The 72089-nt window shown below is 34.3% G+C and overlaps 1 protein-coding gene across 1 annotated transcript; it reads right to left on the reverse strand.

Annotated features, from left to right (window-relative positions):
- Positions 1-8008: 8008 nt before the first annotated feature.
- LOC132546798 (neuronal acetylcholine receptor subunit alpha-10-like) lies at positions 8009-28342 on the reverse strand. The gene is made up of 5 exons (XM_060210515.1): positions 28187-28342; positions 26111-26155; positions 23372-23481; positions 20813-21348; positions 8009-8715 (listed from the first exon to the last, which is right to left on the reverse strand). Exons 1-5 carry the CDS (start codon positions 28340-28342, stop codon positions 8078-8080), a joined length of 1485 nt encoding a protein of 494 aa, XP_060066498.1. The 3' UTR covers positions 8009-8077.
- Between the last annotated feature and the right edge of the window lie 43747 nt (positions 28343-72089).

Below are 72089 nucleotides of genomic sequence, written 5' to 3' on the forward strand. Positions count from 1 at the left end.
ACTGATGTAGTTCTCATAAGCTTGATAGCGAGATATTTTGTGCTTTAAAGTGATTGACAATTGACAGGGCTGTTTTTTCACATTTAGCTGGAAAATACTAATTTAGATATAGTTGATCTGGTACAGCAATCAAATGCACTTTAACCATCAATGTGTTATTCTGGCACATTATCTAATATGATTTCTTTCTATATACAGTTCTTTTGCGGTTGAAATTTCAGCTTTGTTTTCTAAATTACCGTTGTTAAGTTTTAAAGGCTGGGCAAGTTGTACTGAAGAAATATCTTTGTATGGAAATCTATATCATCACAATCCATTTGTCAAAATGTTTTTTTAAAATGGGTTTCAATAACTTTCTTTGTTGACCTGTTTCTTAAAAAGGACAAATGAAAAAAGTGCTTGTTGTGTAAGGAATTCTGATTTACATGATATGTTTTTCTTGAGTTTTCACATTTTGGCTTTATCTAATAATGTCAAGCAATATACATCTCATCTTATATGCTATTTCGTACCTAATACACTGACTCTGTACAGTAAGTGTACCAAGCATGGGAGGCCATAATGATAACCTTTCATTGCTGGACAGTCTTCCTGTAGATTAAGTATTACCGTGTATCATCAGCTCTGTACAGTGAGCAAGATATATCTACCACTGAAGCAACGAGAAGAAAACACACGACGAAGGTAAAAATTACAGGAGAAGGAGTTGTCAGAAGTCTAAACTAGGAACCATCGTTTTCAGGGGGTTAACATAACACTACGAAAATATCAATATCACAAAACGTTTGTCTGGTACATCTGGATTGAGACCGAAAACTAAAGTAAAACTGTATGTAAAGGATCACAGATACATAACAAAAGATTAAGTTACCTTAGTACGCCATTATTCTTATCCGGCCTTACTGACAGTCAAAAGGTGTGGTTTTGATTTAATTTTAGTGATGTGTACGGCGTATACAAATTCTGTGTGCGGTTTATAGTTCAGTTAGCTGTAAGCCGGAAATTGGTCAATGTGTATTGAATAAGGATTTTCAAAAAAAAAAATCTGCAGGTTAAAACTCATATACTGCCATACTAATAAACAGAATTCTTCATAAGTTTCGGGTAAAGAATGCATCAAACTGTTTTGAAGTACCAGGGCCACAAGACAGGGTCACGTTTTGTGGCAATGTTGATATGCATAGTTGTAGAAAATGTATATTTACAGACCTGGCACCTCCATTGTGTCAGTGAATCTTTTACAAACGATTGTGCAGGGTTTGAACTTTTAGTCAGCGATTTTAGAGATTCTCTGACGTGTGTTTTTTGTCGTTTTTCTTCCCTTTGCTTCGAGAGTATTACACGTCCACCTTTTATTGTCGACAGTATACGATGGTTTCATTCTTCTAAATAAATATATTTAGCGGATTATTTATGCAGGGATACATTTTTCCTTTGTAGATTAACATGACTTTAATCCGTAAAATATCAGACGAGTATGTGTTTGATGTCATTTTACGTCCAGATTGCAAATTGCAATTTGTTTCAATTTGTTAAATATCATCCGATCGTTTTACTGGCTAATCATACTTCAGTATTACAATTAAGTTTGCCTGTTAATGATAATGATTGTCTATTAAAGATAAGGATACAGACCTCCCCCGTTTAAATTAGATTCCTATACCTCACAATCACCCATTCTTAGTACTAATAAATCTTAGTAACAAGTCTTATAGTGTCTCCGTCAAGAAGTGAAATTAACAATATTTGTATTTTAATGAACTCCAAAGAGCTTTTCATCAGTCTTTCACATTTTCTTCTGAAAACATCTCTTCTATGAGAACATTTGCTTTTTTCCATAATTAACATCAGCATATCTCATTCATTCTAAAGTGAAAGAATGCCTTCGTTCTCTTGTTATGAGAGCTTTTTGCAGAGAAAGGTGGACAGGGCTATACATACTCGGCTGTAAACTATTGTGATGCTTATTTCATGAAAAATATGTCCAAATCAAAGAAAAAATAGAAACAAGTTTCTTGTTGACAGCATTCCTATCGAGTTCGGTGGTGAGGTCAGACTTTTGACATACCTATATACGAACTAACTTTGCCCCTCTGTTGGCTGACTTGTTTTTGTGTTCATACGAGCCAGAATTTATCGAAAAACAGGTCACAAAGATATTGCAAAAATCGTTTAATTTCGCTTTCAGAAATATTAATGACGTTGTATTTGGAGAACGGGGATCTGTTAGAAACGTCCGTGATGAGATGCAGGTTAGTGAAAATTATGGGGAGATTTTACGGTCGTCAGAGTGATCACTTTGGGGTATATTATATTTCTTTGTGAGTTATAAAGCTTGATGTGCTTGTTGCTCTTAGTTCTCCTGTTGGTTCCAATGTTGTATACCTTGTTCTTATTTGAGAACGTGACCCTACTTACTTGGATTCACTAAGATTAACATGGCGGGTGTCGTTGATGAAGCAGAAGACACTCACTCTTCCGGAATAATGGTCTTATTCTCCTTGTGCTGTTTCAGGAGTCTCCCCGTAAATATTTCTTTTGTTAATATTTTGTCATAATTGTATTAAATTTGACTTTGTTTTATGTTTATGTTGACATGTTTGTATTTGATTGTGACTTTTGAAAGAAAATCGCGAAAAATTTGACCCGCAAAAACCATCTGTTATATGGTCTATTCTTTTTCTAATGAAACTCTCAACAGTTGCTTGTAGCTCAGCTTAGAGAATAATATACTTATTCCTTACATTTCTTTTTCTATCTATCTTAGCTTACCTAATTGATTCTATTACGGGGTTCCAGTCGGGTTTTGTTCATGCCTTTTTATACCTAAATAATAGCAAGTATATTCATATACGAATGTATGGTATTTTTAAACAAGATTTTCAGGTCTTCTCGCAATCATACGTTTGATACCAAAAGCACAAAGAATGACACGGATTCTCGTGTTGATAACAGGTTGTACTGTGAATAGCGATGACAAATGACAAGCACTAGGTGATGACGTGTGTTCAGTCGGAAAGGATCGACCAGAGGTAGTTAGATAGGGCTGATCCGAACACATGTCAACGGGATGTAAGGTACATTATCTACAAATGACTGCTCATCCGGATTAAATGGAACTGTGACATCGAATCCGAATAATCCCAGTCATTCCAAGTCTATATAATGTACCGTGAGCAGACAAAATCGATGTTAAAGTCAGTGAGTAGACCAACATCTAATCCAAAAGGAATACTTGGTGCAATAAATAGCCAGTGATGTTCCATTATATAGTGATTTCTGTACACAAAGATTTGTTTGTAAGATATCGTTAATGAATTGGATATATATCTTAACGATATGAAATCAATACCCTATTAAAAGCTGATTGATTTTGCTTGATATAGTCTCCTTAATAAATTTTAATTTTCTTTTGTCCACGTCGGTCGTATATGTTTATATTCTTATTTTAATGAATGGAACAACTTTCTTTCTTATAAATTGTTAAATAATGTATGACCCAATTAAAATGTTCTAATCTGAGGTACACTTCAGTAATCCCGGAAAAATACACATACAATGGTCTAACAATAAAAACAACAAACTAGATATGTTTTTAATTCATTGATCTCAAATCTGAACCTAGACGAGAGGTCTTATATCCGGTGTCAATTTTCACAAGGACTTATTAATATTTACATGTATATGTCTATCTAATTCTCCGGATTCATAACACATGTTCCCTATTAGACTCGCTGATTATAGTACGCCTTAAGACAAATGCATATCGTCATCCATATTTAAGAGAAAAATGTTATTTATCATGCCATTCACCTTTTCATCTATCTAATTATTAGACTGTGTCTAGAAAGAGGTAGCCCTATGGAATACGTTGCTCATACCAAGACATTAGCTTATTCGTGAGCGCCCATAAAAGTGTACTTATGTCTCATTCTATCTGTACTTTTGGTGTTTTACGACGTGAAACCTCCGGCTAGACAAGCCACGGTAAATATCTGATGTGATGCTAGTAGAAGATTACCCCACAGGGGTTTGACTTTATAGCAGAATACGGGTAACCAGGGATATATCTGTCACTGTATGTTTTCTGTATATAATATACTTACATAGATTTTCGCGTGCTGCATGGTACTTTTATCCGATACTTTGATTCTCGTTCATAACACATTTTACTGCAAAATTCAGAACAGAAGATTTGGATGTAAATTAAAAAAATGTTACTATCTGTATTTGGCTCCTTTGATGAATTTGATAATATTTAAGTTACGATAAAAAACAACACTCATTCTCAAGTACTCTTGACTGACTTTTATTAACATCATCATACATTGTATCAGCTGCTTTAGCCGCACGAAACAAGCTGCTGATGAGGGCCAACACTTTAATCTCGGTCAAAGGAAAACAACAAGGATCTCTTTTAGCGGAAAACAAATTGACTAACGAGTGTACCTATCATGAAAATAATGTGACATAACAGAAAAGGTCTTTATGGTATATTCTAGTCATCCGGATGAAGATCAACAACTTATGCCTGGTTTTATTTTTTTGTTTTTGATTCATATCCTCATCACAAAATACGAAAACAAAAGCCAAATACATATTTCAGAGACACTAGCGGAACACACTCAATAATTTCAGAAAATTACATCGTTTTAAGCTTCTAATCAGGAAAAGAAACCTTGTATTTACTTCTTCAGAAACATTCGCTCACTAACATAAATGATTTGATAAGAACACAATAATGAATATATATACACTTAATAAACTGTATAATTAGAGAGCAACTTATCAGAAAGAATATAATAAGAACATTGTTAACATGACAAATATACAAATTTTCACAACTTATAAGTTCTAACTTTTGTGAAGTGAGAGCACACATAACATTTACAAATATATGAGTTAAATGGCAACCATTTGAATATTCAAATGCACATTGGTATAATGACTGTACGAAAAAATCAAACATCCGGAATAAAAGTATTCATTAAACGTTTAAAGTTACTGAAACAAAATATTTAAATGAATACAAGAATTTCCAATCAAGACTTATGATGAAATGATTTGAAATTATAACTAAGCAACATAACACTTTGAAAATACATGCAAGATATTTGAGTTGCATTCCTGTCGCCTGCTGCTTTAAATACCTAATAAAAACACATACTGCAGTAAACAATACACATAGGAAATCTAGTACCATGAAATTATTCACACCGATAAAGCAGCATTGAAAAAAAGGTTCATGCGTAAGTTTCACCAAGGAAAACTTTGATCAAGTACACTAAATGAAATAATTTAGAAATATTCGCATCAGTTTGGTATGTTGTCCTGGCAGAAGTGCACAAACATCATGCATCAATCACAATGCATTTCCCAGAATACTTTCCGTATCATCAAAGAGAAGTTGATAGCTCCCTGAGGGTGCGAGAAATAGTTGCCAAACTGAAATTAGTTTTAAATTAGTTATTTCTTCTTCTTACTGAGAAAAATCACAGCGTTGGTATTTCATTTTGGAATGCTCTAGAGACGCAGATTTTAAACTATTAAAATTATTCTCCCGCGTCTATAAATGTAGAAAATATCATAGATCAAATGTCAGCATACATTGTAGCAAATAATGGGTATTTAACTGCAAAATACAAATAAAAAACCTGTCTTCTTCAAAATGGAAAAGCCAGAAATTTGATATTTCATTTGGAGCATGATTTAAGAAGAGTTGATTTTAAGTTGTTAAAATCAGGATCTTTCTGCCAAACTCCAGCTTAAAGGTAGAGGGGCATACCTATATATTATAGACTCGTGCTACCTTGTATTAATGATTTTGTTGTCAATTGTAATGAGTTATCTGAAACCAGGTGAGCAAAACAACCCTAATAGGTATCTTGTTATAGTTGCTTAAGTTATACAGAAACATACATTTAGATAAGGATTTTTATCTTTACTGGACCACAAAATTACGGTGTCAGACACACAAAATGGCTGATGTGAGTACATTTTCAAAGAAAACATTTTTATAATTTTTTAATGATATTTGATTTTTTCAATGTGCTTTTGCACCATTGTGTCATACGTTTTATGGAGAACAAGCAGAATTAGTAATGCTGTGAAGTACTTAGAAATACTTCCGTTATAGCGGAACAACTCTAACGGAATTCAAAGAATATCCTCAATAATTGATAAATACTCATTATTCATTTGTTTTAATTTCGAAAGAAATACAGAAAAAAGTATGATTACTTAAGATTTTTAAGAATTACTGTAAATAATTTATTATAGCGAATACTTATGCCGTGTTTATATCCTAACACTTTTGTGTTTATGTGTGTTATACCTGGAATATGTAACTTTAAAAACATGTAAATGTGTTCATAAACTTCAATGAACACTGTACTTATTTGTATATACATATTACGCATTATTTTAGTAATACATTCTGTATAAACTGTGTTATTCAAGTATTTTTGCTATATTACAGTCACAGGCAAGATGGTAATAATTAGTAATTAAATAATTAACAGCGACTGTTTTGAAATAAGGCGAACCATATAAAGATTTATAGTTAAAACATGTAAGCAAAATATACCGGTTGTTATGGAATTGGAACAAGGATATTAGGAGATACAAGTAAGTTGTTACCTTACTACTTCTGTGGCAAAAGTAATTACTGCTGGAAACAAAAATAACTATATATTGAATGATATCAAGACTTGTATCATGTACGTTAAATTATGTTTTGTAAAATAGTATTTATATGGCTAAGAAATTTACCTTTCTCACGGATATATGGTGAACTGTGTCAGACTTTGGATGACTAATATAGTACACTGTCGTTATTGTCTAAGATATTATTAATTAATTAATTATTATTAATAAATCCTTTTTTATTTGATATTACAATACAATATTTATTTATTTTTGAAAATCCTCATCAGTTCTATAACATATCATTTACTCTAAAAACAGGTAAAAGAATGATATTATATACAAAATTAAGACATTTGTTCTGAAGACATGTACTGTATATATTCGTTTGTTTGCAGGATATGATTGTAGAATTCTTGGACTTTCTCTTGGCTGATGTGAGTTTAGAATTTCTTTTGTTTTGATTTGAAAGAAGATTGATTGTATGTATCCGTGTTGACTATTTAGTTTACATAAAATGTTGTTTTAAATCCGATTCTGTTGAAGCAGTAAGACATCATGGTACAATGTTAATAACCTGACTTAAGCATTTTTGCTGCAATCTATCATAATTAAAAGGGGCCAAAAAAATCTAAAATATCTTCAATAATGTTCATGTTCTGAAACTCAAAATTACTGTTATCAAATATACATCGTTCGTGATATGAGAGGTAAAACGTCTCGTTGAACAACTATGTATTTACAAGAAGAGCTATTTTCTCGAATAGTGACACATGGACATGACGTTCTTTTGATATGACGCAATATTTATATTTCTGAAATATGTTGAATTATGTGTAATAATCACTTCATACACGTGTACTTGGCGTTGTTCTTAAATGATCCGATTAATGAAAATTACGAAAGTTTGTAAATTATAGGGCTCAATGATTAAATAATTACGCTTCAAGGATTGCTGACGAAAGTAAGAAGGACGAAACAGCTATATGATACAGTTTAATTAATTTTGGCCGCACTGTGTCTAATTCTACATTTGTATGGAAATGTGCTTTCCACTTGTGTGTCTTATGTGCATTTTTGTGGTAATGAAATATATGCTGCTCATCATGATAGCTTTGAAAAAGAAAGGAACAATTCTAAATATATTAATATCACCCATTCTCGCTAAAGAAAATCACGTTTTTCAAAACATCTTTTAAAAGATAATACAACAGGAACGTGTTAACTATATGAAGTTTTTTTACATAGTTAGCAGTAAACATTCACAATTATTGATATTGTCTATATACAATATAACATATACAATTCCTGGACAGCAACCAAAGAGTTTGCTATTGTCATCATCACAAGATTTTACCAAGGACACAATCATCAAAGCAAAAACGAAACAAACAGGACTTTTGAAACCGTTTTGGCATAAACAGAGTCTCGCTTATTTTGAGGCAGGAGTGATGACAAGGATAATCAATGTTGAAGAAAAAGTTCCCAGGAAAAATATCCAGAACAAAACTCTGTCCACAACTTGAGCAACCCTTCGCCAATCTTGCACCACCTCATAGTCTCTATCTTCTTTCTCATGCTTTTCGAGAATTCGTTTTAAAGCTTGTATAATTTCGTCGTGCGATTTATTATTAGAATGACCCCGTGTTAAGGGTGGGCGATGGTGACGCCTTATTGAGTCGCTGGAACCCGCATTAAAGCGACCGTCACCATTAAAGCGTCCGTCACTATGACGGTGATCGTGTATGGTGGTACCCTCTCGTTCAGTAACAACAGTATCCGCCATTCCGTTCTCCATCTGGATTTCATTTTGAAGTTCCTGGGCAATGTTGTCCAGAGTCACCTTTAAGGACATGGTTCGTATGAATTTTGACTCTCTTGGTGTAAGATAAGTGTTACATTTTTTATCGTCGTTAATGCAAAATATGGATTGCATTCTTCCCAAACAAAGGCTTCGAATCCATGGTGGAACTTCCACTCTGTTAGGGCCCCTGTGGTGTAGATTCAGCACAAATACAGTCATCATGACAGACAGGGACGTTAAGGTCATCACAATGGTCAGATATATACCTGAAAAGACAAAGATATTGTTAGGAAGAATATCATTATATACTGAAAAGTGAAGTTTTAGATCGAGATTAAGTTGCTCATTCATTGGAATTCTCGTCTGTCTGTAATATAGCCCAGCAACTAAAGGGATCGACTACTTCCCTCACTAAACCGCTTCATGTTCATATAAAACACCAAAATGTCCATGACTCAAAAACTTCCTTATATTCGCGCATATAAACACATCTCGTTTATAACTATATTAACTAAGGCAGGATCATTGCCCGCATGAGTTAGTTATCTTGTTCTAGCTTTACACAAACCTGCATTCCACGATAATACATACTAACAAGCTCATTAAAACTGTCTACAGCATGGACTCCAAACCAACCATTGTCAAATCGTAATTAGTATAGGATGTCTCACGCACGGATTTCGTGGACAGAATGGCGCTAGAGATGACATTCGCTACACATTCAATGTCTGCTTTATTCGACATTCCTTCTTAAACTCTACATAACGTGAAACTAATTAGAACAAGTCTTCCGTATGCTGTTTCCAACGTCTAAGCCATACATCTCTACACAATACACTCAGTTACGTTATGGACTATTTCTGTGTATATTTATGTGGGTTGCGTATATGTAGCTGATTGGCCTTGTTATACCCGTATATCATAGCCCATATAAATTTACTGTACAATATATATATATGGCTAAACGACAAAGTTTAGAATTACAGAGGAACCGTGCACATAGTAAAGTGAGAATATCATCATTTCAATAGTGTGTCGCTAATATCTTACGTTTATGAGATGCTTGTTAAATTTAGCACCAGGATAATCAGGCGTAAATATTGTTATCATTCAATTGGGATTGACGAATGCATAAAATTTACGAAATTATAGCAATATCGTTTTAATTTAGATTGTTCTTGATTTATCGTTGTACGCAGAGGTACTATTACGACAAATATAAAGCTTGGTTTTAGAGTTTGAATTCTTTGTGATTGCTTAAGTATAAATATCACTATTTGTAGCTAGTTCGTTTTCAGCATTTCAACTTATTTTATTCCATACCCCTATCATGTCAGCAAGGATCTTCTTTGTATAACGAACGCTACCATGTGTATTGATTAATTCTGAAACGTCATTATTATCTGAGAAATGATGAGTTCAATATTGCGCAGATATCAATCAATAACTTACATACTGTAACTTCAAATGGCAAATAATTATATTCAAACGTATTCCGTTTTGTTAAATGCTGGAGTGTTCCTTGGTGTTTGTTAATTAGCTTAACAAATCACTTACGCCATCTATATGGCACAATCGTTATCATTATTATTCATTGTGCGTGGAGAAATTCTCTTCATCAGCATTGCACCAGAACATCCATATAAATGACCGTATTGTATTTGAAATCGATTTCAAGCAACAAAACGTTATATAAGGAGTCACAGTTAGTGTTCACGACTTATAGACAGATAGAACTTGAAAAAAAGAAAGACATAAGTGTGGCTAAGGTAATTAGTTATAACAAGCAATAGCCGGGATCGAGGAGACAGAAAAAAGAGGGGGTATTTACAAATGTATATATGAAGTGAAATAAGATGGAAATCGGTAGGCGAAATATCCCTGCATGAAAATGACCGTAATACATGCACGTAAGGGAAGTTAAGGAAAATTTCCCCTTTATCGCAACTCTACGTGAATAATTAGGTTTCGTTTGTTGAGCTTTACCTGGTATAAAGATAAATTAAATAAATACGTCACGTTTAATTTCTGATATATATCATATACGGTGTCAGGTGTCAACCGGCATATTCCAAAAGTTTTACAGTACCTTACAGAAACAAATGGTGGTCTTGACCTGGCGTTTTGTAACTATGATAGCGATTGTCAAATCAGATTCACGTTTGAAATACACTGAGTGCTCAACTTATTAAGAGGGCTTCAGATAATTTCTCTTGTATGTCAGTAACGAAATTAATAGTTTTCTTGGGCCATAGATTATTAAGAGACCTTGTAATCCCTAGTAATTTCCTTTAAAGGTTTTTCATAACGTTTTGTAATTCAAATTACTTCTTCGTATCGATCGAATTCATAATGATTAAGACAAACAAAAATGACACCCCAAGTGTCAAGTTTAACCATGAGGATCAGATGTATACATGTGTAGATTTCTAAAGTTTAAGCAAAATACTTTAAAGATATTTTACCAAAAGAATCTTTCGGACAAAGAAAACACACTGTTTATTGACAATACCCGATACACAAGGGCATAGCAAACGACAGAACATTCATCATTTTAGTTATGTTTTTCAATACTTTTCAATTTTAATGTGAATGATTTTGCCTATAAATACTAAAATGGTATTCAATATATGCCAAATTTTAAAACTCTTATAAGACCATCAGCTTTGGGAAACTGTTAAAATCACACCATTATATTGTCGCATTAAGATAAGACGTCCTTTTCATTGACACTATATAATATATTCAGTCTCGGTAAAAAAATGATAACATGACCGACATCTCTAACTTTTAGAATAAAAAACCATAAAAAGTCTTTTCCTCAAATAGAAATTATTGTATTTCGTAAAACGATAGACCTTCAAAATGTGTTTGTCTTTAGAATGGTCTTCTGGAATTTTTTTCTCACTTTTCATCATTTAATCGATAATTAAAAATGAATAAAGCTAAGAAATGTGTATGAATAGAAATGAGTCGACAAGAAATACCGCTGTGTTACTATTCTATATCAGCTTTGTTGATCATTTTATGTTCGGGCACGACTTAGAGAAATGAAATAAACTTTGCAATTTGTAGACGCAATGAGTGACAATCCCCACGAGAGTATCAGCGTAAATTAGCCGGTGATGGAAGTGTTTCCGCAAGGCTCTCTCGGAGGGCAAAACAAATTTGAACAGGTTGAATGAAACAGAAGACGAGGAAGAACTTGAATGGAACTAGCTTTAGTTAATGGATATGACAAATTAACCTACTCACCAAAACACAGCACTATCATGTTTGGTCGCAGCTTTTTATATCGTGATTTTCTTTCATTTATATATATATAATGTATGATATTTTCATAATGAAATTGTTCTATGTGAGTTTTAATAAGGAAAATAGGTTTCTATTGGTCCTTTTACACTGACCGATTCCATAAATCACAAATACAACTCATGTCGAGGGACTTTAGAATAAGATATCCATGTCAATAACATCATATATCAAATATATATGTCATTTGAACACTATACTCTTCCAAATTCAAAGGTGTCGATAATATCTGATCATATGTATGTTCGGATCACCAAAAGTATCCTTTGTGAATCTTGTTGGTATGACCACAAGGAATAACCCCGTCTTAATTCGCCTCTCATACTGTTCCGATGATGTCAAATACTACTGAGGGCTTTACTTTGCAGTTTCTGTATCAATATGGCCTACACATTTAGCTTTGCGATGTCTGTTAGTCTTACTAAAGGGTATTGCTTTTTTTTATATCATTTTTTTTTGAACTAATGATTTATAATATCTATATATTTACAGATTAAACAGAAAAGTTTGATAAAGAAATGTGACCCTTGTTGAAATCCTACTTCGAATTATGTTGGAAAACGGAATTTCCATTGGCATCAATTAATTGGGCGTAGGGCTTAGGTGATACATTTAAACCTACATGTTTGTCTAGATGATCATGACGTGACATCAAATTTATTAGCCACTTATTTGTCATTTAAAAACCTAGATAAAAATTGTTAATCATTGTATTCAAAATTATATCATTAACATAGTGACTATATTTTACATCGTGTAATAAAAGCATCGAAGTGGCCATACGAGACATCTGACAATAGTATAACACAGACATCAAATATGTTATCGCCGGACGAATAAGTATTTACATCTAACAATAGTATAACAAAGACATCAAATATGTCATAGCCGGACGAATAAGTATTTACATCAGACAATGGTATAACACAGACATATGATCTGTTATCGCTGGACGAATAAGTATTTACATCTGACAATGGTATAACAAAGACATCAAATATGTTATCGCCGGACGAATAAGTATTTACATCTGACAATGGTATAACACAGACATATGATCTGTTATCGCCGGACGAATAAGTATTTACATCTGACAATGGTATAACACAGACATCAAATATGTTATCGCTATGTAAGCGTTAGGCAATGTGAAAATCACTGACATCTGTAAGCGTTCGGACGATGTGATAATCGCTGACATCTGTAAGCGTTCGGACGATGTGATAATCACTGACATCTGTAAGCGTTCGGACGATGTGATAATCACTGACATCTGTAAGCGTTCGGACGATGTGATAATCATTGAGATATGTAAGCGTTCGGACGATGTGATAATCACTGACATCTGTAAGCGTTCGGACGATGTGATAATATCACTGACATCTGTAAGCGTTCGGACGATGTGATAATCATTAAGATCTGAAAGCGTTCGGACGATGTGATAATCACTGACATCTGTAAGCGTTCGGACGATGGGATAATCACTGACATCTTTAAGCGTTCGGACGATGTGATAATCACTGACATCTTTAAGCGTTCGGACGACGTGATAATCATTGAAATATGTAAGCGTTCGGACGACGTGATAATCACTGCCATCTGTAAGCGTTTCTTATCAGAAATTACAGTGAAACGTTCAATTGACAAGCGTGCCCCTTGTACAACTACGTGCGACAACGATTGCACTAAATTGTTTTACTAATCGATACTGTCAACACCTATGGATTCATTGAATATACACATATACATTGAGCATGGACTCCCATATAACCATGACAACAGTGTGAGTGACAAAATATTCCAATAACAACTATTACTGTAATGTCTTACACATAACAGTATACATTGAATATATCATTTTGGAACGAATTATTAATATAATTTAAACATATATGGATTTTGTACGGGCATATCTGTCCTATAGACACAAAAGAGAGTTATAATATGTAATAAAACGGAGTTCCTTGAGTTATCAGTTTGCTGATTGTCTTTAATTCCGTTAAGTCTGAAATTACATTAGTCATAAGGGAGTATAGCTGAGCCATTTCTATAAAGATTCAAATAATTTAAGTGTCCATCAATATGACTTTAATGATACAAGCCTTTCTCCGCTGATCCCTTGCCGTGTATTAAACCCATTTTGATTACGGAAACGGGCAGGAATGGTTTTCGATTTTTAGATTGTAATTACACACTAGCAATTCGTCTTTTAGAACACAAGAGGCTATATATTAGACAAATGGAATTTATATATTTCCCCAGAAGCAGGTGTCATCTACAACACGTGTGTAATTTCCGCTAGTTGAATGGAGTTTGACATATCTTATAGCGTTTTGTATGTAGTTTTTCATTATCTAAATGATTTTATCTAACACCTTGTCATTTGTTTCTGGTAAAAGCCATGGGATACAGAGATGTAGAGTAGTAGTCATTCTTTTAGGATTAGTGAGATAATGATTGCTAGTGAAGCTGGTCAGATGATCAGCAGTAAGCCTTATCCCTGAGGCTCCAGCAAGGTCTTCTTTTAGCCTATCTACTTTTCACTTTATACCAAGCTATAATGTAGACAGATGAGAGTGTCTATTTATGTTGTGGAATGTACTGTGGGCTGTGTTCTGTGAGCATGCTACGAAAGGTCTCGCTAGAGGTAGTGTTAAACGGCTGCATGTACCAAATATTATTCCAGGGAATCATTTTTCCACTGAGTAGGAATTCTAGGATGTCTATAAGGCTCCTTCTGAATGTACAGACGCTACACCGTTACACCAGTAACCTATATATCAGCAGTGATCTGATATGGTAGGCCTAAAATCCAGTGAAGTTTTAAGAAATATTTTATGTACAAATAAAGTATTGAAAGACTAAACAAGTCCATTCTATTTCTTGAAGTCACGAAGTCAGATTTGTGTTGAGCTGCTTTATTTCGTTTTCCATTTTAGATTTATTTTAAAACAAATATATATGAAATCAGATATACTTTTGATGCACACTTAATCTCCAGTACAATTTAGTAGATAACTATTTTTGTACATATACCTCTGGATGAGGATTTTGGGAAGGAGTGTCATATCAAAAAGGTGTCATAACAAAGATAAATGATGCGTAGAGCACAAGAAACTAGCATACCGCCATAATTTACAAAATTGTTACTTCTTTGGTCTGATGTTGTAACCGTAGATCTAAGAGGCACAAACATCGTGCATAGGTTTACATTGATGTTATATGTGTTTCAGGTGTAGATGTTTAATCAGGTTACTGTTATTCCAACCGTTGCCATAACAACAAATCTGGCAAATATTGCGCATCCATCCATACTGTTTACGTGTAAAATTAAGCCTAGACGGGCGACCTCATACTTTTGATTTCTCCGACCATCAGGCCTACTATCGCTTGTGTATTTTGCTATGCTAAAGTTTTGTAGTGTTTATTTTACGTTAATTGAATCGTTTTCTAAAACAGCGACATAGAAAGACTTGCTAAAATGACTAGGCATGTTTAATTACTTAACTGTTATTGATTTCGACAGTCCGAAAACCAACAAGCAGCATTGGATACGGGTAAGCGAAACAACAAGAAAAGTCAGCAGATCGATGGTGATATAAGAATGGCGGCTATGTCGCGGCACCTCTTTAGAAGAGTTTACTTTATTTACTGATCATATGAATAATTTTTTGTCAGCTTTTCAACTTGACAATTTAACTGAAAACAATATTCCTGTTTGCATCGGGAACCTATCTGATCGACTGACGCGTACAAGTAGTTGACATTGCTGTACTTTCTCCTAGTTTTCCTTGTGTCTCATATGTTTCAATCTGTAAGTCTTTAGTGTCACTTAAAGGGTCCTAGAGGGACCCAATAACAGTATGACACAGTTTATATTCATCATCTGGCTCTACTTTACCTAATTCTAGTTTGCATTGAAAACCGCTATTCTCTTTTTTGGGCCTTAATCTGAGGCAATATTTCATGCATTTTCCAATTTCTGGGCTACAGAATTTTTTGTTTTGTAATTGTTTCCATAGATTGAAACAAAAGACAATACTCACAGGTGTTGTACATCTCAATTAAAATTTCAATTTTGTATCATGATTATCAGTGTAGGAGACAATTACAATGTAATACAACATAATTATTGTTACAACAGTTACATTATTGTTGGATTAGTTAGTAGAATATAAATCTTAATGTTTCTGATGACAGTCGATAGTATTGCTGTAAAAGACTTCAAGTATTCTCTCGCTTTTCCAGGAATTTAATGCATTCAGTGAATGTTATCATGCGAGTATCCTCTCTACGTATTGGAATATTTACTATTACATAACATTACCCAAGAGCCTGTTATTTTTTTTAAACTGGTGATATGCTACCTTTGATTCAAAATACCATAAATGAATACATGTGTACGAAAATAATGCATCTTATTTAATCATGGGGCTTTTACTCATTCCATTAAGATTAAGAAATTTCTTTAAATCCATTTAGATTTTCCTCAGTCGTGTCTTAGGCTTCAAAACATTTTGGCCTTTAGCAATACTGACGAGTAAGAAGGACGAAACAACTGTATGACGCAGTGAAATTGTACCCTGGTTCTACTGTATCCAATTTTAGATTTGTATTGAAAGGCGTTTCCTTCGTAAAATCTTCAACAAAATGTATAGGGCTGTGTGAATTGAAATATAACCGAGGCTTTTTGCGCGTGTTGAATATCAAACAGAATTGTATTCCTGAATGTACAAACAAAAGTGTTAGCAAAGCAGAGAAATGTATATCTATGGAAGGCAGGAGGGGAAGTATTGAACTTCATACAAGACAAACATTTCTGGTGTAAATTGTAAATTCTCCCCATTGTCATCTTTACAGTTTGAGATTATGTAATTAAAGGTTCAAAGATATGGATCAAAACATCTCCACTCCTTTTCATTGTCTTAATGTACATGTATTTAATGATAAATGATTGGGAAACACATGATATCTCCGTGACTTAATACACATAAAATGTAACACACCATCATCGGATTTCTTTTCATCTCCAAAATAGTTTTGTACAATTCGAGATAATATTCTTAAATTATGTCCGCTGAATACGGGATTGTGTGTTTTTGTGTACATGCAAAAATCGTTTGAATGTTTGAAAAGCAGAAAACACATTCAGACGAAGCATTTGGGCTACCTATAGCTTAACAAATATATTTACTCACCTGTGACTCTACATGATAGTAGCATGTTTCTAAAAGCATCTGTACGGTGCTGCTTCAATCATTACTTGGCTCTTCTGTATCAGATTATGATTTTTTATGAAAAGGTGTTATTAAATTGTTTGTCTTCTGTACCATCTTCGATTGCGGGTTTAGTCATCGAGTTTTGCTATAGCTGCACACCACGTTTCAATTCATTCATATAGTGGCGTGGTTCAGCCCTGTACTTGACGTTCTTTTGAAATGATCAGATATGAAAATTACGAAATTTATGGCGTAGGGGAACTTGTATACCTCTCCATCTAGATATTGACATTTCGTTTTATCACTATTTTCCTCGCCTCCTAGGTTTCAAAATTTAGACCCTTATCACCACTGATGAGTCTTCGAAGGACGAAATAGTTATACACCTACCAATGCAGTTGAATTCATGATTTGGCTCCACTGTAACTACTTCTTATTGTATTGAAAGGTGCTATTAATTTGTGTATCTTTTATACAATCTTATCAAGTGTAGAAATACATATTTACAAAGTGATGTACACAACAAAGAAGAAATAAGGTTAAATATTAACAAAAGGAATATTTACACAGAAACAAACAAAAGGTGCCGGTATAATAAAACAAAAATAAACAGTAAATCACGTGATCAAATAATATTCTTAAATGAGAATCAAGTATACAGAACTTTGTGCTATAATATAAGGGCGTGAACGTGAACAGGTGGTTCATGACATCGTTTACATAATGGTGTAAATATTGAGTTATTCCCTAGATATTGGATTTTACATATAATTTAATATTTGCATTCCTAATACCACAAACATTCACCACCCTCTTTATAACGCCAATGATTGATTAGAACAAAGGGCGGGGTAGCATCTGTAATTCACTGTATAAACAAAACGTATGGTCTTAAATATTCTTCATGTAAAACATGTTTTTCTCAGCTTCTCTGCATGTATGAGATAAAGTTAGATGAGGAATTATATCTCTAAAATATGACACGGAAAAGTTGCTTAGTAACATTACTTTAATGATAAACTGTATGAATGGGCTCTTTTTTCTAACTATGTTAATCAGAACTGTTCCTTTGGGAAAATAACATAACACTCAACACGAAGACCTTTATCAAATTAAGTGTTTCTATTGTTTACAGCTAAAAACTTTGTATCCTTACACTAACAGGGCCTTGGATATTCTACAGAATCTACGTTTTATTTACCCTGGCATAACAAAGGACCAGCACTTCATTTTGATCAGATATAAGACGCCACAGCGTGAAGCCTATTGATAAGGATAATACATTATTGAAACGCGTGTTGCTAGCTAGCAAAAACTTGCGCTACACATCTCGGATTACGGTTCCAGTCAGGTTGAAGGGTATAGAAATGACGCAATGAAAATCACGTGACGAACAAGAATAGTGTGAAAGATCTGTTAAGTAAAGTATATTAAAATCATAAAAAATATTGTAAATAGCATTGATGATAGTTAATACGTTTTCTAATCTAAAGTAACATGACACATTTTACGTTCTTTTTTTATAAGAATTATGACGCAGATGGGTGATCGTATGTACGTTCTTTACAGTTAATCATGGTCTTTTTTTAATTAGCGTGGGATGGTCACTCCTCGAATCACAATGCCACTGGGTATGCTGTCTACCGCCTGGCTACTGACAACTGGATTAATGTCTTTTGGAAAATTGACGTAGGTTAGCCATGCTGATGGACACTTCCGACATGTTGTGAATGATAGGTTCGGAGAGATATCTTATTTGGATAGTCTTGGGAAAATGATTTAATGAAAAGAAATTGTGGAACGTTAAATATGAAAATGTGACTTATCATTGTTTAACATTTACATGTACCAAATGCTACACTTTTTGTATTTTAGATATAACATACGAGAAGTTCTGGTATGTTAACGAATTTCATCTTTAAAATCAGGAGGAAAAATGTATTTTTGTATGACACATATAAACAAAAGCATGGAGCAATTTACATTGTCAACGTAATATAATCTATATATTAGTTTTTAAGTGATTTTGTTTTATATCTAATTCCGTAATTATTAGTTTCCTCTCTTTATTGATGTCCCTAATAACAATGCTATTCTTAAAACATTTTATCCCCCTTCATACGTCATGTACGACCACGTGCCTGAACAGCACGAAACTAGCTTAATTTGTACCATTTCTACCCTATAATATGACGAAATACATGTGTTCACGGGTTGTGCTCGTGTTCCTTCAATGCTTGCCATTATTCAACAACGGGAGAGTGGCTTTAAAAGCTCTCTATAATTACTAACATTTTAATGTAACTACAGTACTTCTCAGGTTTAAAGGAAATGGCTTTTTGGTTGTCAGATTTTTTTATTGATGCTTATCATTTTTGGAAGCCATTACCACTCCTATTTCCATTGCAGTTTTAAAAGGACCCTTTCCTTGTCCATACATTGCCGCTGTAAGCAATTTGCACTAGAATGATTTTAAACGTATCTAGTAGGTGTAACACTTGTTTTCTTTTACTCGGATTCTGCAAAATCTAGAAGATTCTCCATACATATAAGATCTGTGTTGTGACCTCGGTTCCCTGCAACAATCTTGAGGCACTGTAATATTGTAAAAAATGTCATCTCCTCGAAAACTAAGATTTCATTTATCCTGTTGTTAAATAACACGTATCTTACCATAAAACGTAGTTGTTCTAGGCCTGTAGGCCTACTCAATGCATAGTGCAGTTACCGTCCTTTCCGTTAGGTCATGTGACGGTTAAATGGAACCGCATTTACACCGCTCAGAATTGTTTACAGGCAAAACAACGAAATTATGTAAATACATATCAATACACAATTGCTGTAGTTTGATCTTTCTTAGAAAAGTCTTTTTCAACTTAACCTAATCCTTGCGATGTGAACCTAGATATTCCAGATGGATCCGATAAAATCTGAGAAAGATCCATCCTGTCCAATCATAGCTTAAAGATAAACTTTCGCAATCGAATATGGCCACCTGTCGACCGTTTGTTTTTCAGATCTATTCTAATTATCGAACATGGACAATTAAAAACCATAAGTACGCTACATACATACAAACAAACATAAAAGTATATTTGATTAACTAGGGACTGAGAGAACTCTTCATAAGAAATTTGAGGACGATTAATCCAGGACTTCTCAAGAAAAATATGAATAACATGAGTTGTTAAACGGTAGAATGATGACAGACGGAAAACAACAGAAGATCTTCCACGTTCTTATACCGATTTGAACATAAAGGTTTAAAGAGGAGACTGTGTATCTGAATTGTTCAGCAGTAGTTTTAAACAACGATCATCGTAATAACAAGTATAGTATGCTATGATAGTATTTTGCGATATACACGATGTATTTAAATTGGCAATTATCTTTTACGTTGAGATATTTCCTCTTTTGCAATTAAATGTATATTAACGACAGATTATTGTTATTTAAACACGCGTAATCGCCTTTACATCGAGCAGAACATTAATGATAAGACTATATTGATATAATTACTCTTGCTTTAATTACCATTATCACGTAACGATGTTCATTATAGTAACCTTAAGTTCATATTGTCTGCACGTGACGTGCACAGATAAAAGCTTCAACACTTGAACTAGTAAAGCGAGGTTATTTTACGATATCACTTATGAATCATAAGAGAGGTCTTTAGTGTTAAATTTTGAGGTTTGTGGAGAACGTGTCAGAAGATGTGACGATATTTTCAAGGAAATTTTTTATCAGATCATTATCATACGATTGTCGCTTGGCTTGGGAAACCTCTCTTATAATCAATAATTGGGCCCGTCGTTATAACAATACTCACTTATGAGCGGTACGAATTCTGATGTTTCCGGCAGATTTTCCGCAACCGCCAGCATGAATACTGAAAAGGCCAGAAGTACTGTGATTCCCAAAGCAATCTTCTCCCCCGAGTCTGGTGGCAGGCAAAACACGAGTAGTGTTAACGCTGACATCATTATACACGGAAACACAACATTGTACATGTAGTATAACGTTCGACGCCGGATATGGACATAAAACGTCACATCCGGAAACGGTTCAGGGCAACATGGATAAATAACAACGTTTCTCACAACTTTAACCTGAAGTAACTCCCATTCACCGTTAACTACATAGTTAGAGAGGTCCACCTCTTCAGATCTGTTCGTTATATCTACCTGATATCCATCATATGTCCAAGATCCGAATTTTAATCTACAACTTTGATCATCAAATGGAAAATAAGTCACGTCCACCTTGCAGGAACTTTGTAATTTCGTTGGTACTGGCCAAAACACGTCACCATTATTTTTTACCATGGCGTTTGCTGGCATAACTCCATCAGTATATTCAGCCGCACTACAAAAAAAGCAAAATAATTACCAGAAGCAATATCATTTAGTTGTAATGGTGATTCTTCGAAACTATCCTTGAACCGTTTTGTCAAGAAATTAAAGGTAGACATTATGATTATTCAAAATGAATTAAGTGGAATTGCACTAAGACACCAATTATACTAAATAATCTAAAGGTAACCGAGTACACTATGCATCTCTTGATGTTCTCATACTTTTATAAATAAATGTATACCGCGCAAATGAATACGCATTCCAAACTGGAACAGTATCTTTATTTCATTGATGTATACTGCAACAACTGAGGACAGACAAAATCTCAAGCAGCTAAGCGCATATTGTTGTAACTAGGTGTTCTATAGATTGAAAATCGAATGACTAAAACTTAGAAGCTAAATGCAATTACAAGCTGCATATGAAGCAACCATAGTTTATATTTCAATACATGTTAATTCTTACACATAAAGATTGTATTGTGTTTCCATTGCAATTACAGTGGTATGAACGCAATGGAATACAGACGTATTACGCTTTGCATTTGGAATTAAATATGCGCTCTAGAACTCTTTCATTGACTAGGGATTATGTATAACAATATTAAAACAATCTATAATATTTTACAACACGCTATTGTACCATTCTCAGAGCCAAGGGGTGAGTGATTATATGGTCTCATTTTCTCTTGGCCACTTGTGTGTAATCAAACACAGATTTCTAATCTATGGATGCATCAGATCACGTATGTCTGAACATGAGTAATACATTCCCCATCGGCTACCGTCGGTAGCTAACACTTGATTACACAGGTTGCAGAAGCGGAAAACTTATTGAATATCAAAGTATTTTGGAAAAATGAGAGCTAGCTATTTAGAGAGCACTACAGCACAGTTTGTCGAGTGCATGTTGATGCGTTTGTAAATATATACACACCTTGTGTTCACTGTTGTACTCACAAGCTTCCTCAGTAAATGCAGATATTTTAATAGTAATATTACTGAATTTTGAGATATTTCAAAATTCAGCAAAGGGGTTTTCACTTGTTTCGAAAATATCTTTCCTGTTATGTTATGAATAAATCTTTGCCTTAAACTTCCATGGTTTTCATTTTCACATTGGATACATTGGGACTAAATAGAATAACTTTATACATTGCATCTGATAATTTACAATTATAATAGTAAGCATAGTGCCATCTTAACTATTTATAACATATATTTCTTTCGGAATAGCATAATTTTGTTTCAATTTCCTAGGATAAGATTTGTCACTAAACATTGTGACTTGGCTCTCAAAAGCATTGCAGCCTTTAAAAAAGTTGATATGATAGTGTAGAAAATGTATGACCTTAAAAATATAGTATATCTTATGACACTTCATGACAAAAGCATGTCGACTCCTATAAATTTGCCTTATCTGCCGTCCATGCAAGCTGACTTTCCGACTGATTCTTGTCCCAGAGTGATATCATTAACACTAAAGATATTAGTATTCAGTATTTATCTCTGGACTCATTCGTTATCGGACTGATGTGTATATCTGTTTATGATAGCAAGAAGAGGGCTTTTACAGGTAATGCTGTTGCCCATTTCCTTTTGTCAGTAAAATCATGACAATAAAATATTCTGGAATAAAATTAACTCATATGAATATGTGTCTTGATCGATGCATTCAGCCTTATGGGGATCTGTTACTTCAATTTCATGATAGGATGATCGCTTATATTTGCTCTTTACACAATAAATGCCAGAAAACCGCTATATATCTTTAGTAAAAAGTCGCTTCTTATAACAATAAATCAATATAGTCATGTGTGCGATATCTTGAAATGTCTCATTTGTCAGAGCGATGGGAAATTGGACGTTAAATCATTTCACAGATTCCATCTCATCAACCATACACCACAATAAGAGATTTCTATTAAATTCCAAAAAAGGATTTGCTTATACCCGTATCGTACATCTACACTGTTCATCGTTAATCAGAGTTCAAGATTTGTTCAGACTTTATAAGTAACTTGTGTTACCCACTTGTTATAAAGGACGATATCAGGAAGCCAGAGTTTGTCACATGGTATTCTTATCGTGGTAATGTTGTTGAATTCTTTGGGGTCCCACATGAGGAACTCATCGTGCCAGCCCTGTAAAATAAAGTTAGACACCATATCTATGTATCATATATCTATGAATAAACACAGGAGTAAAAAGGAAACAGTAGAAACACTGTAAGGAATTTCGAGCAAATGCTTAAGTTAGTTCCATCGTGTAGCCAAACATAGCTGACCGAAATTGATTTTTTTTAACTTTGACATCAGCCCCGTCTCTTTAGATGACATAGAAAAATGTCTTGCGAACTAACCGCGACACCTGTGGAAAAGGTGGTGTCGACTGTTTGAAAAGTGTTGGCAACCTCAAAGTTAAGTGTTTTTAACATTATAATATTCTGGAATAGCAGTACACCATGCACTTGTCACACACCATGTCCTAGGACATAACCTTGATTTAGTTAGTGACCTGTGAACGAATGTATTTAACCTCAATAAGTCTGATCGTACATCATGATCCTGTAATAAATTTTGTTTAAAACATCAGACATATGTATTTGTGTGTTATTTCATTGTACATTTATTGAGTAAAAACACTGATTCAATTGACGTAATATTGATGTACATGCAGTGATTTAGAATCCTTCGTAATCCGCTCAGTTTATGTCATAAGGAAAAGGTGCCTGTCAGGAATGTTTCCGTGCATGTTTCTATTACACAGTTCCTTTCCATGTATGCAAGGCCGACACATCTTCATCTGCTTGATGTCTGGCACCGACATATGACAGATGATATCTTTCGTCTGGTCAAACTCTCGGGAGATTTGTAAATTGACTGACAATGTTATAAATCTTTGTAAATTTCGTCCGTGGAGAATAAGCGATACGTCGCCAATTTTTTCTTCGGTGGAATCAACTCATATTTGTGAAATTCACTTGAGAATTATACGTATTGGTCATAACCCTATCCTGTAGGTTTTCTCATGGGAAACAGACGTCAATTCGAGTTAGAACAGTAGTCAAACATGTGTTATGATTTACACTGAAATGGCGTAACATTTTCCACATACATGTTAATACAATTTACACGATCGCTAATATTACATGGCAATGTACTTGAATATTTACTGAAATATTTTTTTCAAACGCAGTATGGTATGATATCGTGCTTTAGCATAATCAAGTTAACACTAACAATAAAAATAACGGTCACAAGGGTAAGACATCAAAGACATGAAGCCTACAGATCATGTCAAAGTCATGCAATATTTTATATAAAACATAATTTTGACAGCCAACAGAATATTTGCATAACTAATTTTGAACAGGAAATGCATAAAAAGTTACTGTTTATTACTGATATTCATTTGTAATTGAACTTTTAAAGAACAAATCTAAATGACAACCACATAGATATCGACAAAGAATTTTCTCCTGGAAAGTAACCCTATATACTTGTTATAATATCGGCATATAAACCTCATCAACAGTAGATTCTATTATATCCAATAGGCTGTTGATGGGGGGATTTTGGAATATGATCGTGAACTGGCATTAATTATTCATGGGTGTACAAACCATTAAATAAATTTCTTTGATGACAGAGGGAGATAAAATTTCAATTAATCTTTGCTTAATAAATTACGTTGACCCTCGTGGGATGTGAGAAAAAGGTCTGATGCAGTAATGTTTACCTATAATGCAGAATTCTGTTTACTAGTAAATCTGAATGCCTGAAATGACAGATCGTTGCAGTAAAACTGGTATGAGAAATGTCTAGGATCATTAGAGTACAGGTCGAACTGGACTTTGTCATAAATTCTACACACTACATTTTATATGTAATACTGTTCAAAACGACAGGAAAGATACCCAAACATAGAGATATTGTTACGTTCATAACAACAGTAAAAATTAAATGAACTACTTTAAACATACTTCATTTGGCGTAATTATATTTTAGCGTATTATCACTTTATTGAAAATTAGCACAAGGGTGATTTCCAGCAGCTTAAATTGTGCTTGATTTACGCCCAGAGTTATCGGTAAAATTAGCATAATGTCTCCGCAATATGGACTGTTATTCTTTTACATGTCTGTCACGCTAGTGGGAATACACATGAGTGTGATACTATTGTACAGACGTCTCAGTCGTACCAGTTAATCTAGGCGTATTGTATAATGACAACCATCGTCCATGATATTGGTGTTTGACATTTCGGGTCAAATTGTGATACATTGATTAAAATTATATTGTAACAATTCTTAAGTTTTGTAACATAATCTTGAGTTACACGTCATTGTCATATGTGATAAGACTTTAAAATACACTATATTACTTAGTATTTTAAAGATCATTACATTTTTCGACGGACTTTGCATTTTTCTTTTCATTGCTAGGTTATGCGACCGTGTGGGCGTAAGAAAACATTGTACAAGCTTAATAGTCGAAGGTGTTAATTCGGGGGAAATGTATTATGACATAATAATGACGTAATAATCAATACTGACAGCAACGTTGAATATTTGAGTATTTCAGATTTATATTAGGAAACATTCAGCCTTTTAATTTCCGTTTAACATGTAAGCAATAATATGATATGACAAGAGTTGTTTTAAACGAGAATCTAAAAATACAAGACCACTCATATCACATAGACGTTCTAAAACGTTCGTACCCGGGAGTACAATGATGTCCTGAGACTTAACCACAATATCAAACCTACCTGATCCAGCCAGGCATTTGTCACGAGAACTTGATTTTTCTCATCCTGTAAAGAAATTTAAGCATAGTACAATATTTTAAAAGAATAAATTATGCCTAAGTAGATTCCATTTATATTCCAAACAGCCATTGTGTTAGAGTGACAATATATTTGAATGCTCAAAGATATTCCTATATATTGTTATGTTTTGTTGTCATTTTGGTAAATGTACATAAATGTGCATTATTGAGTGTTTTTTGTCAGAAAGGTTTAAGTACGAACGTTGTTTAAAGATATCAGATTTTCTGGAAACGTAGCATCTGCTTCTCCTAAACCGAACTTGAAAAATGACCTGTTTCTGTATCATACATGGACAAGTACGTTTATGTCTATCCAACAAGGACAACACCCCAAAACTGTGAATTAAAATGGCCACGCATCATGTGGTTTCTATCATATTATGAACGATTGATTGAAAAAAAAAATCATAAAAAGTAGATACGATAAGGCAAACTTAGAAATCTCTACTAGCCCAACATGTTGCGTTACCAAATATTGTAACGACTCTCATGTTGTTCCTCCCCTGAGTGTTTTTCCCAGAAGAAGGTTACAAAACGATGATGATACACTCCTGTTTTGGCATCGCTGTTATTTAGTATGATACACTGGTAGCTATTGTCCAGGTTACCGACATATGTAAAGATAGGTTTGGTATTTTACATATAACATATCATATCTGAAATGGAGACATATGTTGTCAATACAGCAGCTAGGTTTTTCTGATAATAGACCAGTCTGTCTTTAGATATTGAACGTGATGCTTGCTTGTCGCCCAGAAGTGTGATCGATAAGTCTCGAGTGATTCAACTAACCTAAGACGTATAGACTTGTCATCAACTCAGCGACAAATGTGTATTTTATTATCTATTGGACGAATATGGAGATAACCGGACAGTTATATTTCCATTGTAACAATATCCTATGATGACACTCCCTTATTCAAAGTATGTAACTATTTGATCCATGCTAGCTCATCTGCTATATTAGGCTGTGCAGTTACAGTGTGATATTACAGAATCGAATCAGGCAGAAATAAGAAAAAAATATACATGAAATGTTTCTTAACATGACTATTCTCTAGAAGATATTAAAATTATTATAAGCATAACTAAGCCTAAAGGCAATGAGTCGAAAGGAAATCTTCATATCGTTGGATACCTATAAAATGAGAGTTGTTCAGACAATTACATAAATTAATATGCAAATCTAAGGACAGCTGGATTCAAATGTGTTAATACGATTATAGTGACTGCCTATGTATGATTCATGAAAACATCAAGTGCAAACAAATACCAACCCATCTCCCATCACAACGAAATTAAAATAATTATCAAATAAAAAATAAAATGCTTGAGAATTTTTCATTGAAAGTTTTTTATCATCGTAACGACCTAATATTAGATAAGTGTCATTGATAACCGGATATGTCCCAGCTGTAGACATATACGGATAGTGATGTCCATTTGTAATTACAAGTTCTAACGAGTCTGTCCAGACCAACTGATGTGTTTATAGGTCGGAAGCCAAACGCCGACCTAGTACACGTTGACAGCGGTAGGGGAGCTGATGTATCGTAATTAGGTCTTAACAGCACGTACTCCGACCCGGGCAGGCATATGTCTACAGATAATACCAGTGTCTCCTTACCCTTTCTACCTTATTTCTTAAATTGATACTGTTTTTTACAGACCAGGAATCTAAAATCTTAGGATTTTCTTTAAAGGTCAGGTTCAACATGCCAGACATTCTCCATCTTTTAGTAAGAGCAAAATATAGCTTGTCATACGAATGTTTATTGAAAATAAGTACTTTTACTTGACGTATTTGCGTAACTAGTGAATTATAAACTTTTTCAATGGCAAAAACAGGAGATTACACAAATAAAAGAAAAATGAAGCGCTGATAGGTCCATTCCGTTATGAGTAATTATCGTACTAATTAATTAGTTTTGAAGGTATATATATATATTATATATCTATGAGTTAAACAATGTACGAAACGATTTGAAATCGAGCAGTAGAAGAGCAAACTCCTTACCATATCAAAAATCTGAGTCATTGTGAGACCCATTCCTACAACAACTGGGTTGCTGGCGTTTCGGACAGGCCGGACAGACTTCTCATATCCCATGAGCAGATAATACATTAACCGTTGTTCGTCTGGTACTGATTGATTTCGAATTTCTTGTGGCATTTTATGTCTATCATCCGATGAATGAACTACGTAGGTAACGTTGTAGAAAGCACTCTCGGGAATTCCCTGAAGTTCCGGTAGTACGTCATATCCTGTCAACAGTAAAAATAAACATTTTAGGACTTTCTATCAAGCTTATTATTTTTCAATGTGAATTTCAACATCGGTAAAGTACATAATAAGCATTGCTATCGTGTCGTTCATAAAAATGATTTGAATAAAATAATAAAGTTGTATTCAATATAATTGTGGTGCCTTCACTGAGTCCGCATGTTGCTTGATCGCAAAAGAAGTTTGAACCAACAGGGGAGACTTTTAAACAGGTGAAATATCACATGGATTAATAAATCATATAATTTGCTCTTAAACTTCTTATGTTTTATTGTCCATGATGTTGCTCTCGCGTTTTGATAACGGAATAATCGAAGACTATTCATAAGATTTAAATCTGTAGCTATATATACTGTATAACTTTTATATTCCATGACTTTGCATTGTTGCACAATATATTGTGGAATGCATTTATAGACAATCAATTTCATAACAACTACAGACAGCATGCCCCTTTCGACAAATAACTTAAATTGATATATATATATATATATCAATTTAAGTTATTTATATATATATATGATAATAACAATAAAAAAATAACGGCATTGTCATTGTATCAACAACGTGGTGCTATTCTTACTTTATTGGTAAATATATGTTATCTAGCTGTAATAAAAGTTGTGCCAGACATGTACACAAGGGAACACAGGAAGATAGTGTCACCACTATTGTCGGTTATGCCTATTAAACATTGTATAGTCTAGATTTTATGGAAACGTCAATTACAGCATTTATAGACTGATATTTAGGTCTGATCCATGTTGTATCCTTCAGAGTTAAACGGATGCGGCTGCTACCAAAATAAAAGTGCTATGTTGGTTACCGATAAGATACATTGTATAACAACAGCCAACCTGCCATGCCGACAATTACATTTTTGTGCTGTAACGTGCAAAGGTAATTTAGAAGGAAAATTGACATCTCATTGCAAAATAGCGAGTGCATTTCCTGCGTGGAAATTGACTGTGATGATGTCGTGAAATTCATTACACGTTCAGCATGTCCTACGTAAAAGCTTTAAGTGTTTATTCTTTATTATAGTTATTAGATAGCGATGCACTTTCTCCATGTCGAACTTAATGATGTGTAACAATACCACATCATCGCTGTTGATTGATATCGTCTGCCGATAATTTTGAAAGAAAATATGTATTCATATTACTAAACGTTCTAAAATTAGCCCTGCACGAAATATTCAATCCTCTCCGTAATGTTCAGCCGATGTGTCTGGAAGATCGGCAAAGTGCACTGTTATCAGCACTTTTGGTATGAAGGCAATGGGGAGTATTATCTTAAAGTTAACCTTCAACACAGACGTTAATAACTGTTCTTTGATTTGAATATTACATACTTAAAACTGATGTAAGGTGACCTACATAAATCATATTACAGAAAAGATATACGAGTGAACAGTACCTACAAATTTAAACTTGGAATTAGAATTAACAAAATAATGAATTAAACAGCTGTTTCATTCTTCTAGGACTCGTCAGTGATACTCAAGGCCTAAATCAATATGATTCGACACTTTCGTGTACATGACAATATTAGAACAACTACAGGTATAAGTGTATTTTCTGAATCGTGCCGCCATCAGAATATGTTAAACACTTTGTATACAGATTATGGAAATCTAAGTAAGTCTATCACCAACAATTTTGAAGATTGTACAAAATACACACGTATACATTAAAATTAGATATCGCAAATCGAAATAGGTGCAATCGTGCAATAGGTCGACACCTGACGGACAATCTAATAACCACAGGGTTTCGAGGAATGCAAGTTGATAAAAATGATTTGGAAATTTTACACTCACCTTAATGAACTCATTTTGAAATATATTTCGAAACACTCTATTCTAAAAGATGTCTTCTAAAAAAATATTTGATTTTTTTCACACTTAAAACCGAACGAACCCCTTCATTCTCTAGTTCATGAAGCTTTCTCTTCCAAGAAAGGTGAACGGCAGTATAGATATATGGTTGTCAACTATACTTATTTCAAGAAAATACACCCAAATCAAATGAGAAAAATATGAAGGATGAAATCATAAAAATGATCGAGTTCCTGGTTGACATTTTCGTCGACTTTAGGGGTAAGATCTTCTAATAGACTGTTTGCATGCCTATGGGAACTAACTGTGCCCCTCCGTTGGATGGTTTGCTTTTGTTGTCATACGGGTCTGCATTTATCGATGAACTTATCAAATCAGGTCAAAAAGACCTTGCAAAGTCGTTCATTTTTCCTATCAGACATATCGACGGCGTCCAGTTTGTAAATAACAAGAAATCCATCGTATGTACCAATCAGAATTTCGAAATAAAGGAGCACGACAGACTCATATATCAACCTCGTATCGCGATCTTTTCCTACAGCTAAACCAACTAGGATACCTTTCAGCCAAGCTGAATGGTAAGCGTGATGATTTCAATTTCCCCATTGTGAAATTCATTTCCGAATAGCAATAATCCTGCATACCAAACCTATGGTGTTTACATGTCGCAGATGATTCGATATTCAAGGGCCTGCTTCCAAAGATCATACTGGACGTGATTATCACTAAGTTCGCGTTTGAGAACGTGACCTTACTAACTAGGATTGACCAAGGTTTACATAGTTGGTACAACCGATGAAGCAGAAGACGCTTAATTTTCCAGAAGATTTGGTCTTTTTCACTTTCTTCCTTTTGTTCATATTTTGTCCCAGTTTTATTGAATTTGAGCTTGGATTATGAATATGTTGACATGGTGGTATTTTCTTTTTTGTTTTCACTAATAAGGACCATTCTGATTGTACACACAGAAATGTACAAATAAGTTACAAACATATACAGTTACAGAGTTTATTTATATATCTTCTATTTCAACTATTCAGTATTACAAGACACGGAGTATGTACTTTATGCAGAGTTAAGTTTTGTTAAACTCACAACGGAAACACGTGTAGAAGACCAAGTGAGAATGTTCAAACACTTTTCAAACTCCTCTAATGTATTATGTGTTTTTACTGGTCGAAGCACTGATAAGGTTCTAAATTATCGATTAAATCTGAGATACTGGTCAGATCGCAATTCCATCACTAGTAGTTGAGCATTCCGGTTTTTTAATCGATAACTGTTACAATATGCGATGCTATTCTGGAATAGCACATGAGGTACACAATTAAGATGGTGTACATACTCTATTTGCACGATGTTAGAACAATGCTTGGTCGATATGCGCACGTCTCTTTTTCATTTCTATAGTAGCCCATTAGTACCAGCCACATATAAACATTAAGATTTTAATGATTTCTGTTTGTACTGCAGGTTTATTTCTGATATTAACTATAGTCAGTATATCTATTACATTACTGATGTTATGTAACTATGTTTCTAGGAAAGCCTATTAGGTCCATTAAAAACAATATAGGTATCTTGTGAAAACGCGTTAGTTACCTCGTTAATAAGCTTTATTTTCTAGTTTTGACGCGATTTTTATCTCGATTTAATATTAAAACTAACTAAGTATTGTATCAAAATGAGATAAATGATTACTGCCTTAACGCATCTTAGAAACCCGTGAGTCATTATATATATGTACATAAGCATTGATGTAACCCTAACGTTAAATGGGATGTTGGAAACTTGAACAAATCGTAGATGACAATGTTGATTTAAAGCTCCATGTTATCTTAGAGCAGGGACGAATCGTTGCTGTAGATTAATGCACTTCTGTATGTTTCAGTAAATCTCATTAGCAGCGTGTAATTCAGCACTTACAAGGACACTTGTCTGGCATCAACAACAGTATTGGTTACTTCACGGAAGGTTTTCCCTCTTCATCTTCTAATCGTTGACACCACAGAGTGTTTTATATACCATATATGACAATCAAATCCAGTATCATCTATAGTAGACACATATTACTGCGGAAATATGGACCTTCAAAAGCAAAAGAGTTCCCAACGGCCATTTGTCTTTTTGTAGTTTCTATAATTTCAGTCATGGCTGAAAAATCAAATAGTGTTTCAATGGGTTTTACTGGACTGAAGTTATTTTATTTGACACAATGTTAGTGGATTTCAAAGATTGTGCAATTGACACACAAGTGAATAGAACCTTCTTATGCAACTGTAGATTCGGATAGAGTCAAACTTCTAGTCACTGATTCTAAAGGCCTCGATTTCGAAGCTTAAGAGGTGACTAAGGAAAAACTCTAGGAATAAAAAATTATTAGTGCCGAGTTAAATGTGTCACATTATTTGCCAGACTAATCAATTGTTGTAAACTATGACGAAATACCAATTTCTTTTCACTAAATATTTTATATGCGTGTGTTTCTTTTGTCTATAGTCTGTAGTTAACTGAACGTTCTTTTCGTCAAAAATGGTAGTAAAACGTGGTATTAAATAATGGAAATTGATGATAAGCTAGAAGTTGCTTTTTATCTTTCAATCAACGTCATAATAATCCTACGATTCTCATATTTTAAGTTTTATTATATGCAGGCAAATGTCAAAGATGTACACAACTGCCAAATTCCTTTTTCGTAGGTATAAAACTAAAAGCTAAATACAAATAAAATGTCTCGATATAAAAAACTGCATGATATGACATTTACATTTTAAAGATAAGTAACGTACGGCTTATAAAAATGACAGAATTCTTTCTGAAGAAAACATTGAATTTAACGCATATTTGAGAGCTACAAAAGGTCAAGAGAAGGTATAACGCAGTGAATAAAGTCCTTCGCCACATTATCTTTTACGACCGTTATGTTTTAAAACCTTATCCTCTACATGTGACATTTCCGATGTCGCTTATATGATATTTCCACGTTGGCCCTATCACCACTGTTGCTAATGTAGTTATGTGTATCTATAGTACTCTGGGGACTTTTTCGTTCCTAGATATATTTAGTGATTATAGGTTGCAGAAAAACCAATTCGGGAGCTCGTTAATGCTTTATACATTTGTATGTTCTGGATGCCTTCACACATTGGCGTTAATGATTCATCAATTTAATTGCCTTGCAAAACACACAACTGCTGGAACATTACAAGAAATTGGTCATTTTAACATTCAAGGCTCTTTATACCATTAATACGTTTTTGTGCCTGAGTAACTCTACTATACATGGTAAATGACTGTTAATTTGGAGATATCTAGTTTCGTTGAAATGCAAATAGAGATACGGCACCGAGAATAATAGCGTCATACTCTTTTCCTAATGCAGGTCACTTGTTTATTATAGAGACTATCCATGATTGTGTGTAGAGTGTGGTTTATGGTAACATTTAGCAATACAGATATGGGATATGTTGAGTAGCGTCTGTTTAGATGAACATCAAGTTATTTAGCATCAGGTCAGAACCAATCTTAGACTGGCCTCCTTCCAGACTTTCATTTTGATAATTTTTTCGCAAAAACATTTTAGTAATTTATCAATCTGGAAAAAAACTTACATCATTACTGCAGTGATGACAAGTAAGAAATTTTATATCAACACTATGACGATGTATCTTTTCCAGAGATGATACAATTTTGGAAGTTTTGACCATTAAAAACGGTACTTTCTAGTCACTGCGTTTAGATTTCGGACAGAAATGCGGCAACGACTGAATAAGTTGCGTTTTCTCATACTTTTTCCACTTTTTGGACTTCCCTGAATCTGTTAGCGATTCTTACTGGATAATGACATAACATGTTGTGACACTTCTACTTTGCACATTGGCTTCATTTATGTTTGAATCGGTATTCTATCTGTATTTCCTTTCAAAAACGAAATCAAAAGAAAATATACATAAAAAGTATTTCAAACCATCTTGAAAAAGGTAGAAACATTCTGTCATACTCGTGAAATATGCATGCTTTTTAACGAGTAATCATTATATATCCACTTTTTGTTGATATTTACTTTGTTTTATCAAATAGATATATATAAGAGGTTGTTGACATGATGCTATTTTCTTGTTGGTATTTTACACCGTAGATAATTGTTGTAAAACGGATAAGGTAGATCATATATCGAGAGGAAAATACCGAGATATTAACATAATTTCCATGAAATTTGAGCTAAATAGAAGACTCCTGATGTTTGCACGTTTCAATACAAAATAAAGGTAAGAAAATGTCAAAGTAAAGGTTCAAGCAGGTTGTGATTTCATGATTTTATGGACGTTTCCTGTTGATCAATAATTGTGCCGACTCACTAATTGTATCATGTTGTATTTTGTAACCGTATGTCAACGTTGGTGATATATTTCTGGAGTATATTTACCGTGTATTGAAATATTTTTTGTTTATTGGTTTTATTGATCCGTTAACACTCAGGTCCACTTTAAGATGGTGTCTCTTGTAAAAGGTGGTAGGTTACTGAACAACATACGAGAGGGCCATCGGATGCCATTCAGGGTAATGAGGATGAAATTCTCAAGGACACAGCCACGTCAGGTCTGTTCCTTAGCTTCCTGAAAAAGACTGTCATGGGCAGTGAGTGTCATACCTGACCCATTCGGCATATCCTTATAACATTATATGCCTACTGATTCCGTGAATGTATTTCCCCTGAGTATGTAGGTTCTATTTCGAATATCTATGTATATATCTTTGACATCAGACATGTCCTAGATATCTGTTTCCAGACAGGGCGATAATACAACACAGTTGGTTGTCTTAGTGACAATAATTTCAGACATTTACAAATATTATACACCCACTTTGATGTTCGTCGTATGCAGCTCTTCAAACAACATTACTTCTACTTTCTATATATATATGGAAAGGATATATATTAATTTATATTAAAATAACATGTATATAACTTTACAATTATCACATAGAAAGATGAAAGTGAGATGATGTATATATATATGTGTTAATATATCTACAAATAACATACAGAAACGATATGACAGACTTTTCACATACTTATGTATCTAAAAAGGAAAGGTAAATCTGTATCATATAAAAAAGTATTGAAAAGAAATAATCATCTCAACGTTAATATTTTCATGAGATGGCTGCAAAGGAAATCATCACCACGAGAAGTCGATCAGAGCTTGTAAAAAACATGGAAGGGAACAATATGCCCTCATTAAACAGACCCCACAGCGTTCTTTTACATCATTAATACCAACAAATAGTCAATCATTAGATAGTTAGTGACACGAAACCCCCGACTCTGTAATTACGATCTATGGAGCCACTTCCGGTATATTAAACATAAAAGACCTTTAGAAGAAAATGAGAAATAAGATGTCACTTTCTGCACGTTTTCATTCTTTGGATCAATACGCTCAGCTACATGACACTTTTATTTCTATAAAACCCTAATATGCTTCCATATTGAGCGAGCACAATCACTCAATTTATTTTTTATTCATTCCAAAAATACAGGTTGTTTAGAAGTGTAACAAATGTCACTGGTCAGAAACAATGTATACGTTAGGGGCCATCAAATTGCAAGACACAGAAACAATATGTTTTAATGTGGTCTAAGACACGAAGTCATGCAGCTAGACGCCTGCTGTCCTTAACAATCGAAAAGAAAGCGTAGAGAAGTGTAAAAGAAGTGCAAATATCATTTGCTTTAATAAATACAACATAAAAACATATCTGTCATTATTAATCATTTGATTTGTAATTGTAATATAATGTAATTGGAGATAAACAACTAATGTTGGAATGATGTACAAATATCACAATTAGCGATATATGTCAAATACAATGTAAGCATTTAATAAGTAAAAAGGAATAGGTAAGTTTATTGAAATCTTTTACATTATACTATCCATTTTTGTCTCGATGAATTACTCCAATAAGTCTTAAATTTAACATGTTTAAACTAAATAAATCAACATTAAGGTGAGATTGATTTTCTGTTGGTTTCTAATCAACTGCATTTACATCTAACGTAATGGTATTAATTCGTGAAATCGGATTGAGCAAAACATTATAAAAAAACTAGTAAGGTTCGTAAAAGCATCTCGCACGATCTGTACAACTTCTAAGGCTTATTCGCAATAGTGTTAGCAGACACTGACAGTTCCACTCTTTCATTTTGCACATTTCAACGCAATTGGCAGAAGTAACCTACGTAAATTTCTCAAGGACATATTTGTAAGTAAATATTATACCAGTTGCCAAGCATATGACAGCCGTCATGTAACCCCTTAAGGAAAACAAAAAAAATCTTTCGATTTCTAAAAAAAACAAAAACATGCGTGAAATTTGTGCGCTATCACGCCATAACAAAGATAATATAAATTGATATACATAAGTAAAATTTACAAACATATTGTGTGCAATGTTTACATTATATGGATTACGTCTGATAAGAAGATAGCTGTGAAATACGAACTGTATAATGAATTTGGAGAAGAACCTATCCGATAAAGAGAGACAAGATTCACTCCTCTCTGTCTTTCTCCTTTCTTCTTCCATGCAGCCTATCAATCTAACGCTATTATATTTGGAATATATTTTTTTTACTTTCTTAACATTTCTCTACACCCACCATCTCAGATGCTCTGAAAACTACAGTCCTTATCTGAAAATTGGAAAAACAATTACCGCAATATGGGAAGAGAGGCTCGTTTCCAGTGATTTGCACTGACGATAAAACACTGCAAAAGGTAGCCATGACATCTTTACACGCACGTCTGAAAAAAAACCTTGTCACCACAGAAAGAGGTTTAATGTCTAATAACGTAACATTATCACGTGTGTAATTTCTATAGTAATTTCTATAACAATCAACTTTAGCAGTTCCTACATGGTACAGGTTAAGAAAGGATTTCTTAATTCAAATACGAAAGTAGCCCTTTGTTGCCTAATCCGTTACCACTCCCGGGATCCTAATTAATTTGTAGTGCTGTCACATGCTGTAAAGTCACACACAGTGTTATAGTATTAGTTTCACCTACAGAGAAATCACAATTACCCCTTTGGTATTATTATCGTCCCAAATAAGGAAATTTTAGAGTTCTTTGAAGGCGTCGATTTACACTAGTTAGATCGAAATCTATAGGGTACCATGAAATAGCGTGCCGAGGTAATAATTGGCCCTCAATTAGGTTCACTTTTAAAGCAGTGTTAATTCGGTAAATATCAGAGTGTTACAGAACGTTAAAAGACACCCATTTTACAATTTTAATCTCCACGTCTAATAACAATTGTTACTCTGTAAGGTTGTCCGTGTTTTATGTACTGCCTGTTAATTACTTCTTGGCGAATGTAAAAAAAGGAATGTATGAATATACAAACGTGTATTTATATAGGTTTGGTTAAGAATTAAACAAGAACGGAAATATAGATGACGGAACCAGTATTACGTTGTTGGTACTTCATTCTCGATGTCATGCATTTAAAGGCCGTAGCTGTACGTAATTTCTTCATATTTTAAACATTCGTCTCATTGTCTGGCGTGCTATTCTAAACAATTTAACACAACACACCAAGTATTAGGTTTCTGATGACGTCTTCTTAATACTCTAAACATGCAGCTGTCAAGAAAACGTATTTTAAACGTCATAATTGATATAGGAATGGAACAATAGCAGAAGAGGATGTGTCAATACGGACATTACATTTGCTAAATAAGAGAAGATAAAAGCAAAAATTAAAAAAAAAAAAAAAACAAACAAACAAAGAGAGAAAAAAAGATACATTTTCATTTAGAACAGAAAACACCAACTTTTGACCATCCCTGATATCCTATATTTAAGAAAGAAACCCAGCTAAAACCAAAATAATAATATGGTTATATATAGAGAATACATAGTCAGTGTCTTGAAATATAAGTTTTATTTTGTCTCTCTGTCACGAGCCAAAATGCAATTTATATATAATGACACTGACCTTATATTTTGTCTATCGTGCAACATTGCCTGCAAATCAGACCATCAAAACACTTTAACGTTCATTCTATGTTTACTTGACATTGACGTTACACTGAATGTTGCCTGATGGAGTATGCATAAAAGAATTGTTCCGTGAAGAAATACTCCATACACAAAGCAATTATCAGGTGTTGTTCCAACCATGAGACATATAGGTCTTCAAAGAACACAAGAAAATCATCAGATGTTGTTCCAACCATGAGACATATCGATCTTTATAGGACACAAGAAAATCATCAGGTGTTGTTCCAACCATGAGAAACGTCGATCTTTATAGGACACAAGAAAATCATCAGTTGCTGTTCCAACCATGAGACATATCGATCTTTATAGGACACAAGAAAATCATCAGGTGTTGTTCCAACCATGAGACATATCGATCTTTATAGGACACAAGAAAATCATCAGATGTTGTTCCAACCATGAGAAACGTCGATCTTTATAGGACACAAGAAAATCATCAGGTGTTGTTCCAACCATGAGACATATCGATCTTTATAGGACACAAGAAAATCATCAGTTGCTGTTCCAACCATGAGACATATCGATCTTTATAGGACACAAGAAAATCATCAGTTGCTGTTCCAACCATGAGACATATCGATCTTTATAGGACACAAGAAAATCATCAGGTGTGGTTCCAACCATGAGACATATCGATCTTTATAGGACACAAGAAAATCATCAGGTGTTGTTCCAACCATGAGAAACGTCGATCTTTATAGGACACAAAAAAATCATCAGTTGCTGTTCCAACCATGAGACATATCGATCTTTATAGGACACAAGAAAATCATCAGGTGTGGTTCCAACCATGAGAAACGTCATCTTTATAGGACACAAGAAAATCATCAGTTGCTGTTCCAACCATGAGACATATCGATCTTTATAGGACACAAGAAAATCATCAGGTGTTGTTCCAACCATGAGAAACGTCGATCTTTATAGGACACAAAAAAATCATCAGTTGCTGTTCCAACCATGAGACATATCGATCTTTATAGGACACAAGAAAATCATCAGGTGTGGTTCCAACCATGAGAAACGTCATCTTTATAGGACACAAGAAAATCATCAGGTGTTGTTCCAAACACCAAACACATCGATCTTCATAAGACACAAGGAAATCACCAGGCTAGCTAGCGAACGTTAGACGCATCGATCTTCATATGATAAAAAGAAATAATGTGGTTCCAACCATCATATTATCGATTTTCATAAGACACAAGGAAATCATCAGATGTGCTAGCGAACGTTAGACACATCAATCTTCATAAGACAAAGAAATATCTGAGCATGATAAGTTCACATATACTTACAGGAAAACGTAATTTGTGTGTAAGTACAGTGTATTGCTGCTTATAAAACTCCATCGTGTTAAAGTGGATTCATCGTCAAAATGGATAACGTATCCATTTAGTTACTTCTTAAATGAAAAATGGGTGAATTCTTGTAAAGTCGTGTTTGTTTTTCAATATTCAGTAAGTTGATTTATACCAAAGAAACTAACGAAAATTGGTATCATGTACCATTTCTTTTCACCATTTTGCTTCTGTTCTTGGTTTGGTTTAACTAGCTAATTTGTTTTGAGAACTTTTCTATTGGAAGGACATGACCACCACCAATAATAAATTAAAGTTGTCGTTATCAATTAAAACCCATTGGAAAGGAATTCCAAATAGATATCATTCCCACGAGATATGTACATATACATTACCGCCTTAAGACGTGAAGAAGGACATTTCAAACTAAGCTTGAAATTGACAGAAATGATTAATACCACATCATATACGCCATCTTGTGTTGATCTTATCAGATGATTGCATCCAACGGCCTTATGTACACATACTATTGGCTGTGGCGAACAAACATCGCCATTTGTGCAACCTCTCTGCATATACGATTATGGATGATTAAATTTACCGAATCATCCGGACTATGTGAGCGCCATGAATATTGTCATAGGACCCGAGTTTAATCATGCTTTGTGTGAGACAAGAATAACGAGAACATAATCTCGACTGCAATATCCAAACGTTAACATCCCATGATAACACATAATTTGTAAAAACACAAAATCGGAGGACAACATATTATATTCTTCGTCACGTGATGGTTTTGTTTTATTTTTTCTAAACCAATTATGTTTTTCATGAAAACTGTTTATACAATATCGAAAACTTTACTATTTACCATTTCCTATCAATGAATTAAGATTTGAATAACCAATCGTAACTTTCCGATGAATGAAATATTTGCGAAATGACAAACAGTATATTCATAACAGGACATTTAAACAAAGGTCATTTTGCCCTATCCGCAAAAACAGCAATTAAATTATAGATAAAAGCATATCGGTGACAGGGAGAAATTTAACAAAATTCTATAGACAACAAGCAAATGTTAACAAACCAACAAAATAAAACAAAAAAGTCAGAGGTAATCCTCGAAAACCAGCATGGAAATATAATTTTTAACGTCCATCTAGTGAATTATTTTAATTTAAACGAATATTGCAATATTGAACCAACGACTACATATAAACAACACTGGAAATGGAAGCTTTGATGTTGCTTTCTAGAAAGAATGCATCTAACACTAGATTTCATTTAACATTTAACGGAGACTTCCGCGATGTCAAATGAAAAACTCGTGACGAGTTAGATAAATCTCGTATGATATGAAAACGAATATAAGATTGTGTATATGACATAACTAGGTCAATTGTGCTTATATTCGTGTAACAAAAGTTTATTTAATTGATATGTCATCATGAGGCTATGACGCCACAGCGAGGAAAATAAGAAATTTTGATAATACAAAATTTACAATAGACATGTTTTAAAATCATAGCATTTGATAAATAAATGAACATGTGGTACAAAAACACTTTTGCGACACGCTATTCGGTAAAAATACCTATTGGTGTCTTTCACACGTCTCAAGAGCACAGATGATGACATTGGATATTTAATGGGTAAAATACATAACGATACACAGGTAAAGTTGCCTTTCAGAATGTCCAATGTGCAATTTTATAATTACCCATAGATAATGAATGAACATTTGCTCTTATTGATGGGGATCTTGTTTTATCTTATTTTAATCACTACCTTACATTGTTCCTAACACGAAAAATGCATTCAAAGTAAAGATGGGAAGTACAAGATTTCGCTCTCAGAAAAAACATGATTATGATGTTTTTGCATGTTCGAAAGTGGAATGAAAAATAAAATGATCATTATGATTTTGTTGCATGTTCGGAAGCGGAATGATCATGGATGTATATAGTGGCGCTAGCCATAAGAAGAATGTCCCTCAATATCACTTTGTATAAAAATACATATTTCAAATGGGATATAGCAAGGTTAAGTACGCTACTTATCAACAAACATTATAACTATTGAGCGAGTCATTAACACAGTCCGCTTGAAGATCAACTCAGAAGAAGAATGGTTTTGGTGATGTACAGTGGTATTTGATTGGAGCCTGAGACCATGGCGTACCATTTATCCACAGCCGCTTAATTATCTTGCCTCGCACAAAAGGCAAAGTCCCATAACTACTTCAATAGACCGGATATTGACAAAACAATAAAAGCGGTCATGTTGATGAATTTGGCTAAATCTTTTCCTATGATGTTAGAAGACAAACACAATTATCCAACAGCAAAGGAAAGATACTTGAGGTTTTGTCGTAATAATTGTTTTTCAAACGGTTTTTTTTTTTTGTTTTACTCCCTTTTTAATTTATCCAATCATTGACTCATATACAAACATGAAAGAAAGCGGGAGATGTTATATGTTGCGGTTTTCCTTTACTTAAACAGGCACAGCATTACACGTGAAATGACAGGGTGACTTAATGCATACATACTCTAAAAACATATATACATTGTTCCGTTGGATAAATTTCTCTCAGAAGTTCGATAAACTTTGCTGGGTTAATTTTCAAATGAAATAGTTCAATGACCCTTTATTAGCTTCATTTTTAGGCAAATGCATACGGAATGTCATGATAATAAACAGGAGAATACCAACATGTATATATCATTATAATTCAAAGTCAAATACAATAAAACAACGACACAATATCAACAAAGAAAGATTGACATGGAAATTCCTGAAAAAGTACAAGAAGAAAATGACTAGGTGTAAATCTAACCCAAGCTAGAAATGTCGGGTTCTCAAATGACATCAACGTAGTATTAAACACATCCAATTTTATATTCCACAAAGAAATCGAATATTTCTCAATAAGATCACTATGGAGGCCATAAAACTTTCCCATAATGTTCCTCAACCTGCATCTTTTGAAATCGTACATGATATGTTTGTCCGTCATATTCGTGCACGAAAATAGTGATAAAGGGAATGCATTGGGGATGTAGATATGTTCCTCTCAAGAAATGGAAAAATCACAGTAGCGAAATAAATTCATCTCGTTTATCATACAGTTTGGTAGAAAGCTGTCCATGTCGGCTTTGTCGTGGATAAAGATCTAGTTAAGACACTGATATGGAAAAAACTTTCGTGTACTGGATTTCCAGTTCTGGTGAGTTTATAAGATGAAAGTGATTAACAATTGCTATTTAAAGACGAGACGTCAGCAATATATCTAAAAGCAAAATTAATCGACTTTGCATGGTGTTTATCACCTGTTTTGATAAGCTCTGCGATAGATACAGCCTCGAATGAAAACACAAAAACACGTCAGCCAACAGAGGGGCACAGTTACTAGGTATACCAATAGTCTGTTTGGGGATCTTACCACCAAATTCGAAGAAAATGTTGTCAACATGAATATCGATCATTTTCATGACCTTGTCCATTGATCTGGACAATGATCAGTTGATAGATAAATTGTGTATGATTATTACTGAAAAGATTTTTCCATCTATTAATTATCAATGCTATTTTAAGGTATGCTGTCAATTACGTAGTTGATGAAAAACAAGAAAGAAAACACGATCATGTCATTGGAATTTTGATTCCAACTCAAACTCTACAAAAGGATAAACTGTCAGCAATGCTTAAAAATAAGAACTTAGAAAATAATATATATCATACCATTACCATAATCCCAGTCACAATTTTTTTACCGTGGCAGAAATGGTGAAATTTTGGAAAATATCTTTTTAATTTAAAAATAAAAACAAATTAAGGCAGTGTTCAATTGGCAATTATACTTGCTAGTAAAATGAAGGAAAAATTAAATAAATAAAAACCAGAAATAGATGAAAATGTGAAGCAGGTGATAAATTTAATAGCATCATCTTATCGTTTATAAATTTTGATGGTGTAAGAAGCCTTGTTATATTGCTCACTGCCACGAACACTTCACATGCAAATTAAAAACAATAAAAAGCTTATTGCTTGCACTGATTTGGCGATAATAGTATAGTATATAGAATCTGTCGCTGATAAGGCACTGCGTACTTCAAAGCTCTTCTATCTTTTAATTTCATAGATATATGTTTTATATAGTTCTTTCCAACTATGTAGTTGCCAGAATAAATAAGGTCTGAATGAGCAGAGTAATATAGAATTCCTGGATGGGGTTGTGGGTTTGTAAAAATGAAACATATCAAACACTGACATATTGTTTCAGTTTAATATACATTCATTCTAATGGGTTTTCATGCTATTCAGCAATGACCAAAAAAAAAAAAAAATGAAGCGTACGCCCACCCAATTTATCTTAAAAATAAACTCAGAGAGGGGAGGATGGGTCTTATGTCATGAGTACACTTCGTTTGTTTGTTTGCTTGTTTGTGTGCGTGTTTTAGCCAGATAGCATTTAAAAGATAATTAAAGTAAATGCTTGTAATCACTCGTAGACTGTTTTTGAATAAAACAATTATTGACTGTTTTCTTTGATAATTGCCCATACCCATGCTTTGGTCACTCAAGCGTGACGTTACAAAATTATGTCAGTTTTTTACATTATGAGGTGGTGAATGAGAAATGGCAATCGAAACGTTGGTTTTAAAGATTGATATTCGGTTTAAATCATATGAAGGAAAAGCACCATGGCGATCACATTGTATATTTATCGACGGAACGTACAATATAATCTCAGACTTCAGTCTTACGATGAAACAAATAACTTCATCTAATAAAAAAAAAATCTTTGGACTAAATGCTCAATCAATAACAACAACGCGCGGGAAATCCAAAATCGTTCGATTATAATTCCAACATTGGACTAACCTTGATTTTCAGAAACGATAAAATCGACACTCAATCACAATATCGATATTGAAAAGGAAAGCTTAACATGGAGTCCACTACAAATGTTCACGAAAACCAATTATTCCGAAAGGTTAGTGTGTTCAGTTTATTAAAAAAAAAGAACGCCGAACCCGTTAAAGTAGGTAAATCCAAGCAGTGTTGCATCCTCAGAATGTGAATCGAGTTAGAAACAACCACAAGGGACATTAAAGAGCAGCGACGGCGTCTTCAAATTGCACAAGGGAAAATATTCCTCAAAAGGTCGTGATGGCTACAACGCAATTTCAAGAAGTCTTCATTAACCGGCATAATCCAGTAAGTCTTTTCATGTCATGACAATCGTATATATTCGAAACCAGCCTTTGAATGTCGAATGGAAATGGGGAAGCAGAGAATCTTACTGTCTAGGAACGAAAAATGCAAATTCAGAACAGTAAATTGACAATCATTGGAGTTGAGTCTTAATCCAAAATCATTGAAGTTAATTTACTTCCTGTGTAAACTTACTATCTGTGGGTTATCTCTGATATATAAATATATATATGTATACAGAGCTTATAGTAGATTATCATCGTTTTAGAATTGTATGTAGATATAACCTGTCTAGGGAATGGAAACAGTTGCCATATCCCTTATCACCATAACGTAGCTGCATGAAAAAACACGAGATGACAGTTGTAATATAATTTTCAATTTACATGTGTGGTTGTGAATATCTAGGATTGTTTAATGTTTTACCCTTCATGATAAAAGCGAAATGCTTGACGTTTGTCATCGTGAATTAAATAAGAACTTTGCTCATTTTATTTAATGAATTGCCATGATGATTAAATCGATACTGTATCTATTGGCGACACAAAGAACTCGTTGTAGCTGCAGGTGGAGTCATTTCCAATATAGTGCAATATTTGATTAATTGCAATGAAGAGAAAATTAGGTTGTGATATTTGAAGGCCAATGTTGTTTCATATAGCAGGCACATTTATCTCGAACACAGGTTAGATTTTATCTCTTTGTGAAGGAATATATCACTCACTTAAATGACTGATTAAAGTGACATGTATAAAAGTTTAAAAAGCAAACGAAAAACCAATTTGTTAGCTGATGACACCGACAAATCAGGTTCTTTTTTATCCTGATCCTTAAACTTCTATACCCTTTCATCTATACACAAATTATAAAGAGAGCATCTTACAAACAAGACCTAGGCATAGCGTATATTGCATTGTGAATGCTACCATTATACCTTATGTCGTTCAAGTTAAATCATTTTGCTTGTGTCAGACTTTGTTATCGGATATTACAGCGGTTCATCGGTTTTTGTTTGGAGATGCAGTGTACATTCAATGAATGACAAACTAAAGATGTTTAATGTTTTAAACATTTACGGAGTTTATTCTTTTTTATTGTAAGAGAATCGCCTTTTACACAAAAAGGAAAATTGTTATTGTAAAAACAATGTGTTTTGCCGGAGTGTTAATTGAACTTCATTTTAAATTGTTATCATCCTTAAAGTGAAATGGAAACAAAATAAAAAAATCTCATTAAAATAGAAGTTCTTGCAACACCATCAGTAGAAAATATAAATATTACGTTTCGATGACAACACTGTCACTTTCGTTTGACAAATGACCAGCGTGAAGCGTTTTAGCATTGACTTATGTGGTACGGAATCGATCAACGTTTTGTGATGTACTGTAATCATTTGTACAATAAAGTAGAAAGTACTGTAACGAGAAAAAAGGTTAAAGAAAAGACGTACACAAAACAGTAACACTGTAATGTAGGCTATTTTGATATGCTTTGTTAAACGCTTGGTCTAAATAGGATATTCTATTCTATAACATTACCATGATAATATGATAATATTTCTCATGAAATAATTGTCATTGCACTTACAACATCACAAAAAGTCTTCCATGTCTGAGAACTACATGTATGATTGTCAGGTATTGTGAATACATAGACAAGGTATCTATTTCAAGCTATGTCATTAAACCCAACACAACGCCTAACTCAACAACTAACATATGTGCCGATGGCGAGCTGGCTCTGTGTTCACGACACTTTCCTATTAAATTTTTGACAAGAACAAGGGGAAACGTGTTAAAATATCAGTAATGGTTGCTCCTAGCAGTCTTATCAGTTAGCACACTCCATGACGTCAGTTCAGTGATCACACTTTTAAACATCCGATCACTAAGCGGACTTTTAGACGTCCGATCAGTGAGCACACCTTAAGACGTCCGATCAGTGAGCACATTTTTAGACGTCCGATCAGTGAGCACACTTTTAGACGTCCGATCAGTGATCACACTTTTAAACATCCGATAAGTGAGCACACTTTAAGACCTCTGATCACTGAGCACACCTTTAAACATCTGATCAGTAAGGACATGTTTAGACGTCCGATCAGTGAGCGGACTTTTAGACGTCCGATCAGTGAGCACCTGTTTAAACGTCCGATCAGTGATCACACTTTTAAACGTCCGATCAGTGAGCACACTTTTAAACATCCGATCAGTGAGCACACTTAAAAACGCCCGATCAGCGAGCACACTCCAAGACGTCCGATCAGTGAGCACACTCCAAGACGTCCGATCAGTGAGCACACTTTTAAACGCCCGATAAGTGAGCACACATCAAGACGTCTGATCAGTGAACAAACTCCAAGACGTCCAATCAATGAGCACATGTTTAGACGTCCGATCAATTAGCACACGTTTAGACTTCCGATCAGTGAGCACACTTTTAAGCATCCGATCAGTGAGCACACTTTTAAACATCCGATCAGTAAGGACATGTTTAGACGTCCGATCAGTGAGCACACTCCAAGACGTCCGATCAGTGAGCATCTGTTTAGACGTCCGATCAGTGATCACACTTTTAAACATCCGATCAGTGAGCACACTTTTTAACGCCCGATCAGTGAGCACACTCCAAGACGTCCGATCAGTGAGCACACTCCAAGACGTCCGATCAGTGAGCACACTTTTAAACATCCGATCAGTGAGCACACTTTTTAACGCCCGATCAGTGAGCACACTCCAAGATGTCCGATCAGTGAGCACACTCCAAGACGTCCGATCAGTGAGCATCTGTTTAGACGTCCGATCAGTGATCACACTTTTAAACGTCCGATCAGTGAGCACACTTTTAAACATCCGATCAGTGAGCACACTTTTTAACGCCCGATCAGTGAGCACACTCCAAGACGTCCGATCAGTGAGCACACTCCAAGACGTCCGATCAGTGAGCACACTTTTAAATGTGCGATCAGTGAACACACTCCAAGACGTCCGATCAGTGAGCACACTTCAAGACGTCCGATTAGTGAGCACACTTTTAAACACCCGATAAGTGAGCACACATCAAGACGTCTGATCAGTGAACAAAATCCAAGACGTCCAATCAGTGAGCACATGTTTAGACGTCCGATCAATGAGCACATGTTTAGACGTCCGATCAATGAGCACACTTTTAGACTTCCGATCAGTGATCACACTTAAAGACTTCCGATTAGTGAGCACACTTTTAAGCATCCGATCAGTGAGCACACTTTTTAACGCCCGATCAGTGAGCACACTCCAAGACGTCCGGTCAGTGAGCACACTCCAAGACGTCCGATCAGTGAGCACACTCCAAGACGTCCGATCAGTGAGCACACTCTAAAACGACCGATCAGTGAGCACACTTTTAAACGCCCGATCAGTGAGCACACATCAAGACGTCTGATCAGTGAACAAAATCCAAGACGTCCAATCAGTGAGCACATGTTTAGACGTCCGATCAATGAGCACATGTTTAGACGTCCGATCAATGAGCATACTTTTAGACTTCCGATCAGTGATCATACTTAAAGACTTCCGATTAGTGAGCACACTTTTAAGCATCCGATCAGTGAGCACACTTTTTAACGCCCGATCAGTGAGCACACTTTTTAACGCCCGATCAGTGAGCACACTCCAAGACGTCCGGTCAGTGAGCACACTCCAAGACGTCCGATCAGTGAGCACACTTTTAAACGCGCGATCAGTGAGCACACTCCAAGACGTCCGATCAGTGAGCACACTCTAAAACGACCGATCAGTGAGCACACTTTTAAACGCCCGATCAGTGAGCACACATCAAGACGTATGATCAGTGAACAAAATCCAAGACGTCCAATCAGTGAGCACATGTTTAGACGTCCGATCAATGAGCACATGTTTAGACGTCCGATCAATGAGCACACTTTTAGACTTCCGATCAGTGATCACACTTAAAGACTTCCGATTAGTGAGCACACTTTTAAGCATCCGATCAGTGAGCACACTTTTAAACATCCGATCAGTGAGCACACGTCAATACGTCTGATCAGTGAGCACACTCCAAGGCGTCCAGTCAGTGAGCACACTTTTAAACGCCCGATCAGTAATCACACTTTTAAACGCCCGATCAGTGAGCACACTCCAAAACGTCCAATCAGTGAGCACACTTTTAAACGCCCGATCAGTGAGCACACTTTTAGACGTACGATCAGTGAGCATACTTTAAGACGTCCGATCAGCGAGCACACTCCAAGACGTCTGATCAGTGAGCACAAAACCAGTTATAGAATCTGATTTCAGATAAGAGTAGGTAGCAAAAATTGACAAAAGGAAAAAAATTAGTAGTTATATTACTGATGACTTCACTTACATCAGAAATAAGTTAAGAAAAAAATACCAATATGTCAACATAATCATAATCTAAACTCAAATTCAACGAGGATGCAGGAATGTTCCCCAGAAATGGAAAAATAATAGCAGGGAAATTGATATCATCCCTTTTATCATATAGGTAGGTGGAAAGCATTTTGTTTCCTTGTAGGAAAAGATAGAGATAAGCGGCTGATTTAGAAGAGTTTGCCGTGTTCTTGGTTTCCAATTTTGGTGGGTATATACGATGGACTTAGTCAGTAATTCTTTTTGTTATTTAAAGACAAGACGTCATCAATATGTCTAAAAGTAAACTTCGACAACTTTGCAAGGTCGTTGTGACCTGTTTTGATAAGTTTATCGATTAAGTCAGCCTCGTATGAAAACAAAAACTAGTCTGCCGACAGAGGGGCACAGTTAGTTAATATAGGTATGTCAATATTCTGTTGGAAGATCTTACTACCAAACTCGACGAAGCTATGATATATTTCTTCTCTTTTTCTTCTTATTTTTCACGAAATACTTTTCAGTATATATATTTTACCGAAGATTATCTTTCTTTAAAAAAGAAAGCTTTCATTACAAGAAAAGGAAGAAATGTTTATTAGAAGAGGATGTTGAAGATTGGTCAAAATCTCTTTTGACTTCTTTAATTCTATAAATATTGAATTTCACTTCTTTAATAAACAGTATCACCATAAGACTGTGCACTATATTTGGTAGTGCTGAAAATGATAGTAAGTAGGTATGACAAGAGTACATGTATAATTCAGCAGCTAGGCGAGCAAGCAATGAAACGCTATTTAGATGGATTCTTATGGAGCTCAGGAATCCAATATAAACGGAGAGGTCCGTATCCCGTTCATTAATAGGCAATGTAAATGAATTTAATACCGAAGCATGATTAACCGTTATTTCTTCTTTGGAAGGAAGATTGAATAATGTATAGTCTGGTCTCTGCTTTGTTTTCAAGCAAGAATATTTCTTTTTGTATACTAGAAATTTACTAATGTCTGCTGACAAGGATCAGATTCTAATCCTTGTTTACGCTTGGGTTTAAACCGGCACTGTATGTTGGACTCGCGTCATCAGTGTTTAAACACTAAACATGTCTTACACAGCGTGTATAGTAAAATTAGAATTCGGACTGGATTAAAGATCTTTAATGAATTTCACAATATCAAATTAATCTAATGTTTTTACTGATTAAATATTGCAAGGATGAAAAATATTTCGGGAAAACGTATTCGTATATGTTTGCGTGTATGTAATTTCGCACTGATTCGATATACGCAACATATGCTATAGCTCTTGCACGACGGCTACCGGTGTTGTTTCATGTAATTCCATATTTTCCATCCATTTTAAGACATGATGTGGTTTAAGTTTTGTTTCATATGCATGCGTTCACGTGAGGTAGTTATTTAAAGCCTCTCCCTAAAATACATATTAAATTGTCTGATCACCTCACAGAAGTTTGATATTCTTAGAACAAAGCACCAAAGTGAGCATGACAAGCTAATTGAAAAATACGAACAGAATACCGTCGTGTCCACGATAGCTTCGCTGTATGTATGCTCAGTGAGCAGGCAATGAGATATCACAACGGAAGTCACGATCCGGGAAAATGTCTCGTTTTAGACCAAATGAAAATTATTAAGAGAGGGAATGCTCGAATTCAGTTTCATTTGCTGATGTGTAGCATTACAAAACACATTGTGTAGGTATTAACTCCGTTTATTTTGCAAGTACAGTGCATAATTAACGGGAACACATTATTGCAAGCTGTAACACAACATTGCAAACGATAATAAATCCTTGAATTAGGTGAGAAAAGGAGCAATACTAAATTGTCACCGTAATTAAACAGAACCGGAACTGAGATTTCCTATAAATCTGTAAGAATGGTAAGATTGGTTGGACCATAAATGAAGAATATGTGAAATTATTATTTCATTACACTAAGTTGTGCGGATACAGTTAAGCTCCAGCATAAATGGTACCATGATAACTATTGTTATAAAACGATGTTTCATATGATATAAAAATGAAGATGTTTCCAGACAGGTTGTTTTGATGTCCACCAGGCGATGTCTATGACAAACGACTAAGTTTCAAAACCTAGACTATGATATGACTATGTTTTAATTATCAAGAACATGGTTACATAAACCATTGAACTAACGAATCCTAGACAAAAGGAAATCAGCATTCTATGTTTGTTTATATTGCCAACAACCTAGAACCTATTGATCGCATGTTATTGAATGGTCACAACTCCAGAACCGATCCTTCATTAACAGTTTATATTCCAAATAATTTAACGAACATGACAACGAGTGAATCCCAAACAAGATATATCTTTGTGAAATAAAAATTGGTGTTGGCGGTATTTTTTCTTATCAACCGTTAAAATTGTTAACAGATCACTAAATGTATTCATTTTGCAGCCAACTGTTGCGCAAATACGTCCTATATTTAGACACATTGTCACAGAAATCACATTGTCAATTTGTACATCGCCAGTCCTCGATTATCGTATAAAGTAAAGAAAGAAAGATACATACACATACTTTAAATAGCACTTTTGATGAGCATATTTCACTGAATAGGTTATCAGATACTTTTTTCACACTGATTCCTTTCCTGATCAATTATTCATTCATATTGATGACACCGAGTCGTTTGATGTAACAATTTGTACACAGTCTTTGTTTGTACCCTTTTATCAAAAGTCACTGTATAAGCTGAGGAATCTTTCTAGGAGATTTAAATAAAAGGTCCCAGTTGCTTAAAGAATGGTTGGTGAAAATATTCAAACCTGAATTAAACACAACAGGAAATATTCTTTCCTCATTTCACAGCTATAGGTTTGTTGAGACTGGTCAGATTGATATATTTCGAGTTTTAATTTTGCATTTGATACTCATGTCTGCTCATTCACAGCAATTTGAATTTTCACTAAACACTGGTCAACATTAAATGACTTTTGAGCGACCGGGGCCAGATGTTTATTAACTGTAGCCGGAGTATTACTCTATATAAAATAATTTACGCGAACATAATTACTTCATCAAAAAAAAAAAAAAAAAACATTCATCGCCAAATATATGTACTTGCTCCCCTTAAATACATTTACTGATGTGGTCTATGGAAGTGAATGTCAAATGTCGCTGATGACTGGACTAAAATATTCATACAACAAATAAAGTCAACGACACTAGACTTCCAAAAAAAAAAAAAAAAAAAATACAATTCCACGATATATATACATACAAATATTTCATGAAGAAAATAAAGTAGACTGACGGCATGTTTAAAATCAATGTGATATGGCCTGGGAACGCTATTTTGCTGTTTTGTTTGAAGTATTGTATGCATACGCGCTATAACAGGACCACAGCGTCTGTTAACATCCATGTGCAGTCTCTCAATACATGATACTAACACGAGCACACGCTGTTGTTGTTGCTGGGACCAGTTTTTAAAACTATGGGCTTTGTTTAACAGTGTATTGCAACTGAAATAGAAATTATCTTGAACATAAATATCAATAAACATGACAAAATGAAAAGAATACGCTCACGTCGGGCAAATTATAAACAACGCTGCACAGATATAGGGTATGTGCAATACAATGGAAGCTGTTGATAGTCTGAGATCCTCTTAATGAAACACATATTTACTAGTTTAAATGATCTATCATTATATTTACGCCTCGCTTTTATCGAGATATATTTTTTTCAATGAAATTCCCCGACGTATGTCTTAATCTTTACATAGCGATTCGTTTAAGCACGGCATACAGTAAAGTCCTTCACATATTAAGTTTTACAACAATAACGAACAGCCATAGTAATATTGTAAGAGGAATGTTGTTTTACCGACCTCATCGATGAAGATGCGGGCAATTTATCGTTATCAAGTTTTTTCTTCTGTTTGTTTTTTAAAAATGGTAACTACATTGGTAATTACTGAAAATCTCTATATTGTTTCATGGATTGAAATTTAACGCTAAAAAACATAATACAAAAACCAAAATAACAACACATCGAAAAAGGATATGAAATAGAAAATAAGTGGTAATCCTGCGAAACATATTTAGAAGAAGATAGTTATACAAACTTACCAGCTAAAGAATATTCCGCCAAATAGATGAGAATCGCCAGTAGATTCAATGTGATTGAAACTTCGCCCATAGTAAAAAATGTTGAGACATGTCATCAAGAAATAGTTACCGACATCTCCTTCACTCTGCCTTCAAAGTGTTGGCCGGACGTATGCCTCATACCTACAAATCAATCAGCCCATGGAACAATCGTAGACATATATGAACATATAAATACTGTTCAGTTCCTCTTGGTAAGCATGAGCTTGCACCGATGTGTGGTCTAAGCACTACACAGTCGGCGATACTGTGGTCCTCTTCCTTTCAACAGTGCTATTCTCATGTACATATGTCCACCTCCACGGCGACACACTCCGTCGTTATAATCACAGCTAGAGGTAATGTGTAAAATGAAACTGGGATAACAACTATAACATATCTCGTAATACACAGCTTATATGTCCGCTGTGCTATCAAGTGGAGATGGTTATAAGCAAATTAGATCGTGGTACATGGTACTAGCCAGAAATCGATCGGCAAAAATTCCACTCATTAGAAACACTGATCACATTCAAAAGTAGTATCACCGCTAGCCCATTATGGAATATGAAAAACCTCACGGACTTAAAATTTCATTGTTCTTGTTTTGATTAGCGTTCGAACAAGAACAATATATCGGCATTCATTGTATTTCCGTTGGTGAGCTTCGTTTATCATGTGTTTTTTTTTAAATATACTACAATGTTTCTATTCACAAATGAGTACATAGTGTTTCGGAACCGATCTCTACTAGTAAAAACACGTTGCACGAGGACAAATATTTCACAATGTCATAGAATACATATTCCAAAGACAACGAACTGATTAAAAAAAACAAAAATTCAACATTGTTTGGTATACCATCATGTATTCATGCGCGAGTTATACGGAACACAATTGCCACATGGACTGCAATCATTGGGAATATGTGCAAATACAGTGAATGTTTATCATGAAGTTTAGTCACATTCTGGAGTCCGGCGTTAGATTTCCCTAGACATCAGACGTCGTTAGGGTCCGTTAACAAAACAGCCTGGATTTTTTTGTTCCAAAGGTTCACTGCCTTACCAAAAGACATAGCACATCACTTGACGAACGAAAAGAGCCATCGACGTGCCAAAACACCATCCATTATCTTCAAGGTCAACTGAACTTTCTTAAATCCTGTTAAAGACATTGCGTTCCTATTGCAACTCTCTATCGAATTTTCCTATCCTGTAGTCATGGTGTGTTCAATAATTTGGTCATGTTACTTCCCAGTTGTTTGAAATGCAAATGGTACTTGCCATTTGAAACAAACATCAAACCATCGGCATACAATAATTTCTTACTTGTCTAAAAGTATTCATTTGTAATGGTAACCGTCGTAATATGGGTATATACACTCCTTTCAATAGTGTCTTGCCACATTTTTTATTTACTTTATGGAAAACATCTGAACAAAACAATACGCCTAATATTTTAAATGCTAATCATAAGTAACAACGGTAAGTAATTATGGAAAGAATGTCGCTTAAAAAATTGCTAGCATTATTGTTCGGATTCGTCAATAACCTAGCGGATAGTATTCCCGAAATACGTCACCATAGTGACTGGTACGCGTACACATCATTACGAAAGCGCTCTGGATGGATACGTGGACAAAATAGCGCATGGTCATAAATCACAGAGCTTATAACAGAATGACCGTTACCATTCATAATGACATAGAGAGTTCTCACTAAACCCATAACGTGCAGACCGGGCGATTATTTGAAAGTGATCATCGCTGGTTGACACCGCAAGGCGATGATGTCGCGTGCTCGGCTATATCCACAGAGGATTTGACTGTAGAAAATATTTACTCTCAGGAAGTTACAGAAAAAACCTCACATTACCAAGCAAACATTAGGTTTCCACATTGCAACAACAAGCCTAGGATGGTGTTGGATTAACAGATACAAAACACATGTGTGTACAAACCTACTACCAATGAATTAATTACACGAATTACACGGTATTTTCTCCCAAATTACACCAGAATGGTGTGAAATGGAGACAGTAGAGCGCATTGATCAAGTACGACCGTCCTAGGGCATGGTCACAGTCTTACATAGACATTACACTTCGCTTCGGCTCTACCGTTACTACCTGTTAACAGTATTGATAGGATTAAATTGTACAATTGTATTTTCCCTTTCAAGCTAAACCAGAGACCTGTTTTCTAGCCAAGCTTATGAATGTTAATATCTAAAAAAATAAAACTTCACATCTAATGAAATAATTCCCATAAATATGTAAATACCTATATACTGGAAAATAGCTCGAGAATTGATACTGAAGGTGCCGACGATTATGATGATAACTCATATTACACGTACAAGATAAGTGAAAATTCATTACATTTTGTAATCCTAGGATTTCATAGATTAAAACGAGGTATGTCGATACAAAGTCGATGTCTTCATCTCGGGATATGTTCCCTACTTATAACACACTCGTAAAGTAGATATGTTTCTCGTCCTTTATATGGGGTATATTGATTCTAAAACTACCTCTAAATAGCCAGCTATTCCATACTCATTAGACCGTATAGAAAACAACGCTGGACAAGCTGTGGCTGATAAAGCAAGGGCAGTTAATTCACTTATCCATGCGGTATAGTCTGAAACAGCCATCACAGAGACCACTATACGTTATAAATCAGTAAAGTAATTCGGTGTCGGGTGTCAGCCGATTTACATCGGATACGGTTTAGCGTATATTGGTACTTTCCTACAAATATTGTTTCTGTATTTCATACTTACATCGATATTAATGTTCAACCATTTAACTGATCTTAACACTCATTTTTCTAGGAATCGATTACACACTGTCATCCAAAAACCCTTGACTTTGTTGAAATGAATATTTAAGAATCAGTAAAGCGAAATCCAAATTTGATCTTATAATTTCCATTTGATAAAATATTGCATTGCTGGTATAGTAAAGGAATAGTGAAAAGAGTTAATAATCAAATGTGAGGTTTCTGCTCTTTATCTTGCCACAACCTCCAATGTATTGATAACCTTTTTCCATCAAAGAAAGCTAACACTGGAGGAATTATTCTGATCATTTTAAAAGCACATATTTGAATAATTTTATAACAGGCCGATCCATCAACCCTCCTCATTACTCCGGTATTCATTAGTTAATTCACTTAGGATATGGTGTAAGGTTTTATAATAATGAAAGAAGAACGATGCATTTGTAGAGGCTTAACTAATCTAGCTAATAATCAATCCGGAACAAGTATGAGAGTATCGGCAGAACTAGCAAACAACGACTGATAGCCAACTTATATTTTTGCTAGTAGTTTCAGAGGAAAAATCTTAATGTACTGCGGAAAAGCAATCGTCAGTTGTGTAAACTTGGTGAGAAACTATGGCATTTAGCTAAAGACATCGAAAACATAAACCCATTATGGCGACGTTAGTGACAAAAAGAAAAAAAATACTGCTTAGATGAAAGGATGTTTCAAAATAATGTCTAATGCTCTTTAAAGGTGTTAGCGTTTCATAATATGCAATACTATCAATTGAAAATTAGAATACTCTATGGTATTAGTATATTTGTATTTTGAAGGATATATGAAATGTCATATAACATTTTCAAAAATATGTTCACTGATTTTGCTTGTTAATTTCCACTGCAATAATATCAAAATTTATTATAAACGTGAAAACCAACACAACAATGTGTTTCAATGGTGCCTTATACCTTAAACCAGTACTTAAACATTTCAAAAGGATATTGAACAATTATCTATCCTAATATAAAAAGAAGATACTGTCTGTTTTGTATTGAAAACCTGCTAATGCTCTAACACTATAAGTACGTCTATGGACAAAAATACACATGTTCAGAGGTAACTTGATATGTAACGTTGATAAATGTATCTGTTTATCAACTCCCATAACTCGCACACAACATTAGGTCATCCAGATCAATTTTTGCTCTACGTACACAACGCGTATCGTTTTTGTAACTAGACATATGTTTTATTGTAAAAACTGGCCTGATAGTATTGACTTTTACATCAAATAAATCATCAACTTTTTTTTCAATACAGGAAACTCTGGTATGAAAGACGCCTATGTTTCAATTTGTGCATGTGTTAATAATCAATCTGCTGCTTATGAAATATATAAAAATCGATGATTGAGAAAATTGATACTGTTGATGAATATCCAATGAATCTATGAAATAATTAACGAAAAGTATTAGGCTTTCCCTCGTCCCGCTAATTAGCCATACCTTACGTTTGCATAGTGTTACTTGACATCAAAGCATTTTTGTGTCGATGTTCAGTCGTTGTATATTTTACGATGGCATTGAGTCCTGATCCTCTGACGTCTTCATTAAATGCTGATGCTTGCTTATTGTTACTATTTTTTATATTCTCTTACACCTAATAAATAATCAATTAGTAATATAAGTATAAAAAATGAAATATCTGAAAAAATCACAGAAAACATCAAATGTACTGCTCTCAGTAAGAAATCAGGTTAATGTTAGAAGTACACCATTATCCAGTTGTATCGCAGCTGTAATACTATTTTTACTGTCATTACATTACAATTACTCTTCGCTTGAAATTTTCCGTATGAAAAAAAGTTGTCATTATTTGCTTTCATGTGTCCACATTACGTCATTATCTTTCACTTATCATCTCAATCATCAGAATCGTAAACCTACTGTGTAAAATTAGCCCCAATTAAATGATGCCCACTGTTTTATTTCATGCTCCTGTGTTTCAATGAACCACCAGAGTGACGCGGCTCTTTATTGTCCTTCGTCGTGAGGGACATACCAGCATAACACGACACAAACACACGCGCTTTTGTCACTGTGTGCTTGTTGTTCTCAGTAAATACTATATCACAGTTGTCTAGGAATATACTCGTCCATTTATAAAACTGCCAATCATGTCTAAAAGCAATATTGATTTTGACTGACGTGTATCCATATTATATCAAGAACACCGCAATCAGATATAGGTATAAATGGTACACGTTTCCTTCATCAGATTGTGCTTTTGAGCAACCATTAGTGATGTTTAACTGGGGCACGAAATGTCATCTCATACTTGGAATGTTTTTCTACTGTTTGAGATCTATGTACGTTTATTGTTGGACAATATACCATCAAAATTATCCTTCATTGAATATATGGGATTGAGGAAGACACAAGTAAAGAGGATTTCAAAACATAACGGAAAAACAGCATTTGGCACTGTGACCATACGTTCATGACGGGTAAGCGTATCATGAAAACAAGAATATTAATTGTGGGGTAGTTTTCGCTTTCTTTAACTACCAAATATCATAAACACTATCAAATAAGTACCTTTCTAAGCAGAGTAAAACAATTTTTTCGTTTCTAGAACAAGAGCAAGTGATCGAGGAAAGCGTGACTTGTATTGTGTTTGTATCAATAGATTATCAGACGTATGTTAAAACTGAAGGTTGCCTTTCGTCATGTGAAGGCATCAGTAGGTTTTGTTACAAGATTGCTTGTCAAATCAGAACGAGGGCTACTGTTATTGTTTTCTTAAGTGTTACTCTTGAAAGAAGTGATTTCAAAATGATAAGTTATATAACTCGACTTACTTTTATGTTACACTTGGTGTGTTTATGAACAATTTGTGACTGTGTCGTCAGCAAATAAAACGAAGATATGTTATTACTTAGCGATTGAAGCTAACAGAATTAATACTCGAAGTTCAATAAAAGTGACAACTATCGAGAATTGTAGAAGTATATTACTTGTCAAAGGATACACATGGCACAGTTTAAAACGTAAAATGGCATATCGGGCTGTCATCGCCTTCAGAAGTCAAAAGCTGGATGTGAAACTGACCAACAAATAAGGGAAAGCCCCTACATTCTACACCTGTCTAAATCCGCCCACATATATTGCAATGTAATGAGACTACATTTGCATGAAGTCACACTTTCATCTGTCACCAATTACAAATTCAAACCCCCATACAGGGCACATTATTTCACATAATCTCAGTTTAGATAGTGTTTCGAATTAGATAAAATATAATCCCAGTTGCTCATTGTCTGATTTAGTTGCGTGAATCCTTCAAGAGTGACATGCACTGCTAACTCCCACTGCCTGGTGCTTCCATTGTAAATTAGAAAAGGTTTTCTTCTTTAAGACCGGTAACTAGTTACTCTGACATCATTTTTACTGACGATCGATTTAAAGGATCGAGTTCTCTTGACGGCACCACTGAAGGTTATTTTTCTCACATCTGTCAAATGCTTTGTCGTTTGATGTCAGTCTGCTTTTCCCCGTGAGTTCCTAGTGCACAGCTGTCTCTCATGCCGAGATAGTTTCTCCTAGAAAATACCAAAATCCATCCGTTATATTTCATCATCAATTTGAAATGTTACCTTATTACGAAGAAGGGTTAATGAAGCAATATAATTAAAGTATCTTGTCAGGTTCTTTCAATGTTTAATACCTTAAGACTATGGAATTTTACCGTTAAACTTTACCCAGCCTAAACGTAAGGTAAGCGATCCTCTACTGTATAATATTTTTGTGCAATGACGTCTAATAAAAATGTATGGCCTAGAATTATTACAAGAATACATCGAGGGATATATGAACAAGGCGTGGATGAAATATACAATTCCTGTCCGAAGATTTTTTTTAAATTAGTGAAAATACTTAACAACAAATAATTGACATCATTCTATGTAGGCTGATGTTTTTACACTTCCTATTTTTATAATGGCTATAGTTGACATGCCTACTACGGCACGTAGTACAATAATTTTTAGATTCTCCAGGATCAGTTTCAAAATAACAATAAAGATTTCAAATATGATGATAGTTTAAAATCTTAAGACTCCTTCTTCTATCAGCAATTATGAAATTGTGATTTACATATTGTTCTTCATTAGCTGTTCACATTAATGAAACAAACCGTTATGTTGAACGGATTTTTGTTGACAGAAATATCAGAAATCCAATAGAAGATGGTATAACACAATTGTTTAGATTCTTCCTTAGATGCGAGTTGTATAACAATGATTTACCAAACGTGCATTTTCCAGAACAGAGCTTGATGTCCTTTTGCTCTTGCTTGGAAAAACATCATAAAAAAGATGTCAAACATTAAATTAATGTCGCGCTCGAGAAGAAATTAAATGCTTTCCTGCTTGGGCACAGTCTATATATTTATCTACAATGCTTTCAGCTTTATTATGTCAATGCAACATTTATCAAATCTTTGTCAGACCAATAAAATATTCTGGAAGTGAAATATCTCTAAGGCACAGTTCCGTTGATAATTTGAAAGTGTAGGAAGCATAATCACACATTTTCAGTAGTCTTGATATTGTTACTATCGCCGTCATCGGGATTATTCCAGATGTAAAGTGTAATTTTGTATGAAATATCACGACATTTACAGCAAGATCTGTTCAAATACCACAACGTGTAATTCACATAAAATAGCTTGTGTCATACCGGGAGGTTTTAATGTAACCATAGTAACTATATTGTTTGATAAAATTGACTGCACACATATTTTAATTGTGACCTCAGTGATTTAAATACCAGCAGTATGACTGATGGACTCATATATTCAAAGTGGATTTAATTCCTTGACAGAGGCGCTTGGTGAAACTGTCTCTGTTGTGACCATGAAATCAGAATAGACATTTCTTTCTCGAGTTAAAATCAGTTTTACCATATTCAAATCACGATGGCACGCAGTTGCTGTGAATACCTAGCATACTATACGGTAACACGTAAACTAGCAATTCCTGTTTGGCACAGCAACAATAAATAACATTTGACAGGAATCTTCACGAAGGTATCATCAAGTTTGTTTAGTGGATACACCAGTGTCTTTACAGATAAGCTTGCACGTGGAATGCAGGCATAAGCAGCCGCTGAGTTTTTTAAAAACGATTTTGCACTATATATTATGATTCCTCCGAAGGTGTTAGGCACTTGTCATAACAATGCTGTACGCAAATATGCTGGTACCGTGTCTCTGCAGATAATAGCACCTGTAGCATTCGTAACTTCTTTGGTGTTTTTGAGCATTTAATTGGTTCTACATAACTTTACAGTTTTCCCAAATATTTCTAGATGTGTGTCTTAAAATTCTTCATAAACCCATAGTGTTCTTGCTAAGATGAATGCGAAGACCAGAGAAAAGGTGGGCTGATAATCTTCAACAATTACACTATGTTAACGCCCTCCCTTCCAAAAAACAAAAATAGATAGATAAAATGAAATAGAAGACAGATAGTCAATAATGAAAATATGACAAACAATAACTTCACAATGCTGCTATATAGATAAAAACTCGACTCATCTTTTCGTTTCTTTCTACTTTTCATCACGCGATAAATACAAAATGCCTCCAGCATTAAAGCGAGTATAACAGATCTTCTAAAATGTAAACCATGAAAAAACGTAAAAAATTCATTTCAATGCGCATGTGAACTTTGGATTGTAGTTCCGTAAACTGCATATCCACAGGTACACGCTAATTATATGAGATAACTTCCTAGCATGGCAATTTAAGCCAAGGATGCAATTAACGCCAGAGTCATTAACAAAGTTTTTCGTTCGTTCATTTTTTCCACTTACTTGGCCTCAGTTTGCAAAATCATTAGAACATAAAGTTTAGTGTTGTTACATTGAGATCGATTACATCAAATTGCTGCATGACATGTCGTGGATTGACGATACCCAACATCTAAGTATATACACTTAGTCGCTTTGTTTTTTTAATCTCCGTGTTAGGTTTTTCCTTTATTAATACTTTGTCTTCATGTTTGTAGTAATGGATGTGTTTTCTTACCGTGTTTGTAACATTGAAACCACAAGCGTACAAGGAAAAAATATTTCCTATACTACCACATTCATTATGTCGATGGTAACACTTCCAAATCGTTTTAATCAAGCTGCATCTGTCTAAACTTTATGTCATGATCTCAGAATAAACTGACATGTAAACGGTAGGCTGGGTAAGCAGGTTTTATACTATCTAGAAACGGAAACTTCACAACAGGATGATCGATATGGACCATTGATGTAGAAGAAAATATTTTATACGTTCACTGTGTTCTGATTTTGGTGAGTATACATTATGAACATGGTCAAGAGATCAAGGTGCTTTGTTTTTGTTTCCCTGTTTGGTTCAGCTCTTCAATAAATGGAGATATGATTCCCTCTTTACACAAAATGCAATCAGTCAAAAACTCTCCTTCCGATATATATAAATTAATGAGTCGGCATGATCGAAGGAATATTTTAAAGTCTACCCGTTCGATTTGTGTTGTGCTATTTTTTTCTGTTGATGTTCTAATCACACCGAGTAGATTAAGGAAAACCAAAATTGATCGAAAAATGCCAAAATCTTGATGTAGAGGTGCACTAACCCTAAAATGCAATAACTGTGGTAATTTTTGTATATTTGATAACTCCAACGGAGCGTCAAGTACACGCATATAATCTGAAGCATGTATCTATTGGGAAGAAGCTCTATAAGATTAGCAATGGTGTGGCAGAAATCAAACTCTTTAAGCCTGACAATATTGATAGTTCTATTGTTGAATAGATGAATCAGATACTTGTTGAGAAATACAATTCCCTGTGAATGCCATTCAAGCTCAAACTCACACCACTATACCGTTGAAGATAACATACAACGGTAATTCAGATTAAAGCATATCTGGCAAATAACATTTGTTTCCACATTTTAAACTAAACGTAAAGTCTACAAGAACTGAATTCACGGGATCCAAGAACATCCTACATATTACAAACAACGTCCAGGTTTTGTCGAGCAGGGAACTAGTTACTTCGTAGTCGTAATATACTTTGTTTGTAAACCGACGAGTTAACTATTAAAATAAGTGATATATAAACTGTAATTTTCTTAATTGTGAATTACACTGCAATGAATTTTGGCTGACCAATGAAGATTATATCAACAGGTCCATCTTCTTAACCTTAATAGCTGTAAAACCAAATTCCGTATATCCGGTTATTTTCTGATGGATGATGTTTCGTTATCCGTGAAGGTGTGAGGTACGTGTGTTTGAAACTGTACTTTTTATTTCCCTAAAGTACAACTCGATTGTTTTTTTAAAAAATGAGGAAAAAATGACCAAAATGTTTAGCAGCTACACGTAAATTCCTTTTTTGTTTTAAATCTGTTCCAAATTTCACCCCAAATGATTCGCATTACTATGTTTTTCTTCATGCAAGGCAAAATAAAAATTGTGTTTTAAACACAATGGTGCTTTCTGCCTGCATACAGAGTATTCTTGCTTAAGAGGCAATTTTCACAACCATAAAACAATCTAGTATCCTCAAGAACGAGAAATCGATGACAAGGCCAGCTACCAGTACTTTCCGTTTACTGAGGACAACATCTTTCTTCCTCAAATAATGAGAAATTTTGCAATCTATTTCCGGCCTGGTGAAGAAGTTCCATTGTTTCCTCAGCACTAGCAAAAGTCTTCTGTTCTTCGAATTTGATAATTTCCGAGAAATGTTTTGATATACAAAATCCTAAACGTTTCTTTCGCAGACCACACATATCAAAATACTTCAGACAATTAGTTAAAGCAGTTGTTCTTAGTGACCCTTTACGAAGCTGCCCACGGTCATATATATAATAATCATGAAGTATCCGTCGTCATTTTGTGGAACATCCTGAACAATTATCCAGACCCCTCTCTGTTTGGATGCCTTTTGTTTTTCAATATCATCTGAATTAATTTTTCATCGATTTGATTCAATAACGTTAATAGTTAAAAACAAACAAAAATTATTAGTTTTATTTGTGCTCTCTCAAATCTTTATTTTCCCAACATGCTACTTCTGTAATCGTTATTATCTGATACCGGAAAGCTGAATGTAATTAGGAAACGATCAATGGTTCCCGAGGGTGGTATCCTAAACTTGATAATGCATGTATTTTTGTTTCCTTAACGGTGGCATAATTTGCATGTCAAAGTGAGAAATTATACAATGATTGGTCGAGAAATATTACTAAAAGTTGAACACAATTAAAATGTGTGCGTGAAAATGCATGGTTCTGTATCGGACTGCAAAATAACACAGTTTCCCTGGAAAGTCTTATGTTAGTTCCATGCCAGTACATCAAACGCGTTATCTCTTTAACAAAATCTTCTCTCCGAGTAAAATTAATGAATTATACTTCACATCATCTCATCAAGTCCATCCCCAACTCCCATTAAAACTTTATTTTTGAACAGCCTCGAAACTCCCTGAAGATTGACCATACATAGTGCGCCATAGATGGTTTAAGATTCAGACGTTAAAAGGTACGTACTGTATGAATTTATAATGTGCTATTACTAAACAAACATATACCAGATGCTGTAAATAATTCATATTTGGCTTGGCATTTATTTTTCTCGATAATATGCGAGGTAAAACCATCGTGAATTTAAATATCTCGCTTTTAGTATTACAGAAACAATTCTTAATGACATCTATGCTGATTCGGTTACTGATATTTGAGTCCATATATCATATTTAGATCACCGTTTCCGAAATCATGTATTCACAAATATGTCTGAAGAGGTAAGTTCGCAAAATAAGGTATTGAGAAATCAAAATGATTAACAGTTTTCAAGAAAACAACATTTTTTTTTCAAATGAGGTCTGTACTGTCACATTTCAGCTTCTATCAATAATATATGGAAGAGTATGTGATATCCGGTCACATTATTCAATATATGTCATTAAGGCTCGAGTTATTTTCGTATGTGTTTATATGAATACATATATCCCCATTACAGTATTGGTGTATCGAACATTGAAAGAAAGGACAAATGAAATATTCAAGCAATATCAAAAGGCTTTTAACCTGAGATCTGTTATATATATCACCGACGTTTCATTTTCGAATCATAAGTAATAACCAGTAGCACCTCACCTTGGTGCAATACCTTCTTAATTTTGCATACCCATGAGAGCTAAAAGTGACTTATACGTGGCTGAAGTTTTGCTTCCATACGAGTCTGAATGTATCGAATATATCATTAGATTGTACAAAAGACAGAAAAGTGACCAAATTAATTTAATACAAATGTAGATATAGTAGAGACAAACAATAAATTATTCTTGAGAGTGATTCCGTTAAGGAATATTGTATTTCTTTGTGCGATATGTAGCTAGATGTGTTCCATGTCCGTTAGTTTGCCTGTTTTCCGTTGTTGTATGCCTGGTTCACATTTGAGAACATGATATTACTAATTAAGATTGACCAAGATGTACATGGCGGGTTTCGGCGATGAAGCAGAAGACACTCACTCTTCAGGAACATCTAGTCTTATTCTCCTTGACACTTTCAGAAGTCTCATTATTAATCAAGATTGATTTTGAGTTCGGATTATAATTATAATGATATGTTGGTATTTTCTTTTTGTTTTACTAGCCCTTCAACATACTTTTTATAACAACCACTTATCACGATCTTTACAACGCAACCAGTTGGGATAGTTCCCCATGAAATTCTATAGTAAGCTATATTTTTATTTACCTTTTACAATTTTTTATACTTTCCAACAAATCTGTAACCCGTACCTCTTAAAGTGTTTACATGTCCAGAGATGCTAGTTAAAAATACTAGAGAAATATTTTATATGCGTGTGGGATGTGAACGGATAAACTCACAAAGGGATTCGAAAGATGCAGGTTGAGGAAGACTGTAACGACCATCATAATGATCTCAATTGGAAATGCTCTTTTCTTGAATACGTATGTTTGTTAGTGTGCTAGGTGGTTCTGTTGGTGTTCTAATTTGGAATGTGACATTACTTATTTGGACTGACCAAAATTTACAATGGCATGTGTCTTCGATAAAGCATAAGACGCTTACTCTTTCGAAGTACCTGATCTTGCTTTCCTTGTACAAGTAGAGTAATTCGTTTTTGTACATAGTTTACCGTAGTTTTATGGAAAAAGAGTTTGTGTTAAGATGCTGTTTCCAAATCGGTATTTTCTTTTTTCTCCATAATTGTTTGAAAACCATAAGAATGATATGATATGTTCATTGTTTCAGTCTTAGTTCTCATTTAAGAATATAATATTATTAACTTTGGGTTACCAGATATATGACAGACGTGTAAAATAGCATGAAAATACCAATATGTTAACAAAATCATGATCTAAACTCGAATTCAATAAATATATGACAAAATATCAATTAAGGAAAGATTTACACGGAGACTCATAAAAAAGAACAGGGATAATATTACCAGGTGTTCCGGAAGAGTTGACGTCTACAGCTTCATGGACGACAACAACCGTGTTAATCTTGGTCATTCCTAGTAAGTAATGTCAGGTTTTCAAATGAGTACAAAGTATACAAAAACGGATCCAACAGGCAAACCAACGAGCATCAAACACGCCCATTTAATTATCACTTTAAGAAATAGAATGTTTCTCTGTAGGACCACTTTCCCATAATTCTCATCTTCTGAAATATTGTGTTATGAGTTTTACCTTTAGTTGACGACGTCTTGCACGAAAATCATAACAGGTCCTCAAATATCGAATCGCCTGCAACATGCTATAAATGGAAATTCACAAAAGAGAAATTTTGAGGTAGAACACTATTACCCTTTAGAAACATCTGGTGCTATAATGTACTATTTCAAAGGTTAACCGGTCAATTTATGCATGTTCATATATTGACTTGTATGTGTATTTTTCATCATTATTTGTTCCAATGCTACTTCCGTACATTCCTATATTAGATATATTCTCCATTACAAACTGCTTGGTTACTTTCACTTTACTTGGCAGTTATTATTCAATTCACGATGTGGCTATATTTAACGGACACATCATAGGGAATTTATTTCATAATAAAAACAGCCGATGTTGGTTGACAAAATGGCCTAACTTTCTAATCTGTTAATGAAAGTTTCACTTGACATTCTGGCTACGAAAACTTCTATGACTTTTGTATAGCCATTGATATCATCGAGTAGCATATTCCAGTCAGTGTTGTTCGCAAACATGACATTGTTGACAAGGACTGGTGATAAGTGGCGTGTGAACCAGTTAGGGACACAGCCAGTTAAACAGACTAGAAACAGATGACAGAGTTCAACGGTACTTCCCATTTAATTTTGTCAATTTCTGCGACCGCTGACGAAATAATCCAACGGACGTTTACTTAATATTCTTTTTAAACTGTTACATTTTGGAAATTATGACATCTATTGATTTTTTTTAAAAATCTTTATTGAGTAATGGACATGTTAAATGCTCATTAGAATACCTATTGGCCTCGCTGTTGTTTTCATGTTCCTATATTGGACATGACATTATGTAGTTCGATTGACCAAGTTTGACATCACGAAACACATAGGCACAGTTACTCACCATGGTTACATGTAGCTCAATATTAAGTTGGAAACACAAAACGACAATATTCTATCATTCCTTTTTGGCTTTAAACGAATACACTTCACTATAGTTCACACAATGTCTTCTTTTCTTTGAATGAAATCTCCCATAATCCGAGAAGTGTTATTTTGTTACAACATGGAAAAGTAGTGTAAGGAGTGGCAAATTCAAACGTTCTTGTCGAAAAAATGTTTTGCAGGCGCGAGATTTCAAGATTTGTAAACAGGTCATTGAAGTTAATTCAAATTTTGTATATTAAATATTTCGTTCGTACACTATAATAAGAAGATTATTATTCTGATTTTTGGGACCGTGTTAGAATGGTAGTGAGATTCGACAGTGTGTAGGTAGATTTCCTTATTTTTTGTGTCAACGTAATTCTTTCTGTAAACAGGAAATGTACATTGTGTCAACCTAATTCTTTCAGGAAAGGGTCAAGGGTCAAGGGTCATACCATTAGATACATCGTTTGCAAACACAAACACTTTCATACAAAGCTATTAAGCATTATCTTCACAATTGATATGCGAGCTTGTATTCTGTTTTGTATGTTAATCTTTTTATATTCTTGGTGTTTATCAAATGTTCATTATCTTTTAAATATTACAACACATCAAATGACACCCACTGGCGTTTAAGATTTACTATAATTAGATTTCTCAGACATCACGATATCATTTAATTCACTGTTTTTTGTAGTTTGATGATAAACTATTCTTACAAAATGTTATCTGTACTTTTCATGGTAATGCGCCTAATTATCGCTCATAAAAATACTTTTAATGTGAAAGTCGCCAGCAATCTCTGTCAAAACGCCCCCTGTCGGAAACGTTCTGTAGCTAAAACAAAAAATTGTAAAGGTAATGAAAATGTATTCAGAAAACATTCTGCACGTGAAAACACATAATGTGGTTCGGGATTTACAGCGTAATTCTTTGATCGCCATATAACTGTTCCTGTGAATGTCCCTAGATCACAATTCACGCCTTCTTCCACACGAGTCCTCGGCTAATGTAAACCTGTATGGTCTGAGATTGAAAGGATTCTACTTTGTTCTGTATCAAATGGCGATTTTGCCCTTTACTTGGTCTTCTCATGAGTGTCAAATGTCAACATAACGTATTTACACTGCCTTGGTATCGCCTTTGGATTGACATTCAATATTGGAAAGCCTCATATTTGCCGATGGAAGCTTGTCCTTTTGTAGTATCTAATCTCCTTAATTGGTACATGATTACTACACGAATGCTTTATACTAATTGGGTTGGAATAAAAATAACACGAGCAATATCTGACGCCTTGCATTCTCAAATTTATTTCCCATGCCTTTATCAGAACGAGTCTTGGCTAACAACTGAGTAGACTTTTAGATCGTCTGCAGCAGAACGGTTGTTCTGTCCGATGGGAATTATTATGCAATAAGGCATGACTTGCTGTCTTGAGACTCCGATTAAATGACGATCAGCAGTGTAGTTTGTCAACCATACAGATATGTACATATTCGTTGCAAAAATGGTGATTTAATGATGGTGAATGATTTGGTCAATGAAGAGGAAAACGATATCGGGAATATGTCTATCATTTTACACTTCTACATTAAGAAAGTTCCCTACCCTACTAAATTCTCGATCACTATTTCGAACTTCTTTTCTACACAACGTCAATACAAGCCCGAATAGATTTCGTGATAAAAGTGGTAGACGCTTGACATCATCTCATCGACATATGAAGCTTTGTGGTAAATCTTGTAAAGATCACATGGTTTAATAAAACTCACTGGTAGTGTGGAGTCATCTGTTATCAAGTACAGACGGTGCATATGAGTTTCTCAACCAATCCATCAAAAGCTAAAAATATGTGTTTACTAAACTGAGTAATGTGGTTGGAATTAAGAACTGATACAAACATAAACACAAATGGACTTCAATTCTCACCATGTAGTATTTCAATAAGTTATTTTGTTTAGTTTTGTTTTTTTTTCAAATGATTAATCAAATACGGCATTGAAACAAGTAAACACGCTTATTTGAATCAAATGCATATAAAAAGGTTCGTTGTCTTGTACTTATTTTAAAAACACAACAGTTTTAATTTTCAGCTGTATTATTAGTATTGTGTTTTCATCTACATTGCATTGATATGCACATAGTAACCGTAGAGCAATTTTAAAACAAATTTGCCGTTTACTTACATGTCCTCCTTATGTAAGGCTAATATCTACTGGTACCAATTACGTACACAAACATGTTTGTCTCCTATCCCACTAAAATCAAACTGTCGTTTTCACAAATCGAATTTGAGTGCGTGTCATGTATTTGGTCATGGTCTGGCAGGAATGTTTGTTGTACAATTATCAATACAATACGGGGTATTTTTATAATTCTAACTTGACTCTTTTTAAAGGGGTATGCTGTATTTCTTGTAGATCTGGTGTCTCTTCAGTGCCCGCCTGTGATTTGATGATCGAAGTTTAGCTCTGTTCCTGTAAATTATATTTATTTTAGAACAACTGATGGGAAAAGCAGATGTAATAGGTAATTTGGTTTTTAAATTCCATTAGAAAGTACTGGACTGGTAAATTAAGTATGTTTATATATTTAAGAGTTGTCTAACATTTTAATCTTTATGCAACATGTACATAGCGGCGCCTTGTTCATTCACTTTAACATTTTCCAACGAATATGATCGAATTGCGTGATGACTAGACTTTTGGAAATTTGAAAATGTCCAAACTGTCGATATATATAATTAATCAGAATGTATTTTTGTCAACGTGTACTGGTATTACGGCGAAATTGATTGATGATTCTTTAAACATTTCAAAAGTGATTTTGGTTTTAAATAGCATTCATTAACTTTTTGATAAGTGGAGATGCATTTCGGATTGTTTTCATCAATCATGCGTTTCTGAATATGCAACACATTCTAAGAAGTACTATAACACCATAACATGAAGGATTTCATTTAAATATCTTATTAAAAAATAAAAAGTTCATGTGAACACTTATATAACTTTTACGATTCAGCCATACAAACGTTGAGTGCCCGGATCTGGATTAGAATAATGTGTTATGGCAGTGCTATTCAACTGTTGGCCCTTGAACATTTTAGGGTGTAAAGCAACCAGTGATTAATGTCAATACACTCAAGATGGAATATGATATTGGTCGATTAATCATCGTCGGTTATTAGATAACTTGGTTTCAGTTCCTAGCCCTGTACCATTGATCAAGAACCATTAGGATATGACATTTACAGAAGCCTTATTGAGACTTAATTAAAACGGATTGCATGCAATTTATTTGCTTAAACATTTTCAATATATGAAATAATCTCGATATTCTGATTAATCTAGCATGTATTCAGCAGAAAACTATTTCAAAGGTGTTATTTTTGTAATATGAATAAGAGGCCGTGTGTATCCCAGAGAAAACTTATTGCCTTTAGAATTTTTCATCGATCTTTTTCTGCTCCATATTGATTTTTATACTATGCTATTTAGACGAACGGCTATTTCTTAAGACTAGAAAAATATGAAATATGTGCTGCTCCGTCTAGATAAGAAATACTTGAATAATTCTTAACTTGATTTTAGGAATTAACAATTAACAAGGTGCAAGATATTGACAGCTGATACACCCAACATCGAATATAGTAGTCATCATACTGATCTCATTGGGAACAAATCTATTTCCTTACCGATCTGAAGCTTGACTTTTTTGTTACTTATCCAATGATATGTATCTTTTTCTTATCTTAGAACGTGTCATTACTTGCTTTGATTGGCCAAGATGTACAGAGAAGGCGTCCTTTTTGAAGCAGAAGAACAACTTTCCCGAACATCTGGCTTTCCACTCGGATATTTTTCAGGTGTTCCCTTGTCAATCTTTCTTTCGTTCTTATTTTACCATGGTTTCATCTAATTTGCGATTGCAGTGAGATTTTGTTATCATGTCGGCATTTTCTTTATTGTTTCCGCTGACGTCAATGATCTGATATAATAATGAATAAAATATCAAATTATTGAAATGTGTATAACGTTTTTTTTTAGATAAAAATGAAGAAGGTTTTAGGAAGTGGATTGTTAAAGAAAATAAGCTGGGGTGACTGCATTATCCACATGAAGCAAAAGAAAGAGATGTAATTTTTGATTTACTATGATGGAGCGCTGACCTATACATTTAAAAATGGGTTGTTTTGTGAGATGTCATTTAACGAAGATTTTAATAGTC

Source organism: Ylistrum balloti, unplaced genomic scaffold, assembly GCF_031769215.1.
Source record: "Ylistrum balloti isolate Yb309-2 unplaced genomic scaffold, AGI_CSIRO_Ybal_v1 Utg369916, whole genome shotgun sequence".
In the NCBI taxonomy this organism is placed as follows: Eukaryota; Metazoa; Mollusca; class Bivalvia; order Pectinida; family Pectinidae; genus Ylistrum; species Ylistrum balloti.

Coding starts and splice junctions, on each gene's coding strand:
- LOC132546798 (XM_060210515.1), bottom strand. CDS start 28,342: ATGCCACAAGAAATTCGAAATCAATCAGTACCAGACGAACAACGGTTA. Junction 23,482..26,110: donor CAAATGCCTGGCTGGATCAG/GTAGGTTTGATA, acceptor TTTATTTTACAG/GGCTGGCACGATGAGTTCCT. Junction 8,716..20,812: donor AGAATTCGTACCGCTCATAA/GTGAGTATTGTT, acceptor TTGTCTTTTCAG/GTATATATCTGACCATTGTG.